This window comes from Ascaphus truei, unplaced genomic scaffold (assembly GCF_040206685.1).
Source record: "Ascaphus truei isolate aAscTru1 unplaced genomic scaffold, aAscTru1.hap1 HAP1_SCAFFOLD_1264, whole genome shotgun sequence".
NCBI lineage: Eukaryota > Metazoa > Chordata > Amphibia > Anura > Ascaphidae > Ascaphus > Ascaphus truei.
The window spans coordinates 19,987-92,075 of NW_027454137.1; the positions used below are offsets into that span (position 1 = coordinate 19,987).

Below are 72,089 nucleotides of genomic sequence, written 5' to 3' on the forward strand. Positions count from 1 at the left end.
TAAATTTTCGTATTCCCCTATCACCCTGGGCCAAACAAAAATAGAAAAATAATCCTAACTTTCAACCCTAACTTTCAACCCTAACTTTCAACCCTAACTTTCAACCCTAACTCTTCTCTGATTGGTTAGTACCCAAATGAGTCACATACCTAAATTTTCGTATTCCCCTATAACCCTAACCCTAACCCTAACCCTAACCCTAACCCTAACCCTAACCCTAACCCTAACTCTTCTCTGATTGGTTAGTACCCAAATGAGTCACATACCTAAATTTTCGTATTCCCCTATAACCCTGGGCCAAACAAAAATAGAAAAATAATCCTAAGTGTCAACCCTAACTTTCAACCCTAACTTTCAACCCTAACTTTCAACCCTAACTTTCAACCCTAACTTTCAACCCTAACTTTCAACCCTAACTCTTCTCTGATTGGTTAGTACCCAAATGAGTCACATACCTAAATTTTCGTATTCCCCTATAACCCTGGGCCAAACAAAAATAGAAAAATAATCCTAAGTGTCAACCCTAACTTTCAACCCTAACTTTCAACCCTAACTTTCAACCCTAACTCTTCTCTGATTGGTTAGTACCCAAATGAGTCACATACCTAAATTTTCGTATTCCCCTATAACCCTGGGCCAAACAAAAATAGAAAAATAATCCTAAGTGTCAACCCTAACTTTCAACCCTAACTTTCAACCTTAACTTTCAACCCTAACTCTTCTCTGATTGGTTAGTACCCAAATGAGTCACATACCTAAATTTTCGTATTCCCCTATAACCCTGGGCCAAACAAAAATAGAAAAATAATCCTAAGTGTCAACCCTAACTTTCAACCCTAACTTTCAACCCTAACTTTCAACCCTAACTTTCAACCCTAACTTTCAACCCTAACTTTCAACCCTAACTTTCAACCCTAACTCTTCTCTGATTGGTTAGTACCCAAATGAGTCACATACCTAAATTTTCGTATTCCCCTATAACCCTGGGCCAAACAAAAATAGAAAAATAATCCTAAGTGTCAACCCTAACTTTCAACCCTAACTTTCAACCCTAACTTTCAACCCTAACTTTCAACCCTAACTTTCAACCCTAACTCTTCTCTGATTGGTTAGTACCCAAATGAGTCACATACCTAAATTTTCGTATTCCCCTATAACCCTGGGCCAAACAAAAATAGAAAAATAATCCTAAGTGTCAACCCTAACTTTCAACCCTAACTTTCAACCCTAACTTTCAACCCTAACTCTTCTCTGATTGGTTAGTACCCAAATGAGTCACATACCTAAATTTTCGTATTCCCCTATAACCCTGGGCCAAACAAAAATAGAAAAATAATCCTAAGTGTCAACCCTAACTTTCAACCCTAACTTTCAACCTTAACTTTCAACCCTAACTCTTCTCTGATTGGTTAGTACCCAAATGAGTCACATACCTAAATTTTCGTATTCCCCTATAACCCTGGGCCAAACAAAAATAGAAAAATAATCCTAAGTGTCAACCCTAACTTTCAACCCTAACTTTCAACCCTAACTTTCAACCCTAACTTTCAACCCTAACTTTCAACCCTAACTTTCAACCCTAACTTTCAACCCTAACTCTTCTCTGATTGGTTAGTACCCAAATGAGTCACATACCTAAATTTTCGTATTCCCCTATAACCCTGGGCCAAACAAAAATAGAAAAATAATCCTAAGTGTCAACCCTAACTTTCAACCCTAACTTTCAACCTTAACTTTCAACCCTAACTCTTCTCTGATTGGTTAGTACCCAAATGAGTCACATACCTAAATTTTCGTATTCCCCTATAACCCTGGGCCAAACAAAAATAGAAAAATAATCCTAAGTGTCAACCCTAACTTTCAACCCTAACTTTCAACCCTAACTTTCAACCCTAACTTTCAACCCTAACTTTCAACCCTAACTCTTCTCTGATTGGTTAGTACCCAAATGAGTCACATACCTAAATTTTCGTATTCCCCTATAACCCTGGGCCAAACAAAAATAGAAAAATAATCCTAACTTTCAACCCTAACTTTCAACCCTAACTTTCAACCCTAACTTTCAACCCTAACTTTCAACCCTAACTCTTCTCTGATTGGTTAGTACCCAAATGAGTCACATACCTAAATTTTCGTATTCCCCTATCACCCTGGGCCAAACAAAAATAGAAAAATAATCCTAACTTTCAACCCTAACTTTCAACCCTAACTTTCAACCCTAACTTTCAACCCTAACTCTTCTCTGATTGGTTAGTACCCAAATGAGTCACATACCTAAATTTTCGTATTCCCCTATAACCCTAACCCTAACCCTAACCCTAACCCTAACCCTAACCCTAACCCTAACCCTAACTCTTCTCTGATTGGTTAGTACCCAAATGAGTCACATACCTAAATTTTCGTATTCCCCTATAACCCTGGGCCAAACAAAAATAGAAAAATAATCCTAAGTGTCAACCCTAACTTTCAACCCTAACTTTCAACCCTAACTTTCAACCCTAACTTTCAACCCTAACTTTCAACCCTAACTTTCAACCCTAACTCTTCTCTGATTGGTTAGTACCCAAATGAGTCACATACCTAAATTTTCGTATTCCCCTATAACCCTGGGCCAAACAAAAATAGAAAAATAATCCTAAGTGTCAACCCTAACTTTCAACCCTAACTTTCAACCCTAACTTTCAACCCTAACTCTTCTCTGATTGGTTAGTACCCAAATGAGTCACATACCTAAATTTTCGTATTCCCCTATAACCCTGGGCCAAACAAAAATAGAAAAATAATCCTAAGTGTCAACCCTAACTTTCAACCCTAACTTTCAACCTTAACTTTCAACCCTAACTCTTCTCTGATTGGTTAGTACCCAAATGAGTCACATACCTAAATTTTCGTATTCCCCTATAACCCTGGGCCAAACAAAAATAGAAAAATAATCCTAAGTGTCAACCCTAACTTTCAACCCTAACTTTCAACCCTAACTTTCAACCCTAACTTTCAACCCTAACTTTCAACCCTAACTTTCAACCCTAACTTTCAACCCTAACTCTTCTCTGATTGGTTAGTACCCAAATGAGTCACATACCTAAATTTTCGTATTCCCCTATAACCCTGGGCCAAACAAAAATAGAAAAATAATCCTAAGTGTCAACCCTAACTTTCAACCCTAACTTTCAACCCTAACTTTCAACCCTAACTTTCAACCCTAACTTTCAACCCTAACTCTTCTCTGATTGGTTAGTACCCAAATGAGTCACATACCTAAATTTTCGTATTCCCCTATAACCCTGGGCCAAACAAAAATAGAAAAATAATCCTAAGTGTCAACCCTAACTTTCAACCCTAACTTTCAACCCTAACTTTCAACCCTAACTCTTCTCTGATTGGTTAGTACCCAAATGAGTCACATACCTAAATTTTCGTATTCCCCTATAACCCTGGGCCAAACAAAAATAGAAAAATAATCCTAAGTGTCAACCCTAACTTTCAACCCTAACTTTCAACCTTAACTTTCAACCCTAACTCTTCTCTGATTGGTTAGTACCCAAATGAGTCACATACCTAAATTTTCGTATTCCCCTATAACCCTGGGCCAAACAAAAATAGAAAAATAATCCTAAGTGTCAACCCTAACTTTCAACCCTAACTTTCAACCCTAACTTTCAACCCTAACTTTCAACCCTAACTTTCAACCCTAACTTTCAACCCTAACTTTCAACCCTAACTCTTCTCTGATTGGTTAGTACCCAAATGAGTCACATACCTAAATTTTCGTATTCCCCTATAACCCTGGGCCAAACAAAAATAGAAAAATAATCCTAAATGTCAACCCTAACTTTCAACCCTAACTTTCAACCCTAACTCTTCTCTGATTGGTTAGTACCCAAATGAGTCACATACCTAAATTTTCGTATTCCCCTATCACCCTGGGCCAAACAAAAATAGAAAAATAATCCTAACTTTCAACCCTAACTTTCAACCCTAACTTTCAACCCTAACTTTCAACCCTAACTCTTCTCTGATTGGTTAGTACCCAAATGAGTCACATACCTAAATTTTCGTATTCCCCTATAACCCTAACCCTAACCCTAACCCTAACCCTAACCCTAACCCTAACCCTAACCCTAACCCTAACCCTAACCCTAACCCTAACCCTAACCCTAACCCTAACCCTAACCCTAACCCTAACCCTAACCCTAACCCTAACCCTAACCCTAACCCTAACCCTAACCCTAACCCTAACCCTAACCCTAACCCTAACCCTAACCCTAACCCTAACCCTAACCCTAACCCTAACCCTAACCCTAACCCTAACCCTAACCCTAACCCTAACCCTAACTTTCAACCCTAACTCTTCTCTGATTGGTTAGTACCCAAATGAGTCACATACCTAAATTTTCGTATTCCCCTATAACCCTCGGCCAAACAAAAATAGAAAAATAATCCTAAGTGTCAACCCTAACTTTCAACCCTAACTTTCAACCCTAACTTTCAACCCTAACTTCCAACCCTAACTCTTCTCTGATTGGTTAGTACCCAAATGAGTCACATACCTAAATTTTCGTATTCCCCTATAACCCTGGGCCAAACAAAAATAGAAAAATAATCCTAAGTGTCAACCCTAACTTTCAACCCTAACTTTCAACCCTAACTCTTCTCTGATTGGTTAGTACCCAAATGAGTCACATACCTAAATTTTCGTATTCCCCTATAACCCTGGGCCAAACAAAAATAGAAAAATAATCCTAACTTTCAACCCTAACTTTCAACCCTAACTTTCAACCCTAACTTTCAACCCTAACTTTCAACCCTAACTCTTCTCTGATTGGTTAGTACCCAAATGAGTCACATACCTAAATTTTCGTATTCCCCTATAACCCTGGGCCAAACAAAAATAGAAAAATAATCCTAAGTGTCAACCCTAACTTTCAACCCTAACTTTCAACCCTAACTTTCAACCCTAACTTTCAACCCTAACTCTTCTCTGATTGGTTAGTACCCAAATGAGTCACATACCTAAATTTTCGTATTCCCCTATAACCCTGGGCCAAACAAAAATAGAAAAATAATCCTAAGTGTCAACCCTAACTTTCAACCCTAACTTTCAACCCTAACTTTCAACCCTAACTTTCAACCCTAACTTTCAACCCTAACTCTTCTCTGATTGGTTAGTACCCAAATGAGTCACATACCTAAATTTTCGTATTCCCCTATAACCCTGGGCCAAACAAAAATAGAAAAATAATCCTAAGTGTCAACCCTAACTTTCAACCCTAACTTTCAACCCTAACTTTCAACCCTAACTTTCAACCCTAACTCTTCTCTGATTGGTTAGTACCCAAATGAGTCACATACCTAAATTTTCGTATTCCCCTATAACCCTGGGCCAAACAAAAATAGAAAAATAATCCTAAGTGTCAACCCTAACTTTCAACCCTAACTTTCAACCCTAACTTTCAACCCTAACTCTTCTCTGATTGGTTAGTACCCAAATGAGTCACATACCTAAATTTTCGTATTCCCCTATAACCCTCGGCCAAACAAAAATAGAAAAATAATCCTAAGTGTCAACCCTAACTTTCAACCCTAACTTTCAACCCTAACTTTCAACCCTAACTTTCAACCCTAACTTTCAACCCTAACTTTCAACCCTAACTTTCAACCCTAACTTTCAACCCTAACTCTTCTCTGATTGGTTAGTACCCAAATGAGTCACATACCTAAATTTTCGTATTCCCCTATAACCCTCGGCCAAACAAAAATAGAAAAATAATCCTAAGTGTCAACCCTAACTTTCAACCCTAACTTTCAACCCTAACTTTCAACCCTAACTTCCAACCCTAACTCTTCTCTGATTGGTTAGTACCCAAATGAGTCACATACCTAAATTTTCGTATTCCCCTATAACCCTGGGCCAAACAAAAATAGAAAAATAATCCTAAGTGTCAACCCTAACTTTCAACCCTAACTTTCAACCCTAACTCTTCTCTGATTGGTTAGTACCCAAATGAGTCACATACCTAAATTTTCGTATTCCCCTATAACCCTGGGCCAAACAAAAATAGAAAAATAATCCTAAGTGTCAACCCTAACTTTCAACCCTAACTTTCAACCCTAACTTTCAACCCTAACTTTCAACCCTAACTCTTCTCTGATTGGTTAGTACCCAAATGAGTCACATACCTAAATTTTCGTATTCCCCTATAACCCTAACCCTAACCCTAACCCTAACCCTAACCCTAACCCTAACCCTAACCCTAACCCTAACCCTAACCCTAACCCTAACCCTAATAATCCTAAGTGTCAACCCTAACTTTCAACCCTAACTTTCAACCCTAACTTTCAACCCTAACTCTTCTCTGATTGGTTAGTACCCAAATGAGTCACATACCTAAATTTTCGTATTCCCCTATAACCCTAACCCTAACCCTAACCCTAACCCTAACCCTAACCCTAACCCTTCTCTGATTGGTTAGTACCCAAATGAGTCACATACCTAAATTTTCGTATTCCCCTATAACCCTGGGCCAAACAAAAATAGAAAAATAATCCTAAGTGTCAACCCTAACTTTCAACCCTAACTTTCAACCCTAACTTTCAACCCTAACTTTCAACCCTAACTTTCAACCCTAACTCTTCTCTGATTGGTTAGTACCCAAATGAGTCACATACCTAAATTTTCGTATTCCCCTATAACCCTGGGCCAAACAAAAATAGAAAAATAATCCTAACTTTCAACCCTAACTTTCAACCCTAACTTTCAACCCTAACTTTCAACCCTAACTCTTCTCTGATTGGTTAGTACCCAAATGAGTCACATACCTAAATTTTCGTATTCCCCTATAACCCTGGGCCAAACAAAAATAGAAAAATAATCCTAAGTGTCAACCCTAACTTTCAACCCTAACTTTCAACCCTAACTTTCAACCCTAACTTTCAACCCTAACTCTTCTCTGATTGGTTAGTACCCAAATGAGTCACATACCTAAATTTTCGTATTCCCCTATAACCCTAACCCTAACCCTATAACCCTATAACCCTAACCCTATAACCCTGGGCCAAACAAAAATAGAAAAATAATCCTAAGTGTCAACCCTAACTTTCAACCCTAACTTTCAACCCTAACTTTCAACCCTAACTTTCAACCCTAACTCTTCTCTGATTGGTTAGTACCCAAATGAGTCACATACCTAAATTTTCGTATTCCCCTATAACCCTGGGCCAAACAAAAATAGAAAAATAATCCTAAGTGTCAACCCTAACTTTCAACCCTAACTTTCAACCCTAACTTTCAACCCTAACTCTTCTCTGATTGGTTAGTACCCAAATGAGTCACATACCTAAATTTTCGTATTCCCCTATAACCCTGGGCCAAACAAAAATAGAAAAATAATCCTAACTTTCAACCCTAACTTGCAACCCTAACTTTCAACCCTAACTTTCAACCCTAACTTTCAACCCTAACTTTCAACCCTAACTCTTCTCTGATTGGTTAGTACCCAAATGAGTCACATACCTAAATTTTCGTATTCCCCTATAACCCTGGGCCAAACAAAAATAGAAAAATAATCCTAACTTTCAACCCTAACTTTCAACCCTAACTTTCAACCCTAACTTTCAACCCTAACTTTCAACCCTAACTTTCAACCCTAACTCTTCTCTGATTGGTTAGTACCCAAATGAGTCACATACCTAAATTTTCGTATTCCCCTATAACCCTGGGCCAAACAAAAATAGAAAAATAATCCTAAGTGTCAACCCTAACTTTCAACCCTAACTTTCAACCCTAACTTTCAACCCTAACTTTCAACCCTAACTTTCAACCCTAACTTTCAACCCTAACTCTTCTCTGATTGGTTAGTACCCAAATGAGTCACATACCTAAATTTTCGTATTCCCCTATAACCCTGGGCCAAACAAAAATAGAAAAATAATCCTAAGTGTCAACCCTAACTTTCAACCCTAACTTTCAACCCTAACTTTCAACCCTAACTTTCAACCCTAACTTTCAACCCTAACTCTTCTCTGATTGGTTAGTACCCAAATGAGTCACATACCTAAATTTTCGTATTCCCCTATAACCCTGGGCCAAACAAAAATAGAAAAATAATCCTAAGTGTCAACCCTAACTTTCAACCCTAACTTTCAACCCTAACTTTCAACCCTAACTTTCAACCCTAACTCTTCTCTGATTGGTTAGTACCCAAATGAGTCACATACCTAAATTTTCGTATTCCCCTATAACCCTGGGCCAAACAAAAATAGAAAAATAATCCTAAGTGTCAACCCTAACTTTCAACCCTAACTTTCAACCCTAACTTTCAACCCTAACTCTTCTCTGATTGGTTAGTACCCAAATGAGTCACATACCTAAATTTTCGTATTCCCCTATAACCCTGGGCCAAACAAAAATAGAAAAATAATCCTAACTTTCAACCCTAACTTTCAACCCTAACTTTCAACCCTAACTCTTCTCTGATTGGTTAGTACCCAAATGAGTCACATACCTAAATTTTCGTATTCCCCTATAACCCTAACCCTAACCCTAACCCTAACTTTCAACCCTAACTCTTCTCTGATTGGTTAGTACCCAAATGAGTCACATACCTAAATTTTCGTATTCCCCTATAACCCTGGGCCAAACAAAAATAGAAAAATAATCCTAAATGTCAACCCTAACTTTCAACCCTAACTTTCAACCCTAACTTTCAACCCTAACTCTTCTCTGATTGGTTAGTACCCAAATGAGTCACATACCTAAATTTTCGTATTCCCCTATAACCCTGGGCCAAACAAAAATAGAAAAATAATCCTAAGTGTCAACCCTAACTTTCAACCCTAACTTTCAACCCTAACTTTCAACCCTAACTTTCAACCCTAACTTTCAACCCTAACTCTTCTCTGATTGGTTAGTACCCAAATGAGTCACATACCTAAATTTTCGTATTCCCCTATAACCCTGGGCCAAACAAAAATAGAAAAATAATCCTAAGTGTCAACCCTAACTTTCAACCCTAACTTTCAACCCTAACTTTCAACCCTAACTTTCAACCCTAACTCTTCTCTGATTGGTTAGTACCCAAATGAGTCACATACCTAAATTTTCGTATTCCCCTATAACCCTGGGCCAAACAAAAATAGAAAAATAATCCTAACTTTCAACCCTAACTTTCAACCCTAACTTGCAAACCTAACTTGCAACCCTAACTTTCAACCCTAACTTTCAACCCTAACTTTCAACCCTAACTCTTCTCTGATTGGTTAGTACCCAAATGAGTCACATACCTAAATTTTCGTATTCCCCTATAACCCTGGGCCAAACAAAAATAGAAAAATAATCCTAACTTTCAACCCTAACTTTCAACCCTAACTTTCAACCCTAACTTTCAACCCTAACTTTCAACCCTAACTCTTCTCTGATTGGTTAGTACCCAAATGAGTCACATACCTAAATTTTCGTATTCCCCTATAACCCTGGGCCAAACAAAAATAGAAAAATAATCCTAAGTGTCAACCCTAACTTTCAACCCTAACTTTCAACCCTAACTTTCAACCCTAACTTTCAACCCTAACTTTCAACCCTAACTTTCAACCCTAACTCTTCTCTGATTGGTTAGTACCCAAATGAGTCACATACCTAAATTTTCGTATTCCCCTATAACCCTGGGCCAAACAAAAATAGAAAAATAATCCTAAGTGTCAACCCTAACTTTCAACCCTAACTTTCAACCCTAACTTTCAACCCTAACTTTCAACCCTAACTCTTCTCTGATTGGTTAGTACCCAAATGAGTCACATACCTAAATTTTCGTATTCCCCTATAACCCTGGGCCAAACAAAAATAGAAAAATAATCCTAAGTGTCAACCCTAACTTTCAACCCTAACTTTCAACCCTAACTTTCAACCCTAACTTTCAACCCTAACTCTTCTCTGATTGGTTAGTACCCAAATGAGTCACATACCTAAATTTTCGTATTCCCCTATAACCCTAACCCTAACCCTAACCCTAACCCTAACCCTAACCCTAACCCTAACCCTAACCCTAACCCTAACCCTAACTTTCAACCCTAACTTTCAACCCTAACTCTTCTCTGATTGGTTAGTACCCAAATGAGTCACATACCTAAATTTTCGTATTCCCCTATAACCCTGGGCCAAACAAAAATAGAAAAATAATCCTAAGTGTCAACCCTAACTTTCAACCCTAACTTTCAACCCTAACTCTTCTCTGATTGGTTAGTACCCAAATGAGTCACATACCTAAATTTTCGTATTCCCCTATAACCCTGGGCCAAACAAAAATAGAAAAATAATCCTAAGTGTCAACCCTAACTTTCAACCCTAACTTTCAACCCTAACTTTCAACCCTAACTTTCAACCCTAACTCTTCTCTGATTGGTTAGTACCCAAATGAGTCACATACCTAAATTTTCGTATTCCCCTATAACCCTGGGCCAAACAAAAACAGAAAAATAATCCTAAGTGTCAACCCTAACTTTCAACCCTAACTTTCAACCCTAACTTTCAACCCTAACTCTTATCTGATTGGTTAGTACCCAAATGAGTCACATACCTAAATTTTCGTATTCCCCTATAACCCTGGGCCAAACAAAAATAGAAAAATAATCCTAAGTGTCAACCCTAACTTTCAACCCTAACTTTCAACCCTAACTTTCAACCCTAACTCTTCTCTGATTGGTTAGTACCCAAATGAGTCACATACCTAAATTTTCGTATTCCCCTATAACCCTGGGCCAAACAAAAATAGAAAAATAATCCTAAGTGTCAACCCTAACTTTCAACCCTAACTTTCAACCCTAACTTTCAACCCTAACTCTTCTCTGATTGGTTAGTACCCAAATGAGTCACATACCTAAATTTTCGTATTCCCCTATAACCCTAACCCTAACCCTAACCCTAACCCTAACCCTAACCCTAACCCTAACCCTAACCCTAACCCTAACCCTAATTTTCGTATTCCCCTATAACCCTGGGCCAAACAAAAATAGAAAAATAATCCTAACTGTCAACCCTAACTTTCAACCCTAACTTTCAACCCTAACTTTCAACCCTAACTCTTCTCTGATTGGTTAGTACCCAAATGAGTCACATACCTAAATTTTCGTATTCCCCTATAACCCTGGGCCAAACAAAAATAGAAAAATAATCCTAAGTGTCAACCCTAACTTTCAACCCTAACTTTCAACCCTAACTTTCAACCCTAACTTTCAACCCTAACTTTCAACCCTAACTTTCAACCCTAACTCTTCTCTGATTGGTTAGTACCCAAATGAGTCACATACCTAAATTTTCGTATTCCCCTATAACCCTGGGCCAAACAAAAATAGAAAAATAATCCTAAGTGTCAACCCTAACTTTCAACCCTAACTTTCAACCCTAACTTTCAACCCTAACTCTTCTCTGATTGGTTAGTACCCAAATGAGTCACATACCTAAATTTTCGTATTCCCCTATAACCCTAACCCTAACCCTAACCCTAACCCTAACCCTAACCCTAACTTTCAACCCTAACTCTTCTCTGATTGGTTAGTACCCAAATGAGTCACATACCTAAATTTTCGTATTCCCCTATAACCCTGGGCCAAACAAAAATAGAAAAATAATCCTAAGTGTCAACCCTAACTTTCAACCCTAACTTTCAACCCTAACTTTCAACCCTAACTTTCAACCCTAACTTTCAACCCTAACTCTTCTCTGATTGGTTAGTACCCAAATGAGTCACATACCTAAATTTTCGTATTCCCCTATAACCCTGGGCCAAACAAAAATAGAAAAATAATCCTAAGTGTCAACCCTAACTTTCAACCCTAACTTTCAACCCTAACTTTCAACCCTAACTTTCAACCCTAACTTTCAACCCTAACTCTTCTCTGATTGGTTAGTACCCAAATGAGTCACATACCTAAATTTTCGTATTCCCCTATAACCCTAACCCTAACCCTAACCCTAACCCTAACCCTAACTTTCAACCTTAACTCTTCTCTGATTGGTTAGTACCCAAATGAGTCACATACCTAAATTTTCGTATTCCCCTATAACCCTAACCCTAACCCTAACCCTAACCCTAACCCTTCTCTGATTGGTTAGTACCCAAAAGAGTCACATACCTAAATTTTCGTATTCCCCTATAACCCTGGGCCAAACAAAAATAGAAAAATAATCCTAAGTGTCAACCCTAACTTTCAACCCTAACTTTCAACCCTAACTTTCAACCCTAACTCTTCTCTGATTGGTTAGTACCCAAATGAGTCACATACCTAAATTTTCGTATTCCCCTATAACCCTGGGCCAAACAAAAATAGAAAAATAATCCTAAGTGTCAACCCTAACTTTCAACCCTAACTTTCAACCCTAACTTTCAACCCTAACTTTCAACCCTAACTCTTCTCTGATTGGTTAGTACCCAAATAAGTCACATACCTAAATTTTCGTATTCCCCTATAACCCTGGGCCAAACAAAAATAGAAAAATAATCCTAAGTGTCAACCCTAACTTTCAACCCTAACTTTCAACCCTAACTTTCAACCCTAACTCTTCTCTGATTGGTTAGTACCCAAATGAGTCACATACCTAAATTTTCGTATTCTCCTATAACCCTGGGCCAAACAAAAATAGACAAATAATCCTAAGTGTCAACCCTAACTTTCAACCCTAACTTTCAACCCTAACTTTCAACCCTAACTTTCAACCCTAACTTTCAACCCTAACTCTTCTCTGATTGGTTAGTACCCAAATGAGTCACATACCTAAATTTTCGTATTCCCCTATAACCCTGGGCCAAACAAAAATAGAAAAATAATCCTAAGTGTCAACCCTAACTTTCAACCCTAACTTTCAACCCTAACTTTCAACCCTAACTTTCAACCCTAACTTTCAACCCTAACTTTCAACCCTAACTCTTCTCTGATTGGTTAGTACCCAAATGAGTCTTACCTAAATTTTCGTATTCCCCTATAACCCTGGGCCAAACAAAAATAGAAAAATAATCCTAACTTTCAACCCTAACTTTCAACCCTAACTTTCAACCCTAACTTTCAACCCTAACTTTCAACCCTAACTCTTCTCTGATTGGTTAGTACCCAAATGAGTCACATACCTAAATTTTCGTATTCCCCTATAACCCTGGGCCAAACAAAAATAGAAAAATAATCCTAAGTGTCAACCCTAACTTTCAACCCTAACTTTCAACCTTAACTTTCAACCCTAACTCTTCTCTGATTGGTTAGTACCCAAATGAGTCACATACCTAAATTTTCGTATTCCCCTATAACCCTGGGCCAAACAAAAATAGAAAAATAATCCTAAGTGTCAACCCTATCTTTCAACCCTAACTTTCAACCCTAACTTTCAACCCTAACTTTCAACCCAAACTTTCAACCCTAACTTTCAACCCTAACTTTCAACCCTAACTCTTCTCTGATTGGTTAGTACCCAAATGAGTCACATACCTAAATTTTCGTATTCCCCTATAACCCTAACCCTAACCCTAACCCTAACCAGTGTCAACCCTAACTTTCAACCCTAACTTTCAACCCTAACGCTTCTCTGATTGGTTAGTACCCAAATGAGTCACATACCTAAATTTTCGTATTCCCCTATAACCCTGGGCCAAACAAAAATAGAAAAATAATCCTAAGTGTCAACCCTAACTTTCAACCCTAACTTTCAACCCTAACTTTCAACCCTAACTTTCAACCCTAACTTTCAACCCTAACTCTTCTCTGATTGGTTAGTACCCAAATGAGTCACATACCTAAATTTTCGTATTCCCCTATAACCCTGGGCCAAACAAAAATAGAAAAATAATCCTAAGTGTCAACCCTAACTTTCAACCCTAACTTTCAACCCTAACTTTCAACCCTAACTCTTCTCTGATTGGTTAGTACCCAAATGAGTCACATACCTAAATTTTCGTATTCCCCTATAACCCTGGGCCAAACAAAAATAGAAAAATAATCCTAAGTGTCAACCCTAACTTTCAACCCTAACTTTGAACCCTAACTTTCAACCCTAACTCTTCTCTGATTGGTTAGTACCCAAATGAGTCACATACCTAAATTTTCGTATTCCCCTATAACCCTGGGCCAAACAAAAATAGAAAAATAATCCTAAGTGTCAACCCTAACTTTCAACCCTAACTTTCAACCCTAACTTTCAACCCTAACTTTCAACCCTAACTTTCAACCCTAACTCTTCTCTGATTGGTTAGTACCCAAATGAGTCACATACCTAAATTTTCGTATTCCCCTATAACCCTGGGCCAAACAAAAATAGAAAAATAATCCTAACTTTCAACCCTAACTTTCAACCCTAACTTTCAACCCTAACTTTCAACCCTAACTTTCAACCCTAACTCTTCTCTGATTGGTTAGTACCCAAATGAGTCACATACCTAAATTTTCGTATTCCCCTATAACCCTGGGCCAAACAAAAATAGAAAAATAATCCTAAGTGTCAACGCTAACTTTCAACCCTAACTTTCAACCCTAACTTTCAACCCTAACTTTCAACCCTAACTCTTCTCTGATTGGTTAGTACCCAAATGAGTCACATACCTAAATTTTCGTATTCCCCTATAACCCTGGGCCAAACAAAAATAGAAAAATAATCCTAAGTGTCAACCCTAACTTTCAACCCTAACTTTCAACCCTAACTCTTCTCTGATTGGTTAGTACCCAAATGAGTCACATACCTAAATTTTCGTATTCCCCTATAACCCTGGGCCAAACAAAAATAGAAAAATAATCCTAAGTGTCAACCCTAACTTTCAACCCTAACTTTCAACCCTAACTTTCAACCCTAACTCTTCTCTGATTGGTTAGTACCCAAATGAGTCACATACCTAAATTTTCGTATTCCCCTATAACCCTGGGCCAAACAAAAACAGAAAAATAATCCTAAGTGTCAACCCTAACTTTCAACCCTAACTTTCAACCCTAACTTTCAACCCTAACTTTCAACCCTAACTCTTCTCTGATTGGTTAGTACCCAAATGAGTCACATACCTAAATTTTCGTATTCCCCTATAACCCTAACCCTAACTTTCAACCCTAACTTTCAACCCTAACTTTCAACCCTAACTTTCAACCCTAACTCTTCTCTGATTGGTTAGTACCCAAATGAGTCACATACCTAAATTTTCGTATTCCCCTATAACCCTGGGCCAAACAAAAACAGAAAAATAATCCTAAGTGTCAACCCTAACTTTCAACCCTAACTTTCAACCCTAACTTTCAACCCTAACTCTTCTCTGATTGGTTAGTACCCAAATGAGTCACATACCTAAATTTTCGTATTCCCCTATAACCCTAACCCTAACTTTCAACCCTAACTTTCAACCCTAACTTTCAACCCTAACTTTCAACCCTAACTCTTCTCTGATTGGTTAGTACCCAAATGAGTCACATACCTAAATTTTCGTATTCCCCTATAACCCTGGGCCAAACAAAAATAGAAAAATAATCCTAAATTTCAACCCTAACTTTCAACCCTAACTTTCAACCCTAACTTTCAACCCTAACTTTCAACCCTAACTCTTCTCTGATTGGTTAGTACCCAAATGAGTCACATACCTAAATTTTCGTATTCCCCTATAACCCTGGGCCAAACAAAAATAGAAAAATAATCCTAAGTGTCAACCCTAACTTTCAACCCTAACTTTCAACCCTAACTTTCAACCCTAACTCTTCTCTGATTGGTTAGTACCCAACTGAGTCACATACCTAAATTTTCGTATTCCCCTATAACCCTAACCCTAACCCTAACATTTATCTCTATGGCAATGAACAGACCCGCTTATTGCCCCCCGGTCCGACCCCCCAGAGATGGACTCCAACTGGACAAGCACAGTCTCACCAAGTATGTGGAGGGCACTGATCGGATTGACATGTTTCTAAGGAACTTTGAAACGCAGTGCCGGCGGTACGGGGTGCTTCCCCAGCATAGGGTTGCACGCCTGCACCCGCTACTCTCCAGCTTGGCTAAACAGACTTTGATGGCGCTTACAGAGGAGTTTGCTGATGACTATGACCACCTGAAAGAACTTTTGCTGTTTCAGCATGGTTTTACCCCTGAAGCTTACCGGGGTAAGTTCCGGCTGGAGGAGAGGCACCCTCAGGAGACCTATGTCACTTATGTGACCCGCATGGCTTTGTATGGGTTACACTGGGTGGAGGGCTCTGAGGCCAAGACTTACCAACGCCTGCTGGACCTCATCTTTCAGGAGCAGCTCATGCAGCAGTGCCCGCCGGCGGTGAGGGCTTTTGTGTATGATAAAAAGCCCAAGACCTACACCGAGGCGGCGAGGATGGCAGATGACTATGTGGTCAGCCGGTCCCAGATGACCGCCAAGGTACCAGCCAAAGCGGTAACCCCACCGGCGCCGGCCAAGAAAGCTGTGAGTACCCCCCAGTGGACCCAAAAGCCGCCTGCGGGCAGCGGGTCACAGAAGGCGGGAGAGCTCCGGCATGAGCGCCGGTGCTACAATTGCAACAGCACTGGTCACATCAGACCAGATTGCCCGGAACCCCTGCGTTCCAACGGACCCTATCGAGGGCAATGCACCCCAGCTGCAAAGCCGGTAGCCCGCGTGCGGGTGGCTTCCACCAAAGAACCAGGACCGGTCATGGAAACAACTCCCAGCGAGACGTCCCATGTCACCCCTACCCCGGTTTCTTCAGTGCCTACAGCCAGGAGCGGAGGACATCACAGCGCAGACCTGCAGCAGACGGACGGCAGGAGCAAGCATCTCACCCCGGTCACAGTCGGTGACCGGCAAGCAGTTGGCTTACTTGATTCAGGAGCTGCAGTGACCCTGGTCCGACCTGATATGGTCCGGCCAGAGGAATTGATCCCAGGCCCTGGGATACAGATCACTGTGGCTGACGGAGAGCCACGTTTCCTGCAGGTGGCCCGCATTTTTTTGGATTGGGGGGTGGGCAAGGGTGTGCGGGAGGTGGGGGTTTTACCAGGTTTGGATGCTGAAATTCTTTTGGGCAATGACCTGGGACCGATGACCTGCACCTACGACCGTGTGCCCCAGCCCGCTGCAGTGGCGGCGGTTACCCGGAGCCAGACCGCGGCAATGTCGGCGGTGGCCACCCCAGTCCCCCAGCCTTTGGGACCAACGTTAGCGGAGGGCACAGAGGAGCCCAGGGAGGTAAGCCAGGATCAGTTGCAACCACAGGCTGACTTACTGTTCCCCCTTACCGTGTCCCCTTCCCCTGACAATGACATGACTGGGGGGGGGGGCAGATTTAGGAGCCCAGTTTAGGGAGGCAGTGAAGGCAGACCCTACCCTGGCCGGCGTGAGACTTCGGGCGTCCGAATCTCAGGCAGGGGAGGGCACTGAGCGCTGCCTATGGCATAAGGGACTCCTATACAGAGAAGAAGGGAACCCGAGAATAGAGAAGGGATTGACCGGTAAGCGACAGCTAGTAGTACCCCAGGGGTACCGACAGCAATTGTTACGGGTAGCTCACTCTATTCCGTTAGCGGGACATCAGGGGGTCACCAGAACGCGAGCCCGGTTATTGCAGCGTTATTTCTGGCCGGGGGCATCCAGGGATGCGGCTGATTTCTGCCGCTCCTGTGATGCCTGCCAGCGAGTAGGTAAGGCGGGCGACCGTGTGAAGGCACCCCTGAGACCCCTACCGATAATAGGGGAACCCTTCCAGAAGGTAGCGATGGACCTGATAGGACCCCTCATGATTCCTAGCAGGTCAGGGAAGTGCTACATCCTCACGGTGGTGGATTTTGCCACCCGGTACCCTGAGGCGGTAGCGCTGGGCACCATAAGTGCCAAGACAGTGGCAGCAGCTTTGCTGAACATTTTTGCTAGGGTAGGTTTCCCTAGTGAGATCCTAACTGATCAGGGGTCGCAGTTCATGAGTGAACTGTTACATTGTCTCTGGGATGCCTGCGGTGTACAGCACCAGCGCACTTCCCCTTACCATCCCCAAACAAACGGATTATGTGAGAGGTTTAATGGTACCCTGAAGCAGATGCTTCGGACCTTTATAGAGGTGGAGGGGAAAGACTGGGAGATTCACCTGCAGCACTTGCTGTTTGCATACCGAGAGGTACCGCAAGAATCTACAGGCTTCTCCCCCTTCGAGCTACTATATGGCCGCAGGGTACGTGGACCTCTGGACCTCTTCCGTGAGGGATGGGAGGGGGAGACTACTGCTACTGATGCTTCAGTGATCCAGTATGTAGTAGATCTCAGAGACCGGTTAGAGATGCTTATGGGGGTGGCCCAGGACCACCTCAGGGCTGCTCAGACCAAGCAGAAGCAATGGTATGACCAGCAGGCCGTAGCAGAGAATTCATCCCAGGACAGCAGGTGCTTGTTCTCAAACCCACTCGGGAGAACAAGCTGATGGCTGCCTGGTCGGGACCGTACCCGGTTATCCGAAAGGTGAATGAGTGCAACTATGTTGTACAGGTAGCGCCTGAGAGGCACAAGACATATCACATTAATATGTTAAAGGAATACAGAGCACCGAGTATGGGAGCAGTAATGGCCATTTGTAGCCCACTGCTGGAGGATCCGGCGAGCAATGCTCTGCCTGATCTCCTAGGGGAGGCAAAGCAAGGAAACACTGTTGAGCAGGTAGAGATCGGGGCACAGTTGAGTGCTAGGCAGAAGGGAGAAGCCAGGGACATGCTAGCTCAGTATAGCGCCCTCTTCACTGACATGCCAGGGACCACACATCTCACCAAACACCCAGTACACACAGGGGACCTGCAGCCTCTGCATAAGCACGCTTATAGAGTGTCAGCAGAGGTCAAGACAAGTATGGAGAGAGAGATTGGGACGGAGTAATTACCCCTAGGGTCAGCATCTCCTCAGAGCCCTTGGGCAAGTCCAGTAGTCCTAGTGCCTAAGAAGGACAAAACCACCCGGTTTTGTGTGGACTACCGGTTGCTCAACGCTGGGACGGTGTCAGATGCTTACCCCATGCCCCGCATGGATGAGTTACTAGATGAACTCGCGGGGGCAAAGTATCTGACCACCATGGATCTGAGCAAAGGCTACTGGCAGATTCCCCTGACCCTGGAGGCTAGGGAGAAGTCAGCATTCTTCACTCCAAGTGGCCTCTATGAGTTTTTGGTGATGCCATTTGGGATGAAGAATGCCCCGGCTACCTTCCAACGCCTGGTCAATAGGTTACTGGAAGGGATGCAGAGCTATGCCAGGGCTTACTTAGATGACATTGCTGTCTTTAGTAATTCCTGGGAATCCCACATAGGACATGTAGCTGCGGTGCTGGATAGAATCAGGGAGGCTGGGCTTACCTTAAAACCCACTAAGTGTATGGTAGGTATGGCAGAAGTCCTGTACTTAGGGCACAGGGTGGGTGGAGGGCATTTCAAGCCAGAGCCAGCCAAGGTAGAAGCCATAGTTCAGTGGCCTGTTCCAAAAACCAAGAAACAGGTCATGGCCTTTTTGGGCACCGCAGGGTACTACAGGAAATTTGTCCCACAGTACAGCGCCGTGGCCAAACCCCTGACTGATCTGACTAAGAAGCAACTGCCTGTGCTTATTACCTGGTCTCCTGCTGTGAAACTGCTTTCCAGGCACTGAAAGCTGCGCTTGCTGAGGCCCCCATCCTGGCTGCCCCAGATTATACCAAGCATTTTCTTATTCAGACTGATGCCTCAGACTTTGGTGTGGGGGCTGTGTTGAGCCAGGTGGGGGACGACGGCAAAGAGCACCCTGTGGTGTATCTCAGTCGCAAACTGCTCCCCAGGGAGGTGGCATATGCCACCATTGAAAAGGAGTGCTTGGCCATTGTGTGGGCACTCAAAAAGCTCCAGCCCTATGTCTATGGGAGCGCTTTCACGGTCATTACCGACCACAATCCCCTGAGCTGGCTACAGAGGGTATCAGGGGAAAATGCCAAACTGCTGAGATGGAGCTTGGCTTTGCAAGAATTTGAATTCACCATTCAGCACAAAAAGGGTAGTGAAAACAGCAATGCTGATGGACTTTCACGCCAGGACTATCCCTCTGAGACTGAATTCATTAATGGTGCCAGCAGTGCCCCACTCCCCGTCAGGGCCAGTGGGCCACAGGACACGCATTAAGAAGGGGAGGTGTAGAGGGAGAGAGGGGGTGGCCCGGTATTAAAGGGGTTGCACCCCATTTGGCCACCCCTGACCGCACCAGGGAGACAAGGGGTTAACTGGGCTGAGGTCCAGAAATGTGATGTAACCCTTGTTATGACATGTAAATGTATTTTCCCCTGTTCCATTGTAATGTCTGGTTACTCAGTGTTTGCATCACACACACACTAGAATCCATCCGGGAGCACAAGGGTTAATAATTCTTTAATGATTATAGCTCTTTGTGTAAGTTTCCCGCCTTTTCGGGCACCATTTTGCAGGTCCCCATTGGCCGCCATTAGGGCTCAATGCATTTCAATAGGAATTTGTGCTGTTTTCGTCCTGTTTCCTGTAGTGACCAGCAGGTGGCGTCCGAGAGGGAGAGCGGCGGTTTCCCATTGAAAGTCAATGGGCTCATTGACTTCAATGGAGATGCCTCGAGGTAACCTAGTTGGCTGCCGTCCAGACCGCAAACCGCAAAGCGGATACAATGTCCTTCAAAAGAGCTAAAATCACTGGGTCAAGTTCAACGTCAATTAGCGGGGAAATAAACTGTTTTAGGGCACCTAGGGATAAAATTATTTTTGCCCCTAGTTCCTAAGCGTCCCCCCACTCGACCACCACCGGGTCCCCGAATCCTGGACCCCCGATAAGGGTCGAACCAGATAGAGCGGGTCGCGCCATAGGCTTTGCCGGCGGCGGCAGAAACGGCTCAGAAAAATGACTAAGTGAGAAATGCTGAATTTTAGGAATCCATATCTCCGGTTCCGGAGGGTTCAGCGGATCAGGGTTTGGGGTATCTGTAGCCACTGCTCCGGCATCGCTGCAGAACCATCCTTGACCCGCTTGGACCAACCCGACGGAGTATGGACCCCCTTGAAGTTCGGGACTTTTCCCATAAACTTCAATGGCAGAAAACCCCCATTGACTTCAATGGCGGCGATTTACCATTGAAAGTCTATGGCGGAGCTGCCCGTTGTTTTCAATGGGGATTTAGTGAAAAGCTGAGATTTCTTTTTCAATGGAGATTTTTGTATTAAAATGATTTAATGTGCATTGGTGTAACTTCGGTTTCTTAGGTCGTAGCAAGTCGCTTTTTGGACCATATGGTGTCCCAGTTCTGGCAATGCGAACTGGGAAGTTTGGACCTGCTAAACCTAACGGAACCGGATATTTTAATACGTTTATGTTTTATGCTTAATAGTGTATCTTAAGGTATGGACAAAGACCCAGAAGAGATTCTTTTGGGCCATAAGGTAGCAGATGGCCCTGGGGACGCCGCTATGTCTAGGATTTAAGTGCTGTTCAAAGAGTTTTATCACCCTCACTGTTTATCCGAAGCCCAAACCAGGGCAGGTCTTAAGTGTTCCAGTTAACACCTTTCAACAAAGGTTTTCCTGCCAGAACTCCAAATGGTAGACTGTCTGGCATTCCTGACGTAAATGTGGGGCTTCAGAAATGAGACCCCCAGAGTTCTACTGCGCATGTGCCAACTAGCAGGGGGGCATGGGTCAGAATGCTTTCCCACGTTAGTGAGTGGCTGGAGGTAATTGTAAACCAATCCCCTGTGCTTAAGGTTAAGAATAGAAGGAGAATGGTTTATAAACTGCTGTCCACCCATATATCCTTTGTCTTCGTTTGCTGATATGGTTACCTGATATCACCTGAATGATTTCCTCACTGCTGAAAGAAATGCTACATCATACTTCTCATTCCCCAACCCTTAAGTAAGTGTACTTCTTGTTCGTTACTGTATTATCTGTTGTGTTCACCTATATTCTAAGGAATAAATACAATTTATTATATCTTAAGCCTCGTTCAGTTCAAACCCAATTATTTTTGTGTAATATTAATAAGCCTGTGGAAGCTATCGTCACAAGGAGGTATTATAGTGTGTATTGTGGGGAGAATTAGTGTGTGTGTTGTTTGGGAGTGATATTCGGGAGGATTGTGTGTGCAGAAGGAAGAATGAGTGAGGGGGGAGTAAGGGAGCAGGATTGAATGAGAGGGGGTCATTGAGTGATAGCGGGGAGGGGAGGGAAGAGTGAGGAGAGTGGGTGTAGGAGGGAGCAGTGCAAGAGACCGTCGGGGGCAGAATACATGGTGAGAAGGGAGGCTGCCTAGAAGCATAAAAATCTACTTCACCACTGTTCTGTACTCTCTTCAATACTCTGTGTTACAGATCTCTCTGGCAAGAAATGGGGTCCAATGGCAAAGACTGCTCTAAATAAGATAGTATAAATGAACACAGAGAGAAATTCCAAAGAGTAACCCAAGAAAATACAAGTGAAATCTAATCGTAAGGTAATTAGTCCCATTAAGTGAAATACATAAAGGAATAGTCCATAAAAAAGCACAAAGGAAAAAAATAGGAGTACTTTATTGTGATGTTACATTTCAGAGAATATAAAATTATAGGAAAACAATTCCACTTTGTTCAGAAAACCAGAAAGTCTTGGTCCCAGGTGGACTGAATTTTTATTGCAAATAAGTTCCTTAATACACAAGTAAAGAATATAGTTACTTATTCTATTCTCTACTGTAAGACGTGCCACATTGCCCAATATTTGGGTACAGTGCCCAGATTGTGACCATGCACTACAGAGGTGAGATTCCCCCAACTCCAATTTGCTACACACTCCAAGAGAGATTATTGTGATCAGAGGTGGAATGAGAGGGGTGAGAAGGGTCGCTGCCCAGGGAGTAGCCTGACAGGGGGTACAGAAATCTCTTTTGGTGCATATATTGCGGAGCTGCATTGATTGACTTGTCAATCAGCTCTGCTGCCTATCCCATTGACATCATGATCCGGCACTGTGATCAGCTGCAGCGCTGACCCAGGTGTGTTAGTGCAGCACTTTACAGGGAGGGAACAGAGGTTGTGGATGACAGATGCTGGGGATAGGCCATGAGTACGGGCCAGAGTAAGGTGGAGACTTTCTGTACTCTGCATACAGGACACTGCATGCATGACAGTGTCTGTGTGTGTGTGTGTGTGTGTGTGTATTCCAAGTGTCAGTGTGCATAAGTAAGTGTGCTCTGTAAGTATGCCTGTGTGGCAGGTATAGGGGGGTGGTTCAGCTGGAGGAACTTATCCAGGCACAAAAGCACATAGATGCCCCAGATTATACCACCCCAAATGCTGATAATATCCTGCTGCACTTTACAGAAGATGATGCAGATGTCAGTGGGTGGTGGGTTCATTAAATCCATCCATCATATCATAGCCACACTGTGCATATGATGTACTGAATCAATCACAGGAAGACATCTCCATGGTAGGGGTAGAAGTTAACAGAATATGTCCAGCACTGTGGTGTGTAGCCCATAAATAATAATTGTGCACATTACAGAACATACTTGCAACTGCAAGATCATTTTGCTGCTTGTAGTGTTTGCTCTTGTCCTGTGCAGTGTTGTCGTAGATCCGTCTCTTCAGTGTTCACTGCAATAAAAGTAAGACATTGCATTAATATTACAGAAGTTTGGGAGCTGAAATCCCACTATGCTGCAGACATTTTCCCTTTGCATAAGATTCTTGTGATTATATCTCAATGATGATCAATAACAACTACATCATAACACAGCCGCTCAATACAAAATATGTATTTGCTATCAATGGTCATGGAGGCCAAACGTCACACAATGTACAGATATACTGCTGCGGCCGAGTTTATTCGAGCATTTGCCCGTTCTTGGCCGCAGCAGTAACCTGGCGCGCGCCGGAGGGTGCCGGGCGCACGCCGAAGCAGCGGAGGAGCGCCCTCCGATCGGGGCTTTCTCCCTTCCGCTGCCGGGTCCGTCGGGTCCCCCGGAACCCCCTGCCGCTGTCCCCCACATCGCGGGACACCAGTGCTCCCTCGGGGAGCCCTGGACGCGCGTGCAGGGGGCGCAGGCACCCGATGACGCGTGACCGTGCATCGGTGATGCGCGGCACGCTGAGGGAGTGCGGCTAGCACGCCGGGGCATCCCCCGGCTTGCGGTGCTAGCCGTGCTTCAATAAAACGTGTCGGTAGTGTAGCAAGGATTATTTCTTCCTCTGGTGCATTATGATGGGATGTGTTGTAAGATTCTGCATTATTAGCATCACTGAATCTTTTGGAAACTGAGTAATATTCTATGTTTTAATGCAATATTATGGATGATCAGCCGGTAAAATAAAGCTTACTGTATCTGTAGCCATGCTCTACCCATGATGTGCTGAATCAATGACTGCAGAGTGATTCAGAGTGGTAAACATGACTGGAACTCATCTCTGAATAGAGGACAGAACAGCAGTGCAGAGTAGGAGGTGAATGTATCTCAAATGGAAGACTTAGTAGCTGTGTGGGGAGTAGACAGTACAGACTGATCAAATAAATAGTTAAAGGAGTATCTTCAACATTACTTGGCTTTGTTATCAACATTGAAGTTTCTCTTGTTTTTTCTGTTCTTTAAATCACTACTACTGATGCCATGTGTAACCTGTACTGAGAGATATACTCTACTGGCCTAGATGAAACCATATGATGCAAACAGGATTCATCCCACTCCAGATTCATATGATTGCACCACTTCAACCTTTAATAAAACACATAGAACTACAGCAGTGCGCTACTGCACATGTTCTTGTTATGAATGGTAGTAGATGTGGTCCTTGGGTCAATACTTCATACAGCAGCCACACTCTACTCATGATGTATTGAATCAACAAAAACCTGCATGGTACAGATCACAGGAAGGGTAGAGTAGAGGGGAATATGTCCAATGCGAAACCCTTAGCAGCTGGATTGTGTGGAGTCAACAAAACGACAAATACTAAATGAGAAATATACACATTGCTTATCTGTCTCTGTGTAGTCATTTTCCTCCTCTTCAACTGTCTTTCAAAATTTCTCTTCTGACAGAAAAGAAACACATGGCTTCAATATTCACTGTTCTTCCCTCCTGAAATAAAAGTTAAGCATTGCATGGTTATGATCATACATACAATGAACCTTGCGCCAAACCATGTGATCCAAAGTAAATCCACCTCCCTCCCATAGCTGTGTTCCTTCTAGAGCTTCTACCACACAAGTCATTAATGTTCGTGACACTGTACTGCAGTCACAGTCTGCACACAAAGTACTGAATCAATTACATCACACTGAAAAGGCAGTCTACATGATGCAATAGTTAACCATAATAACTCTGTCATGCAAATGACAGGAAAACCTATATGTATATCATTAGGGGAGAGGGGAAAAATAATTAAAAAATAAGTGCGACAAATAAAAACAGATTATAGGAAAGTAAATCCTTGCCCTGGGAACTTTACAATCTAATAGAAATGTTAGAAGACTTAAAGAGAGGCAGCAGTTGGGGGAAGAAGTGCAGTAGATGACAATGCTTGTCCTTAATGGTGGGTACAATTAGTAGAAAGCACATCTTGGGAACAATAGTTGTTAGCAGTGACTGTGGGTGTGGGACAGTAGCCACGAGTCAAAGTTTTTTAAATGCTTGATTTAAGTCGTGAATTTTAAGATTGGTCTTACATGTGGGTGGAAGAGGTTATGTTGGCATATACTGAGTGTGAGGAAGTTTCACGTGTACGGTGCAGTGATGGAAAATGGTTTCAGGCAAGTGAGAGAACAGTAGAGGTGAAAGAAGTTTACAGGAGACAGTTATGGTTATAGTGCAAGAGACAAGCAAGGGCATAACGAGAGATCAAAGATGATATGCAAGAAGGAGCAGATTAATGGAGAGCCTTAACAAAAAGGTAAGGAGGAGAACTTTGTAGGTGATACAAAAACTTGATGGGATGCCAGGACAGGGATTTAAGGAGATGAGCAGAGACTGTTGTGGGAGAAAGTGAGATAATTCAAGCAGCAGAGTTTTGCATAGGAGAAAGTTGTGAAGCATGGAGGCCTGTTAGTAGTATGTTAAAATAACCTATAGGATAACAGTATACATTGGAGTTTTAGCAGTAGGTTGAGAGGGGAAAGGGAAGATCTTGGCAATATTACAGAGAAAGAGGCAACACATTTTACCCATAGCCGTGCATGTGAATGGAGATGGAATTGAAGAGCCAAATGTTACTCCTATGCAACATGTTTGATGACAAGATAGATGGTAGTACTGTTTACTGTGATGGAGAAAGGGGATAATATGAGCCCAGTGTTAGACATTAAGTTTAAGGCAGTGGAGTGCCATCCATGAGCATATAGCCAGGAGACAACCCAAGAGTAGGGACTGGATTGCAGGAGTGAGAACAGGGGTGGATAGATTTGTGTGTGTATCATCCGCATAGAGATTATATCTAAGGCCAAAAGCATTGATGAAGTCACCAAATGATAGTATGTAGAGAGAAAGAGAGATCTCAGAACAGAGCCCTGATGTATACCCACAGACAGATCAATAGAAGACGAAGACATGTTAGCAACAGAGATGGAGAATGTGTGACAGGAAAGTTATGATGAAAACCAGGATAGAACTTTGTTACTGATACCAAGAGAGAGTTTAGAATATGAAGGAGGAGAGTGATTGAGAGCATCAAACGCAGCCGATAGATCAAGTCGGATTAGTAGGGAAAAACCTTGGGAATTAGCTTTAAGCACAGTCTGTAGAACGTGCTGTACGAAAGGCAGGTTGTAAAGGATCCAGGAGGGCATGTGATTTAAGAATGTTGACACTAGCAATTAGAAGGCAAACAGCATGAGGGATACAGAGCGGTAGTTAGTAAGGCACATAGGGTGTAGTTTGTTTCTGACAAAAGGGTGACCGCTACAGGCTTAAAGTAAGAGGGCAAAAATCCAGAGAATAGGGAGAAATTGAAGATGTGGGTGAGAGTGGGGACTAAGAGATGCAGTAAGGTGTGAGGGGATACGATCTAGAGGGCATGTGGTAGAGGGAGAATAGAAGATGATTAGCTTCCAGCTCTGTAAGAGAAGAAAAGGAGTCAAGTGCAGAAGGAGATTTGGGAAGAAGGAGAGAAGGGGGAAGGGACAGAAGGAATCTCCTTTTGGGTGGCATCCACCTTGCCTCTGAAGTAGTCAAATGCTTGAGGAGAAGTGAAGGAAGGATGGCAAGTGGGAGGAGAAGGTCAGTGGAGGGAGTCAAATACAGAGAAAAAAAACAGCGTAAATTAAATTTGAGTGTTGATGAGTGTGGAAAAAAGTAGTGTATTTAGCCCTAGAGAGCAGCTTTATACAGGACAGGAGACATTTTTACTGTAGAAAAATCAAACAAAGTGTGAGATTTCCTCCGTAGGTATTAAGAACAGCGAGTGGAAGTGTGATGAGTGTGTTTGGGAATTTAGCCAAAGGTGTGGGTTAGAGGGATGAGTGTGTCAGAGCCTATAGGGGGCATATAGATAGGAGGATAGCATTGTAAGAGTTAATAAGATTGTTAGTTTAAGCAGAAAGAAAGAGAGAGAAGAGAGAAGAGAGGTTAGAGTAGATGTCAGAGGAGAGTTTAATTAAGCAGAGGCAAATCAGTGGGACAGGTAAGATGCGGTGAGGGGAATGACTGATTGTGACTGATGAGAGCAGAAGAGGTTATGTACAACTAGAGCCTTGTTAGTAAGAGTGGACATTCCAGAGGGCACAGGAGAAGGGAAGAGAAAAGTAAGGAAAGGAATGTGGATTACATTAGATAGGTTAACACTCTTAGTAGGGAGGCCTGATGTGTATATGAGCCGGTCCAAGATTATAAGAGATATCCCCCAACATCAGCGAGCATAGAAGGAGACACAGAGATAGGTGTAGAGAGAGACAGAGATAGGGATATGTAGAGAGAGAAGGGCGTCAAGAGAATGAGACAGATAGGCGTAGAGAGAGGAGACATAGAGAGAGGGGGCTTTGAGAGGGGGGCGTAGAGAATGAGGGAAGGTGGAAGAGAATAGGATGTGCAGGAGTGCATTTCATTGAGCAGTGCAGAAATAGCTGCAATAGAGGTCTGTACAAATGGTGCTTTGTGTAGACACATGCAAAGGTAGGGGAAGGAAAGTGTATAGAACATGTGGATAAAAGCAGGAGTGTGGAAGTTAGAGAAATTAGAAAAGTTTTACAGAGGAGTGAGGAAACAGTAAACAGAAAGAACAAGAGAGAGGTTACATTGGGATGACGTGCTGTGGTAGAGAGAAATGCTAGGAGAGAGCCTCCAGATATTAGAGGACATGAATTGAGAGAGCAAATGTATAAATCAAAACCGGAGGGGGAGGTATAGCACGAAAGCTTGCACAGCAGTTGATGAAGATTATAGTCTTAAAGTTGCGTGTACCTGTCAGGGCACTCAAGAAGGTCAATGCTCACAAGTGCAGAGTTCATGAAGAAATGCTGAATCCAGTTCCCCTCCAATTTAATTTTAATATAACTTTTTCATTCTTCATTACTGCAAAAAGCAAACAAAACAAAACCACATTGCATTACTATTTTCAAAATGGATTGAATGACATATTCAACAGTAACTGTGTGATGCCAATATTGCCTTCTCACTCGTAGGCCAGTACGGTCAGGTACCCAGTACTGATAAAACAATAAGTGCCCGTACTAAGTACCAATATGAATTATAAGGAAATGTAAAATCTCCAGGTCTCTCTCCATCTCTGCAACAGATATATGGATAAGCCCATATTAAGGCATCACGTGACCGGAGCCGTCACTGACTGGGTATACGCAAAGATGCAGGGAGATGCAAAGAAAGGGAGGGAGAGAGACAGGGAGAAGATGGGAAACGGAGGGAGGCACGGATGGCAGGCCTCTCTCTTTCACTGGTGCATGCAAGGAGCTGGTCCCAACATCCACAAAGTGTGTGTGTATTATTGGTTGTGTTTTATGGCGGTAGGAGGATAGTGTGTATATTGTGTGTGTGTGGGAGTATTATATTGTGTGTAGGGTATTATAGTGTGTATATTATGTTGAGGTGCAGAGGAGAGTGTTAGATTGGGTATCTTGTGTTAGGGGGTATTGTGTATATTGTGTTTAAGACTATAATATTATTGGGGAGATTATTATTGAGGAGGTATTAAAGTGTGTATTGTGGGGAGTATTAGTGTATGTATTATTTGTGGGTGACAGATGCTGTGGGTAGGCCAAGAGTACGGGCCAGACTAAGGTGGAGACTTTCTGTACTCTGCATACAGGACTCTACATGCACTGCAGAGGTGAAATTCCCCCAACTCCAATTTGCTACACTCTCCAAGAGAGAATATTGTGATCAGAGGTGGAAGATGAGCAGGGTCACTGCCCAGGGAGTAGCCTGTCAGGGGGCATGGAAATCTCTTTTGGTGCGTATGTTGCCACGTGGCATTGATTGACCGGTCAATTAGCACTGCTTCCTATCACAGTGACATGATCCGGTGCTGTGATCGGTTGCAGCGCTGACCAAGGTGTGTTAGTGCAGCAATTTACAGGGAGGGAACAGAGGTTGTGGGTGACAGATGCTGGGGGTAGGCCAAGAGTACGGGCCAGAGCAAGGTGGAGATATTCTGTACTCTGCATGCCCATCCTGCATGCCCAGGACTCTGCATGCATGCCAGTGGCTGTGGGGTGTGTGTGTGTAGGTATGCCAAGTGTCAGTGTGCATAAGTAAGTGTGCTGTGTGTGTAAGTAAGTTTGCCTGTGTGGCAGGAGGTGTAGGGGGGTGGGGGGCGGGGGGCGGTTCAGCTGGAGGACTTTACCCAGCACAAAAGCACATAGATGCCTCTGATTATATCACCCCAAATGCTGATAATATCCTGCTGTAGATGCACTTTACAGAAGATGATACAGATGTCATCAGTGTTTGGTGGGTTCATTAAATCAATCCATCATATAATAGCCACACTATGCATATGATGTACTGAATCAGTAACACCAATCACAGGAAGACATCTCCATGGTAGGGGTAGTGTTGAAGTTAACAAAATATGTCCAGCACTGTGGTGTGGAGCCCATACATAATAATTGTGCACATTACCAGAACAACATATTGTCAACTGCATGATCATTTTGCTGCTTGTAGTGTATACTCTTGTCCTGTGCAGTGTTGTAGTAGATCCGTCTCTTCGGTGTTCACTGCAATAAAAGTAAGACATTGCATTAATATTACAGAAGTTTGGGGGCTGAAATCCCACTATGCTAATGACAGTTTCCCTTTGCATAAGATTCTTGTGATTATATCTCAATGATGATCAATAACAACTACATCATAACACAGCTGCTCTATACAGAATATGTATTTGCCATCAATGGTCATGGAGGCAATATGTCACACAATGTACATATATAGCAAGGATTATTTCTTCCTCTGGTGTATTATGATGGGAGGGTGAGATTCTGCATTATCAGCATCAGTAAATCTGTAGGAAACTGAGTGATATTCTATTTTTTAATGCAATATTAGGGTAAAATAAAGCTTGCTGTATCTATAGCCATGCTCTACCCATGATGTGCTGAATCAATGACTGCAGAGCGATTTAGAGTGGTAAACATGACTTGAACTCATCTCTGAATAGAGGGTAGCACAGTAGTGCAGAGTAGAAGGTGAATGTATCTCAAATGGAAACCCTTAGCAGCTGTGTGGGGAGTAGACAGTACAGACTGACCAAGTAAATAGTAAAAAGTAGTAACTTCAACATTACTTGGTTTTGTTCTCCACTCCTGTTTTTCTGTTCTTTAAATCACTAATACTGATGCCATATGTAACCTGTACTGAGAGTTATATACTCTACTGGCCTAGATCAAATTAAATGATGCAAACAGGATCCCTCCCACTCAAGATTCATATGATTGCACCACCTCAACCTTTCATAGCAATAACATAGAACTGCAGCAGTGCGCTACTGCACATGTTCTTGTTATGAATGGTAGTAGATGTGGTCCTTGGGTCAGTACTTCATACTGTAGCCACACTCTATTCATGATGTATTGAATCAACAAAAATCTGCATGGTACAGATCACAGGAAGGGGTGGAGTAGAGGTGAATATGTCCAATGCGAAACCCTTAGCAGCCGGATTTTTTGGAGTCAATAAAACGACAAATACTAAATGAGAAATATACACATTGCTTATCTGTCTCTGTGTAGTCATTTTCCTCCTCTTCAACTGTCCTTCAATTTTCTATTTTGCAAGAAAATGAACACATGGCTTCAATATTCACTTCTGTTCTGCAGTCTTTCCTCTTGAAATAAAAAAGTTAAGCATTGCATTATTATTATTATAATTATTATTGACGATACATACAATGAACCTTGCTCCAAACCATGTGATACAAAGCAAATCCACCTCCCTCCCACAGCTGTGCTCCTTCTAGAGCTTCTACCACACAAGTTATTCATGTCAGTGAAACTGTACTGCAGTCCCGGTCTGCACACAATCTACTGAATCAATGACATCACACTGTGTCACACAATGTCATGCTAACGACAGGAAACAATCTTTGTATATATATCTTTGTATATATAATAATAATAATAATAATAAAAAAAATAAGACAGGACAGACACTCCTACATTGCAATCAATAGAAAATAACTGGGACAGGCACTTCAAGGATGCATACGGTCCCGGATAAACTGTAGCTACCTATACACGTGTGCCTTGTCTCTAGACTCTGCATATATCTCTATTTATATACCACCCATTGTGTACTCAGCGCTTTACAAGAGAGAACAAAAAGTACAGGAAATTATTATACAATAAGTTCAACAAACAAAAACAGACAATAGGAAAGTAAATCCCTGTCCTGGGTAGTTTACAATCTAAGAGAAATGTAAGGAGACTTACAGAGAGACAACAGGTGGGGGAACAAGTGCAGTAGATGACAATGCTTGTCCTTAATGGTGGGTACTTGTAGTATAAAGCACTTCTTGGGAACAATAGTTAGTGACTGAATGAGTGACAGTAGCAACGAGTAAAAGCTATTGAAATGCTTCATTTAAGTTGTGAATTTTAAGGTTGATCTTAAATGTGGGTGGAAGAGGGTATGTTGGCATATACTGAGTGTGTGTGAGTTTCACAGGTAAATTGATGGGAAAGGGTTTCAGGCAAGAGAGCGAGTGCGCAGTAGAGGTGTAAGAAGTATAATGGAGACAGCTATTAGTAGAGCTTAGGAGACGAGGAAGGGCATAACGAGACCAAAGATGATATGTAGGAAGGAGCAGATGAATAGAGAATAGTGTTGGACTGGGTCCTCAACTATAAAAAAATGGGTAACGGGTACCCGGCCAAAATGAAAGGTTCTACCCGGTCGGGTACACGGTTTGGCACTTACCTTCCGGGTGGCGGTGACATCTAGGATCAGCAGCAGTCCTGTGACGGTGGCAGCATCTGTGGTGTCTTCAGCCGGCGGGGGAGCTGCAGGCTCACAGACACAGCTTACCTGCTTCGGTGCTGTGGAAGTGATTCCTGCAGCTCCCCCCGCCAGGTGAAGACACCTCTGATGCTGCCAACATCAGAGGACTGCTGCTGCTGATCCTAGATGTCTTAGGAAAGGTAAGTATAAAAGATTATTTCCAGCTGCCCTGACATTACCCGACGCCGGGTATTACCCGGCCAAGTCCACTTCTCAGTGGCCGGTTTCGAGTAATGTCCGGGTAGCTGGAAATGTGTCGGGTAACGCCGGGTACTCGGTACACCACTAATAGAGAACCTTAACAAAAAGGTAAGGAGGAGAACTTTGTAGGTGATCTGAAACTTGATGGGAAGCAAGGAGAGGGATTTAAGGAGGAGGAGGAGATGAGCAGATACTGTTGTGGGAGAAAGGGAAATTATTCAAGCAGCAGAGTTTTGGATAGATTGCAAATGAGAAAGTTGTGAAGCAGGGAGCCCTGTTAGCAGTATGTTAACCCATACGATAAGGGCATGCATTGGCGTTTTAGCAGTAGATTGACAGAGAAAAGGGCAAATCTTGGAAATATTACAGAGAAAGAATCGACAAACTTTAGCCAGTGTCGTGAATGAAGATGGAAAGGGAAGAGTCAAATGTTACTCCTAGGCAATGTGCTTTCATGACAGGATGATGGTAGTACTGTTTACTGCGATGGAGAAAGGTGATATTAGGCCAGATTTAGGGGGAAATATGAGGAGCTCAGTTTTAGACATTAGGTTTAAGGCAGAAGAGTGTCATCCATGGAGGATATAGCCAGGAGGCGACCCGAAACTAGGAACTAAATTGCAGGAGTGACGGTAGGGTGGATAGGTGTGTGTATCATCTGCATAGAGATGATATCAAGGGCCAAAATAGTTGATAAGGTCAACTAGTGATAGTATGTAGTGAGAGAGGTCCCAGAACAGAGTCCTGAGGTATACCAACAGACAAAACAACAGGAGACAAAGACACGTTAGCAACAGAGATGGAGAATGTGTGATGGAGAAGTATGATGAAAACCAGGATATAAGTTTGCTGCGGATACGAAGAAAGAGTTTAGAATATGAATGAGAAGAGTGATTGACAGTATCAAAAGCAGAAGAGAGATCAAGCAGGATTAGTAAGTAAAATGGACCTTGGGAATTTTCTTTATGTACATAATTGGTTACATTGGGAAAGGCAGATTGTGAAGGGCCCAGAGGAGCATGTGATTTAAGAATGTTGATCAAACGGGAGATCACAAGACGTTCTAGCAATTAGGAGGCAAATGGTAGGACGGATACAGGGCGATAGTTAGAAATTCACACAAGGTCAAGGTTATTTTTGAGAATAGGGGTGACCACTGCATGCTTAAAAGGAAGAGTTGAAAGAGCCAAAGGATATGGAGGAATTGAAGATGTGGGTGAGAGTGAGAATATAGGATTGAGAGGGCATGTGGTAGAGGGAGAAGAGAAGATCAGGTTCCAGCTTTGTGACAGGAGAAAAGGAGTCAAGAGTGCAATGAGATCTAGATAGAAAAAGAGAGAGGGGGAAGGGAGAGAACGAATCTACTTGTGGATGGCATCCACCTTGCCTCAAGTGAGCAAAGGCTTGAGGAGAAATAAAGGATGGATGTTAAGTGGGAGGAGAAAGTCAGTGGTGGGACTCAAATACATAGAAGACAGTGTGAATGAAATTGGAGTGTTGATGAGTGAGGAAAAAGTAGTGTTTGACCTTAAAAAAAGGAGCAGAGTTTTACAGAACAGGACAAAGGTTTAGTGTAGAAAATCAGACTGTGAGATTTCCTCCATAGGTGTTAAGAGCAGCAGTGTGATGTGATGAAGTGTGATGAGAGCGTGCTTGTGAATTAAACCAATGCATGGGTTAGGCTGCGTCTATAGTAAGCACGCAACAGATGGCAAAGTTAGCGCATGCCTGTCGCTCCAGCAATCCCTGCACTGAGGTCCGAGGCGACGGGGAGGCCCTGCATCGCTCGCACGCACTGTGGACAACCAAGCGTGTGCCCATGATAATCACGGCCTTAGAGGGATGAGTGTGTCAGAGCCTAGAAGGGGCATATAGATGATGGAGGAGGAGGGAGGAGGAGATGATAGCATTGTAAGAGTTAACAAGATAGCTAGTTTAAGCAGAAAGTGAGGAGAGGTTAGAGATAAGGGTAGATGTCAGAGGAGAGAGTTCAATTAAGCTGAGGTATCGAGTAGGACAGGGGTGAGGGGAATGAGAAGTGGTGGATGATGAGAGCAGAAGAGGTCATGTACAAATAGACCATGTTAGTCGTAGAGCAGACATTCCAGAGGGCACGTGAGAAGGGAAGAGTAAGTGAGACAAGGAATGTGGATTACATTAGATGGGTTAATACGCTTAGCAGGGAGGTGGAGAGAGAGGCAAGAGGCAGAGGGTGGTGTAGGGGTAGAGGAAGAGATGTTGCATGTACCTTGTCAGAACATTAAAGAACGTCAATTCACACTGGTGCAGAGTTGATGATGAAATGCTGAATCCAGTTCACGTCCAATTCAATTTTAACAGAACTTTTTCATTCTTCATTACTGCAAAAAAAAAAGTAAAAAACAATGCATTACTATTTTCAAAATGGATTGAATTCCCCCACCAATGACTATGTGTTACCAATATATCCCTCTCAGTCCCACTGCAGCACATACTGTACCAGTGTGAAAGTAAGAAGGTACACAGTACCGGTAAAACAATACGTGCCGGTACTATGCACCATATGAATTATAAGGGGATGTAAATCTCCCAGTCTCTCTCCATATCCGCAACAGAGCGGGCTCCGGTCAGTGGCATGGATGCCCATATATGGGTATGCTCATATTTGGGCATCCCATGTCACTGACCGGAGCCGGCTCTGAGTATAGGGATATATGCGGAGACGCACAGGTGCAAGGAAATGGGAGGAGGCACGGTGAGAAACAGGGAGAGACCACAGGAAGATAGAGGGCAACAACTTCCACAAGGTACTTGTATGGGTATAATTGTTTGTATTTTGTGCAGAGGGGGTAATTTCAGATAAAATACAATTCTCCACCCTCTACGAAACAATTCCACTTTGTTCAGTAAGCCAGAAAGTCTTGGTCCCATGTGGACTGAATTTAATGCAAATAAGGTCCTTAATACACAAGTAAAGAATAAAGTTACTTATTCTCTACTGTAAGAAGTGCCACATTGCCCACTATTTGGGTCCTGTGCCCAGATTGTGACCATGCATGGCAGAGGTGAGATTCCCCCAACTCCAATTTGCTACACTCTCCAAGAGAGATAATTGTGATCAGAGGTGGAACTAGGGGAGGGTGTGAGCAGGGTCACTGCCCAGGGAGTAACCTGACTGGGGGCACGGAAATCTCATTTAGTGCATATGTTGCGGCACTGCATTGATTGACCGGTCAATCTGCACTGCTGCCTGTCACAGTGACATCCTGATCGGGCACTGTGATCAGCTATAGCACTGACCCAGGTGAGATAGTTCAGCACTTTACAAGGAGGGAACAGATGTTGTGGGTGACAGATGCTGGAGGTAGGCCAAGACTGTTGGCCAGAGTAACGTGGAGACTTACTGCACTCTGCATGCCCATCCTCTCCCTGACATCAGGGGAAGGAAGTGGCCCTGGGGTGTGTGTAGGTATGCCAGATGTCAGTGTATGCATAAGTAAGTATGCCTGTGTAGTGGGAGGTGTAGGGGCGTTAAGCTGGAGGACTTAAAACAGGCACAAAAGCACATAGATACCTCTGATTATACCGCACCAAATGCTGATAATATCATGCTGTAGCTGCACTTTACAGAAGATGATGCAGATGTCATCATTGGTTGGTGGGTTCATTAAATCAATCCATCATATCATAACCACACTGTGCATATGATGTACTGAATCAGTAACACCAGGAAGACATCTCCATGTTAGGAGTAGAGTTGAAGTTAACAGAATATGTCCAGCACTGTGGTGTGTAGCCCATAAATAATAATTGTGCACATTACCAGAACAACATACTGTCAACTGCAAGATCATTTTGCTGCTTGTAGCGTATGCTCATCCTGTACAGTGTTGTAGTAGATCCGTCTCTTCAGTGTTCACTGCAACAAAAGTAAGACATTGCATTAATATTACAGACGTTTGGGGGCTGAAATCTCACTTCGCTGCGGACAATTTCCCTTTGCATAAGATTCTTGTGATTATGTCAATGATGATCAATAACTGCATCATAACACAGCCGCTCTATACAGAAGATGTACTTGCTCTCATTGGTCATTGAGGTAATACGTCACACAATGTACAGATATAGCAAGGATTATTTCTCCCACTTGTGCATTATGGCATTATGATGGGAAATGTTGTGAGATTCTGCATTATCAGCATCACTGAATCTTTTGGAAATTAAGTGATATTCTATGTTTTAATGCAATATTATGGGTGATCAGCCGGTAAAATAATAATAGCTTGCTGTATCTGTAGCCATGCTCTACCCATGATGTGCTGAACCAATGACTGCAGAGAGATTCAGAGTGCTAAACATGACTGGAACGCATCTCTGAATAATGGGCAGCAAAGCAGTGCAGAATAGGAGGTGAAAGTATTTAAAATGGAAGATCCTTAGCAGCTGTGTGGAGAGTAGACAGTACAGACTGACCAAGTAAATGGTAAAAGGAGTAACTTCAACATTACTTGGCTTTGTTCTCCACATTGAAGCTTTCCTCCTCTTTAAATCACTAATACTGATGCCATGTGTAACCTGTACTGAGAGTTATATAATCTACTGGCCTAGATGAAACCATATGATGCAAACAGGATCCATCCCACTCCAGATTCATAGAATTGAACCACCTCAACCTTTCATAACAATCACATAGAACTGCAGCTGTGCGCTACTGCACATGTTCTTGTTATGAATGGTAGTAGATGTGGTCCTTGGGTCTTTACTTCATACTGTAGCCACACTCTACTCATGATGTATTGAATCAACGAAAACTTGCATGGTTCAGATCACAGGAAGGGGTAGAGTAGAGATGAAAATATTCAATGTGAAACCCGTAGCAGCCGGATTGTGTGGAGTCAATAAAACGACAAATACTAAATGGTAAATGAGAAATATACACATTGCTTATCTGTCTCTGTGTAGTAATTTTCCTTCTCTTCAACTGTCCTTCAAATTTTCTCTTTTGCAAGAAAAGGAACACATGGCTTCAATATTCACTTCTGTTCTGCAGTCATCCCTCCTGAAATAAAAGTTAAGCATTGCATTGTTATTATGATAATACATACAATAAACCTTGCTCCAAACCATTTGATGCAAAGCAAATCCACCTCCCACCCACAGCTGTGCTCCTTCTAGAGCATGCATGTCAAACTCCAGTCCTCGAGGGTCCCAAACAGGCCAGGTTTTCAGTAGGGATATCCTGAAAACCTGGCCTGTTTGCGGCCCTCGAGGACTGGAGTTTGACATCCTTGTTCTTGAGCTTCTACCACGCAAGTCATCCATGTGAGTGACACTGTACTGCAGTCCTGGTCTGCACACAATCTACTGAATCAATGACATCACACTGTAAAGGCAATCTACAAGATGTATTAGTTGTCCACACTTCCGAAATGTTACTTTTATGTCCAAATCACTTATTCCCATGACCTGATATTTGTATTTGTTATTTATAGGATTGTCACAAAGAGTTGATGAGGTCACCAAATGATAGTATGTAGAGAGAAAGAGAGATCTCAGAACAGAGCCCTGATGTATACCCACAGACAGATCAATAGAAGACGAAGACATGTTAGCAACAGAGATGGAGAATGTGTGACAGGAAAGTTATGATGAAAACCAGGATAGAACTGTGTTACGGATACCAAGAGAGAGTTTAGAATATGAAGGAGGAGAGTGATTGAGAGCATCAAACGCAGCAGATAGATCAAGTAGGATTAGTAGGGAAAAGTGACCTTGGGAATTTGCTTTAAGCACAGTCTGTAGAACGAGCTGTACGAAAGGCAGGTTGTAAAGGATCCAGGAGGGAATGTGATTTAAGAATGTTGACATTCTAGCAATTAGGAGACAAACAGCAGGAGGGATACAGGGCGGTAGTTAGTAAGGCACATAGGGTGTAGGTTGTTTCTGAGAAAAGGGTGACCACTACAGGCTTAAAGTAAGAGGGTAAAGAGCCAGAGAATAGGGAGGAATTGAAGATGTGGGTGAGAGTGGGGACTAAGAGATGCAGTAAGGTGTGAGGGGATACGATCTAGAGGGCATGTGGTAGAGGGAGAAGAGAAGATGATTTGCTTCCAGCTCTGTAAGAGAAGAAAAAGAGTCAAATGCAGAAGGAGAATTAGGTAGAAGGAGAGAAGGGGGAAGGGACAGAAGGAATCTCCTTGTGGGTGGCATCCACCTTGCCTCTGAAGTAGTCAAATGCTTGAGGAGAAGTGAAGGAAGGATGGCAAGTGTGAGGAGAAGGTTAGTGGAGGGAGTCAAATACAGGGAAAAAAAGACAGCGTAAATTAAATTTGAGTGTTGATGAATGTGAAAAAAAAGTAGTGTGGTTTGGCCCCAGAGAGCAGCTTTATACAGGACTGGAGACATTTTTACTGTAGAAAAATCAAATATCAATTGTGTGATTTCCTTCATAGGCATTAAGAACAGCGAGTGGAAGTGTGATGAACATGTTTGGGAATTTAGCCAAGGGTGTGGGCTAGAGGGACAAGTGTGTCAGAGCCTAGAGGGGGCATATAGATAGGAGGATAGCATTGTAAGAGTTAATAAGATTGTTAGTTTAAGCGGAAAGAGAGAGAGAGCAGAGAGGTTAGAGTAGATGTCAGAGGAGAGTTTAATTAAGCAGAGGCAAATCAGTGGGACAGGTAAGATGGGGTGAGGGGAATGACTGATTGTGAATGATGAGAGCAGAAGAGGTCATGTACAACTAGAGCCTTGTTAGTCAGAGAACGGACATTCCAGATGGCATAGGAGAAGGGAAGAGAAAAGTAAGGAAAGGAATGTGGATTACATTAGATAGGTTAACACTCTTAGCAGGGAGGCAGAGGCAGGGAGGCCCGATGTGTATATGAGCAGGTTCAAGATTATAAGAGATATCCCACACATCAGCAAACATAGAAGGAGACACAGAGATAGGTGTAGAGAGAGACAGAGATAGCTCTATGTAGAGAGAGAGGGACGTAGAGAGAATGAGACAGATAGGCGCAGAGAGAGGGGGCGCAGAGAGAGGAGGCGCCAAAAGAGGGGGCGCAGAGAGAGGGGGCACAGAGAATAGGATATTAAAGAGTGCTTTTCATTGAGCAGTGCAGAAATAGCTGCAATAGAGGTCTGTACAAATGGTGCAGTGTGTAGACACATGCAAAGGTAGGGGAAGGAAAGAGGAGAACATGTGGATAAAAGCAGGAGTGTGGAAGTTAGAGAAATTAGAAAAGTTTAACAGAGGAGTGAGGAAACAGCCAGCAGAAAGAACAAGAGAGAGGTTACATTGGGATGACGTTCTGTGGTAAAGAGAAAATGCTAGGAGAGAGCTTTCAAATATTAGAGGACATGAATTGAGGGAGCAAATGTATAAATCAAAACCTGAGGGGGAGGTATAGCACGAAAGCTTGCACAGCAGATTATAGTCTTAATGTTGCGTGTACCTGTCAGGGTATTCAAGAAGTTAAATTCTCACAAGTGCAGAGTTCATGATGAAATGCTGAATCTAGTCCCCCTCCAATTTAATTTTAATATAACTTTTCCATTCTTCATTACTGCAAAAAGCAAACAAAACCAAACCACATTGCATTACTATTTTCAAAATGGATTGAATGGCATATTCAACAGTGACTGTGTGATGCCAATATTCCCCACTCACTCGTAGTGAAGCACATATTGTACTAGTGTTGAAAGTAGGCCGGTAGAGTCAGGTACGCAGTACTGATAAAACAATAAGTGCCCGTCGTAAGTACCAGCTCCGCAACAGTGCGGGCATCACATTAGTGACGTGGATGAACATATATGGATAAGCCCATATTAAGGCATCACGTGACCAGAGCCGTCACTGACTGGGTATACGTAAAGACGCAGGGAGATGCAAGGAAAGGGAGGGAGAGAGACAGGGAGAAGATGTGAAACGGAGGAAGGCACGGATGGAGGGAGTTCTTCCGAGCTTCTGCGGGCCTCTCTCTTTCACTGGTGCATGCCGGGAGCTGGTCCCAACATCCACAAAGTGTGTGTGTATTATTGGTTGTATTTTATGGGGGTAGGAGGGTAGTGTGTATATTGTGTGTGTGGGAGTATTATATTGTGTGTAGAGGTGCAGAGGAGAGTACTAGATTGTGTATCTTGTGTAAGGGTGTTGTGTATATTGTGTTTGGAGCTATAATATTATTGGGGAGATTAGTATTGAGGAGGTATTATAGTGTGTATTGTGGGGAGTATTAGTGTGTGTATTGTTTGTGGGTGACAGATGCTGGGGGTATGCAGCAATCCCTGCACTGAGGTCCGAGGCGGCTCTGCATCGCTCGCACGCACTGTGGATGACCAAGCATGTGCCCATGATAATCATGGCCTTACAGGGATGAGTGTGTCAGAGCCTAGAAGGGGCATATATATGATGGAGGAGGGAGGAGGAGGAGGGAGGAGGAGGAGATGATAGCATTGTAAAAGTTAACAAGATAGTTAGTTTAAGCAGAAAGTGAGGAGAGGTTAGAGATAAGGGTAGATGTCAGAGGAGAGAGTTCAATTAAGCTGAGGTATCGAGTAGGACAGGGGTGAGGGGAATGAGAGGTGGTGGATGATGAGAGCAGAAGAGGTCATGTACAAATAGACCTTGTTAGTCAGAGAGCAGTCATTCCAGAGGGCACGTGAGAAGTGAAGAGTAAAGTGAGACATGGAATGTGGATTACATTAGATGGGTTAATACGCTTAGCAGGGAGGTGGAGAGAGAGAGGCAAGAGGCAGAGAGTGGTGCAGGGGTTGAGGAAGAGATGTTGCATGTACCTTATCAGAACATTAAAGAACATCAATTCACACTGGTGCAGAGTTGATGATGAATCCAGTTCACCTCCAATTCAATTTTAACAGAAATGTTTCATTCTTCATTACTGAAAAAAAAGAAAAGTAAAAAACATTTCATTACTATTTTCAAAATGGATTGAATTCCCCCAACAATGACTATGTGTTACCAATATATCCCTCTCAGTCCCACTGCAGCATATACTGTACCAGTGTGAAAGTAGGAAGGTACACAGTACCGGTAAAACAATACGTGCCGGTACTATGCACCATATGAATTATAAGGGGATGTAAATCTCCCAGTCTCTCTCCATATCCGCAACAGAGCGGGCTCCGGTCAGTGGCATGGATGCCCATATATGGGTATGCTCATATTTGGGCATCCCATGTCACTGACCGGAGCCGGCTCTGAGTATAGGGATATATGCGGAGACGCAGAGGTGCAAGGAAATGGGAGGAGGCACGGTGAGAAACAGGGAGAGACCACAGGAAGATAGAGGGCAACAACTTCCACAAGGTACTTGTATGGGTATAATTGTTTGTATTTTGTGCAGAGGGGGTAATTTCAGATAAAATACAATTCTCCACCCTCTACGAAACAATTCCACTTTGTTCAGCAAGCCAGAAAGTCTTGGTCCCATGTGGACTGAATTTAATGCAAATAAGGTCCTTAATACACAAGTAAAGAATAAAGTTACTTATTCTCTACTGTAAGAAGTGCCACATTGCCCACTATTTGGGTCCTGTGCCCAGATTGTGACCATGCATGGCAGAGGTGAGATTCCCCCAACTCCAATTTGCTACACTCTCCAAGAGAGATAATTGTGATCAGAGGTGGAACTAGGGGAGGGTGTGAGCAGGGTCACTGCCCAGGGAGTAACCTAACTGGGGGCACGGAAATCTCATTTAGTGCATATGTTGCGGCACTGCATTGATTGACCGGTCAATCTGCACTGCTGCCTGTCACAGTGACATCCTGATCGGGCACTGTGATCAGCTATAGCACTGACCCAGGTGAGATAGTTCAGCACTTTACAAGGAGGGAACAGATGTTGTGGGTGACAGATGCTGGAGGTAGGCCAAGACTGTTGGCCAGAGTAACGTGGAGACTTACTGCACTCTGCATGCCCATCCTCTCCCTGACATCAGGGGAAGGAAGTGGCCCTGGGGTGTGTGTAGGTATGCCAGATGTCAGTGTATGCATAAGTATGCCTGTGTAGTGGGAGGTGTAGGGGCGTTAAGCTGGAGGACTTAAAACAGGCACAAAAGCACATAGATACCTCTGATTATACCGCACCAAATGCTGATAATATCATGCTGTAGCTGCACTTTACAGAAGATGATGCAGATGTCATCATTGGTTGGTGGGTTCATTAAATCAATCCATCATATCATAACCACACTGTGCATATGATGTACTGAATCAGTAACACCAGGAAGACATCTCCATGTTAGGAGTAGAGTTGAAGTTAACAGAATATGTCCAGCACTGTGGTGTGTAGCCCATAAATAATAATTGTGCACATTACCAGAACAACATACTGTCAACTGCAAGATCATTTTGCTGCTTGTAGCGTATGCTCATCCTGTACAGTGTTGTAGTAGATCCGTCTCTTCAGTGTTCACTGCAACAAAAGTAAGACATTGCATTAATATTACAGACGTTTGGGGGCTGAAATCTCACTTCGCTGCGGACAATTTCCCTTTGCATAAGATTCTTGTGATTATGTCAATGATGATCAATAACTGCATCATAACACAGCCGCTCTATACAGAAGATGTACTTGCTCTCATTGGTCATGGAGGTAATACGTCACACAATGTACAGATATAGCAAGGATTATTTCTCCCACTTGTGCATTATGGCATTATGATGGGAAATGTTGTGAGATTCTGCATTATCAGCATCACTGAATCTTTTGGAAATTAAGTGATATTCTATGTTTTAATGCAATATTATGGATGATCAGCCGGTAAAATAATAATAGCTTGCTGTATCTGTAGCCATGCTCTACCCATGATGTGCTGAACCAATGACTGCAGAGAGATTCAGAGTGCTAAACATGACTGGAACGCATCTCTGAATAATGGGCAGCAAAGCAGTGCAGAATAGGAGGTGAAAGTATTTAAAATGGAAGATCCTTAGCAGCTGTGTGGAGAGTAGACAGTACAGACTGACCAAGTAAATGGTAAAAGGAGTAACTTCAACATTACTTGGCTTTGTTCTCCACATTGAAGCTTTCCTCCTCTTTAAATCACTAATACTGATGCCATGTGTAACCTGTACTGAAAGTTATATAATCTACTGGCCTAGATGAAACCATATGATGCAAACAGGATCCATCCCACTCCAGATTCATAGAATTGAACCACCTCAACCTTTCATAACAATCACATAGAACTGCAGCTGTGCGCTACTGCACATGTTCTTGTTATGAATGGTAGTAGATGTGGTCCTTGGGTCTTTACTTCATACTGTAGCCACCCTCTACTCATGATGTATTGAATCAACGAAAACTTGCATGGTTCAGATCACAGGAAGGGGTAGAGTAGAGATGAAAATATTCAATGTGAAACCCGTAGCAGCCGGATTGTGTGGAGTCAATAAAACGACAAATACTAAATGGTAAATGAGAAATATACACATTGCTTATCTGTCTCTGTGTAGTAATTTTCCTTCTCTTCAACTGTCCTTCAAATTTTCTCTTTTGCAAGAAAAGGAACACATGGCTTCAATATTCACTTCTGTTCTGCAGTCATCCCTCCTGAAATAAAAGTTAAGCATTGCATTGTTATTATGATAATACATACAATAAACCTTGCTCCAAACCATTTGATGCAAAGCAAATCCACCTCCCACCCACAGCTGTGCTCCTTCTAGAGCATGCATGTCAAACTCCAGTCCTCGAGGGTCCCAAACAGGCCAGGTTTTCAGTAGGGATATCCTGAAAACCTGGCCTGTTTGCTGCCCTCGAGGACTGGAGTTTGACATCCTTGTTCTTGAGCTTCTACCACGCAAGTCATCCATGTGAGTGACACTGTACTGCAGTCCTGGTCTGCACACAATCTACTGAATCAATGACATCACACTGTAAAGGCAATCTACAAGATGTATTAGTTGTCCACACTTCCGAAATGTTACTTTTATGTCCAAATCACTTATTCCCATGACCTGATATTTGTATTTGTTATTTATAGGATTGTCACAAAGAGTTGATGAGGTCACCAAATGATAGTATGTAGAGAGAAAGAGAGATCTCAGAACAGAGCCCTGATGTATACCCACAGACAGATCAATAGAAGACGAAGACATGTTAGCAACAGAGATGGAGAATGTGTGACAGGAAAGTTATGATGAAAACCAGGATAGAACTGTGTTACGGATACCAAGAGAGAGTTTAGAATATGAAGGAGGAGAGTGATTGAGAGCATCAAACGCAGCAGATAGATCAAGTAGGATTAGTAGGGAAAAGTGACCTTGGGAATTTGCTTTAAGCACAGTCTGTAGAACGAGCTGTACGAAAGGCAGGTTGTAAAGGATCCAGGAGGGAATGTGATTTAAGAATGTTGACATTCTAGCAATTAGGAGACAAACAGCAGGAGGGATACAGGGCGGTAGTTAGTAAGGCACATAGGGTGTAGGTTGTTTCTGAGAAAAGGGTGACCACTACAGGCTTAAAGTAAGAGGGTAAAGAGCCAGAGAATAGGGAGGAATTGAAGATGTGGGTGAGAGTGGGGACTAATCGATGCAGTAAGGTGTGAGGGGATACGATCTAGAGGGCATGTGGTAGAGGGAGAAGAGAAGATGATTAGCTTCCAGCTCTGTAAGAGAAGAAAAGGAGTCAAATGCAGAAGGAGAATTAGGTAGAAGGAGAGAAGGGGGAAGGGACAGAAGGAATCTCCTTGTGGGTGGCATCCACCTTGCCTCTGAAGTAGTCAAATGCTTGAGGAGAAGTGAAGGAAGGATGGCAAGTGTGAGGAGAAGGTTAGTGGAGGGAGTCAAATACAGGGAAAAAAAGACAGCGTAAATTAAATTTGAGTGTTGATGAATGTGAAAAAAAAAGTAGTGTGGTTTGGCCCCAGAGAGCAGCTTTATACAGGACTGGAGACATTTTTACTGTAGAAAAATCAAATATCAATTGTGTGATTTCCTTCATAGGCATTAAGAACAGCGAGTGGAAGTGTGATGAACATGTTTGGGAATTTAGCCAAGGGTGTGGGCTAGAGGGACAAGTGTGTCAGAGCCTAGAGGGGGCATATAGATAGGAGGATAGCATTGTAAGAGTTAATAAGATTGTTAGTTTAAGCGGAAAGAGAGAGAGAGCAGAGAGGTTAGAGTAGATGTCAGAGGAGAGTTTAATTAAGCAGAGGCAAATCAGTGGGACAGGTAAGATGGGGTGAGGGGAATGACTGATTGTGAATGATGAGAGCAGAAGAGGTCATGTACAACTAGAGCCTTGTTAGTCAGAGAACGGACATTCCAGATGGCATAGGAGAAGGGAAGAGAAAAGTAAGGAAAGGAATGTGGATTACATTAGATAGGTTAACACTCTTAGCAGGGAGGCCCGATGTGTATATGAGCAGGTTCAAGATTATAAGAGATATCCCACACATCAGCAAACATAGAAGGAGACACAGAGATAGGTGTAGAGAGAGACAGAGATAGCTCTATGTAGAGAGAGAGGGACGTAGAGAGAATGAGACAGATAGGCGCAGAGAGAGGGGGCGCAGAGAGAGGAGGCGCCAAAAGAGGGGGCGCAGAGAGAGGGGGCCCAGAGAATAGGATATTAAAGAGTGCTTTTCATTGAGCAGTGCAGAAATAGCTGCAATAGAGGTCTGTACAAATGGTGCAGTGTGTAGACACATGCAAAGGTAGGGGAAGGAAAGAGGAGAACATGTGGATAAAAGCAGGAGTGTGGAAGTTAGAGAAATTAGAAAAGTTTAACAGAGGAGTGAGGAAACAGCAAGCAGAAAGAACAAGAGAGAGGTTACATTGGGATGACGTTCTGTGGTAAAGAGAAAATGCTAGGAGAGAGCTTTCAAATATTAGAGGACATGAATTGAGGGAGCAAATGTATAAATCAAAACCTGAGGGGGAGGTATAGCACGAAAGCTTGCACAGCAGATTATAGTCTTAATGTTGCGTGTACCTGTCAGGGTATTCAAGAAGTTAAATTCTCACAAGTGCAGAGTTCATGATGAAATGCTGAATCTAGTCCCCCTCCAATTTAATTTTAATATAACTTTTCCATTCTTCATTACTGCAAAAAGCAAACAAAACCAAACCACATTGCATTACTATTTTCAAAATGGATTGAATGGCATATTCAACAGTGACTGTGTGATGCCAATATTCCCCACTCACTCGTAGTGAAGCACATATTGTACTAGTGTTGAAAGTAGGCCGGTAGAGTCAGGTACGCAGTACTGATAAAACAATAAGTGCCCGTCGTAAGTACCAGCTCCGCAACAGTGCAGGCATCACATTAGTGACGTGGATGAACATATATGGATAAGCCCATATTAAGGCATCACGTGACCAGAGCCGTCACTGACTGGGTATACGTAAAGACGCAGGGAGATGCAAGGAAAGGGAGGGAGAGAGACAGAGAGAAGATGTGAAACGGAGGAAGGCACGGATGGAGGGAGTTCTTCCGAGCTTCTGCGGGCCTCTCTCTTTCACTGGTGCATGCCGGGAGCTGGTCCCAACATCCACAAAGTGTGTGTGTATTATTGGTTGTATTTTATGGGGGTAGGAGGGTAGTGTGTATATTGTGTGTGTGGGAGTATTATATTGTGTGTAGAGGTGCAGAGGAGAGTACTAGATTGTGTATCTTGTGTAAGGGTGTTGTGTATATTGTGTTTGGAGCTATAATATTATTGGGGAGATTAGTATTGAGGAGGTATTATAGTGTGTATTGTGGGGAGTATTAGTGTGTGTATTGTTTGTGGGTGACAGATGCTGGGGGTATGCAGCAATCCCTGCACTGAGGTCCGAGGCGGCTCTGCATCGCTCGCACACACTGTGGATGACCAAGCATGTGCCCATGATAATCATGGCCTTAGAGGGATGAGTGTGTCAGAGCCTAGAAGGGGCATATATATGATGGAGGAGGGAGGAGGAGGAGGGAGGAGGAGGAGGGAGGAGGAGGAGATGATAGCATTGTAAAAGTTAACAAGATAGTTAGTTTAAGCAGAAAGTGAGGAGAGGTTAGAGATAAGGGTAGATGTCAGAGGAGAGAGTTCAATTAAGCTGAGGTATCGAGTAGGACAGGGGTGAGGGGAATGAGAGGTGGTGGATGATGAGAGCAGAAGAGGTCATGTACAAATAGACCTTGTTAGTCAGAGAGCAGTCATTCCAGAGGGCACGTGAGAAGTGAAGAGTAAAGTGAGACATGGAATGTGGATTACATTAGATGGGTTAATACGCTTAGCAGGGAGGTGGAGAGAGAGAGGCAAGAGGCAGAGAGTGGTGCAGGGGTTGAGGAAGAGATGTTGCATGTACCTTATCAGAACATTAAAGAACATCAATTCACACTGGTGCAGAGTTGATGATGAATCCAGTTCACCTCCAATTCAATTTTAACAGAAATGTTTCATTCTTCATTACTGAAAAAAAAGAAAAGTAAAAAACATTTCATTACTATTTTCAAAATGGATTGAATTCCCCCAACAATGACTATGTGTTACCAATATATCCCTCTCAGTCCCACTGCAGCATATACTGTACCAGTGTGAAAGTAGGAAGGTACACAGTACCGGTAAAACAATACGTGCCGGTACTATGCACCATATGAATTATAAGGGGATGTAAATCTCCCAGTCTCTCTCCATATCCGCAACAGAGCGGGCTCCGGTCAGTGGCATGGATGCCCATATATGGGTATGCTCATATTTGGGCATCCCATGTCACTGACCGGAGCCGGCTCTGAGTATAGGGATATATGCGGAGACGCACAGGTGCAAGGAAATGGGAGGAGGCACGGTGAGAAACAGGGAGAGACCACAGGAAGATAGAGGGCAACAACTTCCACAAGGTACTTGTATGGGTATAATTGTTTGTATTTTGTGCAGAGGGGGTAATTTCAGATAAAATACAATTCTCCACCCTCTACGAAACAATTCCACTTTGTTCAGTAAGCCAGAAAGTCTTGGTCCCATGTGGACTGAATTTAATGCAAATAAGGTCCTTAATACACAAGTAAAGAATAAAGTTACTTATTCTCTACTGTAAGAAGTGCCACATTGCCCACTATTTGGGTCCTGTGCCCAGATTGTGACCATGCATGGCAGAGGTGAGATTCCCCCAACTCCAATTTGCTACACTCTCCAAGAGAGATAATTGTGATCAGAGGTGGAACTAGGGGAGGGTGTGAGCAGGGTCACTGCCCAGGGAGTAACCTGACTGGGGGCACGGAAATCTCATTTAGTGCATATGTTGCGGCACTGCATTGATTGACCGGTCAATCTGCACTGCTGCCTGTCACAGTGACATCCTGATCGGGCACTGTGATCAGCTATAGCACTGACCCAGGTGAGATAGTTCAGCACTTTACAAGGAGGGAACAGATGTTGTGGGTGACAGATGCTGGAGGTAGGCCAAGACTGTTGGCCAGAGTAACGTGGAGACTTACTGCACTCTGCATGCCCATCCTCTCCCTGACATCAGGGGAAGGAAGTGGCCCTGGGGTGTGTGTAGGTATGCCAGATGTCAGTGTATGCATAAGTAAGTATGCCTGTGTAGTGGGAGGTGTAGGGGCGTTAAGCTGGAGGACTTAAAACAGGCACAAAAGCACATAGATACCTCTGATTATACCGCACCAAATGCTGATAATATCATGCTGTAGCTGCACTTTACAGAAGATGATGCAGATGTCATCATTGGTTGGTGGGTTCATTAAATCAATCCATCATATCATAACCACACTGTGCATATGATGTACTGAATCAGTAACACCAGGAAGACATCTCCATGTTAGGAGTAGAGTTGAAGTTAACAGAATATGTCCAGCACTGTGGTGTGTAGCCCATAAATAATAATTGTGCACATTACCAGAACAACATACTGTCAACTGCAAGATCATTTTGCTGCTTGTAGCGTATGCTCATCCTGTACAGTGTTGTAGTAGATCCGTCTCTTCAGTGTTCACTGCAACAAAAGTAAGACATTGCATTAATATTACAGACGTTTGGGGGCTGAAATCTCACTTCGCTGCGGACAATTTCCCTTTGCATAAGATTCTTGTGATTATGTCAATGATGATCAATAACTGCATCATAACACAGCCGCTCTATACAGAAGATGTACTTGCTCTCATTGGTCATTGAGGTAATATGTCACACAATGTACAGATATAGCAAGGATTATTTCTCCCACTTGTGCATTATGGCATTATGATGGGAAATGTTGTGAGATTCTGCATTATCAGCATCACTGAATCTTTTGGAAATTAAGTGATATTCTATGTTTTAATGCAATATTATGGGTGATCAGCCGGTAAAATAATAATAGCTTGCTGTATCTGTAGCCATGCTCTACCCATGATGTGCTGAACCAATGACTGCAGAGAGATTCAGAGTGCTAAACATGACTGGAACGCATCTCTGAATAATGGGCAGCAAAGCAGTGCAGAATAGGAGGTGAAAGTATTTAAAATGGAAGATCCTTAGCAGCTGTGTGGAGAGTAGACAGTACAGACTGACCAAGTAAATGGTAAAAGGAGTAACTTCAACATTACTTGGCTTTGTTCTCCACATTGAAGCTTTCCTCCTCTTTAAATCACTAATACTGATGCCATGTGTAACCTGTACTGAGAGTTATATAATCTACTGGCCTAGATGAAACCATATGATGCAAACAGGATCCATCCCACTCCAGATTCATAGAATTGAACCACCTCAACCTTTCATAACAATCACATAGAACTGCAGCTGTGCGCTACTGCACATGTTCTTGTTATGAATGGTAGTAGATGTGGTCCTTGGGTCTTTACTTCATACTGTAGCCACCCTCTACTCATGATGTATTGAATCAACGAAAACTTGCATGGTTCAGATCACAGGAAGGGGTAGAGTAGAGATGAAAATATTCAATGTGAAACCCGTAGCAGCCGGATTGTGTGGAGTCAATAAAACGACAAATACTAAATGGTAAATGAGAAATATACACATTGCTTATCTGTCTCTGTGTAGTAATTTTCCTTCTCTTCAACTGTCCTTCAAATTTTCTCTTTTGCAAGAAAAGGAACACATGGCTTCAATATTCACTTCTGTTCTGCAGTCATCCCTCCTGAAATAAAAGTTAAGCATTGCATTGTTATTATGATAATACATACAATAAACCTTGCTCCAAACCATTTGATGCAAAGCAAATCCACCTCCCACCCACAGCTGTGCTCCTTCTAGAGCATGCATGTCAAACTCCAGTCCTCGAGGGTCCCAAACAGGCCAGGTTTTCAGTAGGGATATCCTGAAAACCTGGCCTGTTTGCTGCCCTCGAGGACTGGAGTTTGACATCCTTGTTCTTGAGCTTCTACCACGCAAGTCATCCATGTGAGTGACACTGTACTGCAGTCCTGGTCTGCACACAATCTACTGAATCAATGACATCACACTGTAAAGGCAATCTACAAGATGTATTAGTTGTCCACACTTCCGAAATGTTACTTTTATGTCCAAATCACTTATTCCCATGACCTGATATTTGTATTTGTTATTTATAGGATTGTCACAAAGAGTTGATGAGGTCACCAAATGATAGTATGTAGAGAGAAAGAGAGATCTCAGAACAGAGCCCTGATGTATACCCACAGACAGATCAATAGAAGACGAAGACATGTTAGCAACAGAGATGGAGAATGTGTGACAGGAAAGTTATGATGAAAACCAGGATAGAACTGTGTTACGGATACCAAGAGAGAGTTTAGAATATGAAGGAGGAGAGTGATTGAGAGCATCAAACGCAGCAGATAGATCAAGTAGGATTAGTAGGGAAAAGTGACCTTGGGAATTTGCTTTAAGCACAGTCTGTAGAACGAGCTGTACGAAAGGCAGGTTGTAAAGGATCCAGGAGGGAATGTGATTTAAGAATGTTGACATTCTAGCAATTAGGAGACAAACAGCAGGAGGGATACAGGGCGGTAGTTAGTATAGGGTTAGTATAGGGTGTAGGTTGTTTCTGAGAAAAGGGTGACCACTACAGGCTTAAAGTAAGAGGGTAAAGAGCCAGAGAATAGGGAGGAATTGAAGATGTGGGTGAGAGTGGGGACTAAGAGATGCAGTAAGGTGTGAGGGGATACGATCTAGAGGGCATGTGGTAGAGGGAGAAGAGAAGATGATTAGCTTCCAGCTCTGTAAGAGAAGAAAAGGAGTCAAATGCAGAAGGAGAATTAGGTAGAAGGAGAGAAGGGGGAAGGGACAGAAGGAATCTCCTTGTGGGTGGCATCCACCTTGCCTCTGAAGTAGTCAAATGCTTGAGGAGAAGTGAAGGAAGGATGGCAAGTGTGAGAAGAAGGTTAGTGGAGGGAGTCAAATACAGGGGAAAAAAGACAGCGTAAATTAAATTTGTGTGTTGATGAATATGGAAAAAAAAGTAGTGTGGTTTGGCCCCAGAGAGCAGCTTTATACAGGACTGGAGACATTTTTACTGTAGAAAAATCAAACATCAAGTGTGAGATTTCCTTCATAGGCATTAAGAACAGCGAGTGGAAGTGTGATGAACATGTTTGGGAATTTAGCCAAGGGTGTGGGTTAGAGGGACGAGTGTGTCAGAGCTTGAAGGGGCATATAGAGGATAGCATTGTAAGAGTTAATAAGATTGTCAGTTTAAGCAGAAAGAGAGAGAGAGAGCAGAGAGGTTAGAGTAGATGTCAGAGGAGAGTTTAATTAAGCAGAGGAAAATCAGTGGGACAGGTAAGATGGGGTGAGGGGAATGACTGATTGTGAATGATGAGAGCAGAAGAGGTCATGTACAACTAGACCCTTGTTAGTAAGAGTGGACATTCCAGAGGGCACAGGAGAAGGGAAGAGAAAAGTAAGGAAAGGAATGTGGATTACATTAGATAGGTTAACACTCTTAGCAGGGAGGCAGAGGCAGGGAGGCCCGATGTGTATATGAGCAGGTTCAAGATTATAAGAGATATCCCACACATCAGCAAACATAGAAGGAGACACAGAGATAGGTGTAGAGAGAGACAGAGATAGCTCTATGTAGAGAGAGAGGGACGTAGAGAGAATGAGACAGATAGGCGCAGAGAGAGGGGGCGCAGAGAGAGGAGGCGCCAAAAGAGGGGGCGCAGAGAGAGGGGGCACAGAGAATAGGATATTAAAGAGTGCTTTTCATTGAGCAGTGCAGAAATAGCTGCAATAGAGGTCTGTACAAATGGTGCAGTGTGTAGACACATGCAAAGGTAGGGGAAGGAAAGAGAACATGTGGATAAAAGCAGGAGTGTGGAAGTTAGAGAAATTAGAAAAGTTTAACAGAGGAGTGAGGAAACAGCAAGCAGAGAGAACAAGAGAGAGGTTACATTGGGATGACGTTCTGTGGTAGAGAGAAAATGCTAGGAGAGAGCTTTCAAATATTAGAGGACATGACTTGAGGGAGCAAATGTATAAATCAAAACCTGAGGGGGAGGTATAGCACGAAAGCTTGCACAGCAGATTATAGTCTTAAAGTTGCGTGTACCTGTCAGGGCATTCAAGAAGATAAATTCTCACAAGTGCAGAGTTCATGATGAAATGCTGAATCCAGTTCCCCTCCAATTTAATTTTAATATAACTTATCCATTCTTCATTACTGCAAAAAGCAAACAAAACAAAACCACATTGCATTACTATTTTCAAAATGGATTGAATGGCATATTCAACAGTGACTGTGTGATGCCAATATTCCCCACTCACTCGTAGTGAAGCACTTATTGTACTAGTGTTGAAAGTAGGCCGGTAGAGTCAGGTACGCAGTACTGATAAAACAATAAGTGCGCGTCGTAAGTACCAGCTCCGCAACAGTGCGGGCATCACATTAGTGACGTGGATGAACATATATGGATAAGCCCATATTAAGGCATCACGTGACCAGAGCCGTCACTGACTGGGTATACGTAAAGACGCAGGGAGATGCAAGGAAAGGGAGGGAGAGAGACAGGGAGAAGATGGGAAACGGAGGGAGGCACGGATGGAGAGAGGGAGTTCTTCCGAGCTTCTGCTGGCCTCTCTCTTTCACTGGTGCATGCCGGGAGCTGGTCCCAACATCCACAAAGTGTGTGTGTATTATTGGTTGTATTTTATGGGGGTAGGAGGGTAGTGTGTATATTGTGTGTGTGGGAGTATTATATTGTGTGTAGAGGTGCAGAGGAGAGTACTAGATTGTGTATCTTGTGTAAGGGTGTTGTGTATATTGTGTTTGGAGCTATAATATTATTGGAGAGATTAGTATTGAGGAGGTATTATAGTGTGTATTGTGGGGAGTATTAGTGTGTGTATTGTTTGTGGGTGACAGATGCTGGGGTATGCAGCAATCCCTGCACTGAGGTCCGAGGCGGCTCTGCATCGCTCGCACGCACTGTGGATGACCAAGCATGTGCCCATGATAATCATGGCCTTAGAGGGATGAGTGTGTCAGAGCCTAGAAGGGGCATATAAATATATAATGGAGGAGGGAGGAGGGAGGAGGAGGGAGGAGGAGGAGATGATAGCATTGTAAAAGTTAACAAGATAGTTAGTTTAAGCAGAAAGTGAGGAGAGGTTAGAGATAAGGGTAGATGTCAGAGGAGAGAGTTCAATTAAGCTGAGGTATCTAGTAGGACAGGGGTGAGGGGAATGAGAAGTGGTGGATGATGAGAGCAGAAGAGGTCATGTACAAATAGACCTTGTTAGTCAGAGAGCAGACATTCCAGAGGGCACGTGAGAAGTGAAGAGTAAAGTGAGACATGGAATGTGGATTACATTAGATGGGTTAATACGCTTAGCAGGGAGGTGGAGAGAGAGAGGCAAGAGGCAGAGAGTGGTGTAGGGGTTGAGGAAGAGATGTTGCATGTACCTTATCAGAACATTAAAGAACATCAATTCACACTGGTGCAGAGTTGATGATGATTCCAGTTCACCTCCAATTCAATTTTAACAGAACTTTTTCATTCTTCATTACTGCAAAAAAAAAAAAGTATAAAACATTGCATTACTATTTTCAAAATGGATTGAATTCCCCCAACAATGACTATGTGTTACCAATATATCCCTCTCAGTCCCACTGCAGCACATACTGTACCAGTGTGAAAGTAGGAAGGTACACAGTAACGGTAAAACAATACGTGCCGGTACTATGCACCATATGAATTATAAGGGGATGTAAATCTCCCAGTCTCTCTCCATATCCGCAACAGAGTGGGCTCCGGTCAGTGGCATGGATGCCCATGTATGGATATGCTCATATTTGGGCATCCCATGTCACTGACCGGAGCCGGCTCTGAGTATAGGGATATATGCGGAGACGCAGAGGTGCAAGGAAATGGGAGGAGGCACGGTGAGAAACAGGGAGAGACCACAGGAAGATAGAGGGCAACAACTTCCACAAGGTACATGTATGTGTATAATTGTTTGTATTTTGTGCAGAGGGGGTAATTTCAGATAAAATACAATTCTCCACCCTCTACGAAATAATTCCACTTTGTTCAGTAAGCCAGAAAGTCTTGGTCCCATGGGGACTGAATTTTAATGCAAATAAGGTCCTTAATACACAAGTAAAGAATATAGTTACTTATTCTCTACTGTAAGAAGTGCCACATTGCCCACTATTTGGGTCCTGTGCCCAGATTGTGACCATGCATGGCAGAGGTGAGATTCCACCAACACCAATTTGCTACACTCTCCAAGAGAGATAATTGTGGTCAGAGGTGGAACTAGGGGAGGGGGTGAGCAGGGTCACTGCCCAGGGAGTAACCTGACAGGGGGCACGGAAATCTCATTTAGTGCATATGGTGCGGCACTGCATTGATTGACCGGTCAATCTGCACTGCTGCCTGTCACAGTGACATCATGATCGGGCACTGTGATCAGCTATAGCACTGACCCAGGTGAGATAGTTCAGCACTTTACAAGGAGGGAACAGATGTTGTGGGTGACAGATGCTGGGGGTAGGCCAAGACTGTTGGCCAGAGTAACGTGGAGACTTACTGCACTCTGCATGCCCATCCTCTCCCTGACATCAGGGGAAGGAAGTGGCCCTGGGGTGTGTGTAGGTATGCCAGATGTCAGTGTATGCATAAGTAAGTATGTCTGTGTAGTGGGAGGTGTAGGGGCGTTAAGCTGGAGGACTTAAAACAGGCACACATCTCACTTCGCTGCGGACAATTTCCCTTTGCATAAGATTCTTGTGATTATGTCAATGATGATCAATAACTGCATCATAACACAGCCGCTCTATACAGAAGATGTACTTGCTATCAATGGTCATGGAGGTAATACGTCACACAATGTACAGATATAGCAAGGATTATTTCTTCCTCTGGTGCATTATGGCATTATGATGGGAAATGTTGTGAGATTCTGCATTATCAGCATCACTGAATCTTTTGGAAATTAAGTGATATTCTATGTTTTAATGCAATATTATGGGTGATCAGCCGGTAAAATAATAATAGCTTGCTGTATCTGTAGCCATGCTCTACCCATGATGTGCTGAATCAATGACTGCAGAGAGATTCAGAGTGGTAAACATGACTGGAACGCATTTCTAAATAATGGGCAGCAAAGCAGTGCAGAATAGGAGGTGAAAGTATTTAAAATGGAAGACCCTTAGCAGCTGTGTGGGGAGTAGACAGTACAGACTGACCAAGTAAATGGTAAAAGGAGTAACTTCAACATTACTTGGCTTTGTACTCCACATTGAAGCTTTCCTCCTCTTTACATCACTAATACTGATGCCATGTGTAACCTGTACTGAGAGTTATATAATCTACTGGCCTAGATGAAACCATGTGATGCAAACAGGATCCATCCCACTCCAGATTCATAGAATTGAACCACCTCAACCTTTCATAACAATCACATAGAACTGCAGCTGTGCGCTACTGCACATGTTCTTGTTATGAATGGTAGTAGATGTGGTCCTTGGGTCTTTACTTCATACTGTAGCCACACTCTACTCATGATGTATTGAATCAATGAAAACTTGCATGGTTCAGATCACAGGAAGGGGTAGAGTAGAGATGAAAATGTTCAATGTGAAACCCGTAGCAGCTGGATTGTGTGGAGTCAATAAAACGACAAATACTAAATGGTAAATGAGAAATATACACATTGCTTATCTGTCTCTGTGTAGTAATTTTCATTCTGTTCAACTGTCCTTCAAATTTTCTCTTTTGCAAGAAAAGGAACACATGGCTTCAATATTCACTTCTGTTCTGCAGTCATCCCTCCTGAAATAAAAGTTAAGCATTGCATTGTTATTATGATAATACATACAATAAACCTTGCTCCAAACCATTTGATGCAAAGCAAATCCACCTCCCACCCACAGCTGTGCTCCGTCTAGAGCATGCATGTCAAACTCCAGTCCTCGAGGGTCCCAAACAGGCCAGGTTTTCAGTAGGGATATCCTGAAAACCTGGCCTGTTTGCTGCCCTCGAGGACTGGAGTTTGACATCCTTGTTCTTGAGCTTCTACCACGCAAGTCATCCATGTGAGTGACACTGTACTGCAGTCCTGGTCTGCACACAATCTACTGAATCAATGACATCACACTGTAAAGGCAATCTACAAGATGTATTAGTTGTCCACACTTCCGAAATGTTACTTTTATGTCCAAATCACTTATTCCCATGACCTGATATTTGTATTTGTTATTTATAGGATTTTCACATGTATTACTACTGTGAAACGCTATATACATTAATAGTGCTATATAAATAAATACATACACATTTATATATAATAATAATAACAGCATGTTCTTTTAAAGCGCTGCTAGTTTTACGTAGCGCTATACAGAGACATTTTGCAGACACAAGTCCCTGCCCCATAGAGCTTACAATCTATGACATTGGTGCCTGAGGCACAGAGGATATGAAGTGACTTGCCCAAGGTCACACACACAAATATATATACATAAATATATACATATATACACACACACACACACACACACACACACACACACACACACACACACACACATATATATGAAAACTAACACAGAAAAAAAGAATCCCCTGAATAGCACTCTAACATACACAAATTGTATCAATAAAGGTTTATTAATCACATACACATAAATGGTTAAAATGAGGAGCAGTGGTGACCTACAAAGCTGTTATAAACTGAACCTTAAGGGAAAAATGCTATACACTGCAGTAATAAGTACAACGTGTGTAAATAAAGTGTAGAGGCAAGAAATATATGGAAATGAGAACACTCAGACCGGCCGGTCAAGTACTACCTAAGTTGAAGCCCCCTGTGTGAAGTGCTTGTATGAAACTAGTGTATAACTAACAAGCAAGGAAATGAATAAGTTAATTATATAAGTTAGTAATATGATCCAAGCCTATAGATATGAAACACACAGATGAGCAAAAAATTGGCAGATATAACTAACAAGCCAAAATAGGTAGCAAAAGTACTTAGACCAGTCCTGAGTGTACAGCAAAGTGTCCAGCAGAGTGATAGCATATATCCACAGCTTAACTGCTCGTAGGTTCAGGGAGAGTGAGTCTCAGCACATGCTCCCAGGGTTGCTTGGAGCACAGACTGCAAGATTCAGCGGAGAGAAGGAGAAACAGCTGAGATCACCACCACATCCTAGATGAGACAGACAAGTCCTGACATGCATGTTTCACCACTTGCTTGTCCGGGGGCTTAACATATAGACAGTTGATAGATGTATTTGAAGTTGCATATTCTGTGCCGTGGATTAATCAGTATACTGAAAGCAACTGAAGATGGTACAGTAGCTGTGATAGGTTGGCCTCATAGCTCCTCCTTCAATGGAGGACTCGGCTCACAGAGCACTTAAATCTCTAAATGCCCAAAGAAAAAAATAAGCATGCAGTACTTAAAGTGAAAGTAAAATGAGAAATGAAATAAACACACACATTGAAAAATCACTCACCCGACTGAGAGCGCCTTCTACAGAGCGCTGTACCACTGCTCAGCTAGCAGCTAAAACTGTCTCATTTTCCCACCATTGAAGTTTACACATGTCCACGCCCCACTCTAACAAGACGCTGTGTACGGAAGCTCGCAGGAGACAAACTAGTGAGAGAAGGTGTAGCTGCTAGCCACACTCCACGAGGTGCATTGTGGGAAATGTAGTTCTTTGCCTGCTAGCTTCTCTGACTGGTTACTGATCAGGTGATGTCACTAGGGGCGGGATTTGTGTGTTGCAATGTAACGGCCCGGCTGTATGATTGTCACAGAAGGGGGGAGCCTGAGAATGTCACGGATTTAATTACACATGTAATGATGTAATAACACAGCCATGAACTAAGTCAGTATACATATGGTCATGTGATATTTATAATGCATTTATTAACATTATTGTGTGGATTTGGGCTGAATTAAACTTGTATGGGATTGTCACTTTAATATCACAGTACCACTACTGTTTTAACACTTATAATGACCTCCTGATTACAGATTATTAGGGACAGACTTAAAAAGGCCTGTGTAAATATTTATTATAGAGTGGCCTCTTTACTTTATAATATCAGGGAGTATCAGACAGGCCTGTGTTTATTTTTAATATACATTAGGGTGACCTGACTCCAGATTATTGGCCTTTCCCTCTGACAAATGCATATTTTCCTATACTGTGTTAATTTTGTTAGAACAAAATAAATATTCATGCGCTAAATGACAGTACCAGTGTGAGTCCCAATAAGAAGTAGTGAGGTAAAAAAACATGGTACCATCAACATATGTAACTGATGGGGAGGGTGCTAAAATATATGGAGTGTGGCGTCCTGATTGCTAAATGAGGTGTATTATATCATAAGTGCATATAACAATATCCCTCATAGCAATCTATTAAGAACCAACAAGAACTAGGTAGCACAATAATCAGTGCTGCAGTTATAGCCTAATAATAAGTATATATATATATATATATATATATATACTGCTGCGGCCAAGTTTATTCGAGCATTTGCCCGTTCTTGGCCGCAGCAGTAGCCTGGCGCGCGCCCGAGAGTGACGGGCGCGCGCCGAAGCAGCGGAAGAGCGCCCTCCGATCGGGGCGCTCTCCCTACCGCTGCCGGGTCCGCCGGGTCCCCCGGAACCCCCTGCCGCTGTCCCGCGATCGCGGGACACCAGGGCTCCCTCGGGGAGCCCCTGGACGCGCGTGCAGGGGGCGCACGCTCCCGAAGACGCGTGACCGCGCGTCTATGACGCGCGGCACGCCGAGGGGCGGCCACTAGCAAGCCGGGAAATCTCCCGGCTTGCGGTACCGGCCACACTCGAATAAAGTGTGTCGGTACTATATATATATAATATATATATGTAACCCATATTCCCCCACCCAATCGCAGATAGGGTGCATGTGAGGGGAGCTATATGTATTACCAGTGTGGTGCTTTACCTGTGAGGCTCACAGGAGGCCTGAGCCTCCGCCAATGAGAGCCTGGGGTGTATCCTCCTGAACAATACTATATGGTGCAGCGCCTCCACCTGTGATGGCTCCAAGCAGAGCGGGAGTTGTTCCTCACAGGACAATAATATAATATCACGCACACAGCATATAAAAGAACAGTGACTTTTCTAACAGTAACATAACTATGCATGTCATACATTTAGGGGCAGATGCAGTAACTTGCGATATGTGTGTGTCGGCAGCGCGCTTAAATCTCCTGTGTTTGGCGGGAATTTGCCGCTAAATGCAGTAAATAGCGATTGTGAGATACAATGGTGAGTTGCACATGTTGCGAGTTCCTGCAGTGAGTGGCGGGTGACTGCATGTATCCGTATTTCACTTGAATGTGGCGTCAACCTCTGCACATAAATAAAAAAATCCTCCTTCTTGCTTAAAGCATTCAGTTACTCACCGTAGTGACTGTCTTGCTGTTACTGACATTAGCAAACCTTTTACTGCTGTCCCTCATTAGATACTTTTAGAAACATACCTGGTGCAGTGCTACAGTTGTGTCTTCTGTTCTTTGACACGTGAAGAGGTGATACATGTGTGCATGTGTCTTGTGACATTTCATGTACATTTCTGTCTGTGTGTTGGACTCTGTTGCAAAGCTTACAGTACATTGCAGTGAGTTGCTGTGTGTACTGTAACCCGTGCATGCAGCAAGTGGGGAATCACTTCATGCATCTGTATTGAAAGAGAATTTGGCGGCAACTTTTGAACATGAAAAAATCACCTCAGGATAGTTTGACCTTACATTCTGTTACTCACAGCAGTGTGTTTCTTGCTGCTAGTGACATTAGCAAGGCTTTCACAGCGCTGTCCCGCAATAGATAGTTTTAGGAACATACCTGCTTCTTGTCATTCACAAGACAGACACCTTTGCCTAACATTAATAATGTATTTTATTATAAACAACCCATGTAACAGGTTCTGAATGACATGTAATACAATTGAAGCTGCGCTGGCAGCAGCAACACTAGAATGACACAACAATGTCACTAGCAGCTGAAATGTTCGGCTCTCGCCTGCTTGTTGGTGCCGCAGCTTTTTGGCGCTTTTCTCGCAAGGAGTTTCTCCCGCGCACCCCCGAGATCTTACTCGGCATCTACTGCATTCTGCGTGCTGCTTAATATGGCGAAATAGCCATTCTCGCCACCCCGCCAGCGCTTGATTTCCGGCAACAATTGCATATGCCGTTTTTCAGGTAACTCGCACACATACCGCCATCAACTGCATACTACATGCCTATCTCGCAATAAAACAGCCAAATTCAGCCTTCTCGCAAGTTACTGCATCGGCCCCTAAGTGTCTCTCTTCTAGGAGACACAGTAACTCACGTGTCTCGCAGGATGCAACCCCTCACCGTGTACCCACACCATGTCCAACTCCCCACACCACAACCCCACCCCCAAAATAAGGTATGTGTGTGTGTGACTGCACAGCCACTATGTACTGATTTATAGTTGGTGCACTTATGGATGTTACCTGCCGAGCGCTCCAGCGCTAGGACCTGCAAACAGACTTCGCAAAGGATCCGACGGTGAAGATACGTCAGGGTTACCTTCCAGGGCGATCCCACCCGGTTGGTTGCTGCTGTGCTTGAAGAGGTCTGATCCTAAACCTCTGTAATGGTGCTGCGACAGTCTCTGCTTCCTTCACTTCTCTCTCTCTCTAAAGTGACAGGTTCCTGTACTAGGGCCTGTCCCTGTGACCACCCACCCTCACTAGTGGGAAGTCAGGGCCTCAACTCTAGCCTGGGGATTTCTGGCCTAGGGCAGAATCTCGCAGCTCTCTGCCCACCTTCTTTCCCCCTTTGTCCCCTAAGTCTCACTCACTCACGTGCTTCCCAGTCTGCTTCCTGACTGCACAAAACAATGTATCAAATTCCCTGCTGCAGAGAATCTGCAAGTCTCAGTGGCTGGTTGGTTGCAGGTGACAGGGAACATAGGGCATTCACCAGAGGCTGCTGGGGGATGTAGTCCACTCAGAACCTCTTTCCTATGGGGACTGTGTGCGCGGTCTCTACTGCACCTGTGCAAAGCTGTAGTGGCCACCGCTACACATAACTGCACCTGCGCAACCTACCAGATCTCCTGTACACTTGTAATGGCCACCACTACCCTTGCCAACCTCTGCGTATTGCGCGAACCTCGCACCAAACACAACATGGCCGCTGTGGCTATCTGCGCATGCTCGAGCATCAGGGCCCCCGACGGCGCCGGCACAGATAGCAGCGCCAACTGGGAAAAGTCGCCATCCCCTTCCCCCACTGCCACAGGGGTAAGGCAAGGGGCAAAGGAACATCAGGGAAGCCGGGAGTGGCCCCCTTACATATATATATATATATATTGTGGTTGACAAATCACCCAAAAATCTACTCGCTGAACAAAAAAATCTACTCATCACCTAGCCCCGCCCCAGGCCCGCTTTAAAAAAAATTGAATAAATTCCTAGTAAGAACAACATTCGTTTTTGACATGTTTATTTATTGTATTACATTATACTACAATTAGTCCTTGTTAAGAGTGTGTGTGTGACACAGAGAGAGTGTGCGTGTGTGTGTGACACAGAGAGTGTGTGAGACACAGAGAGTGTGTGAGACACAGAGAGTGTGTGAGACACAGAGAGTGTGTGAGATAGGGTGAGGCAGAGGGTGACAGGGTGAGGCAGAGGGTGACAGGGTGAGACAGAGAATGACAGGGTGATACCGAGAGATACAGAGGTTGACAGGGAGAAAATGGGTGACATGGTGTGACACAGGGTGACAGGGTGAGACAGAGGGTGACAGGGTGAGACAGAGGGTGACAGGGGGAAACAGAGGGTGACAGAAAGTGAGACAGAGGGTGACAGAAAGTGAGACAGAGGGCGACAGAAAGTGAGACAGAGGGAAACAGGGTGGGTGACACACACACACACACACACACACACACACACACACACACACTCTCCCTCTTACACACACACTCTCTCTCTCCCTCTCACACACACACACACACAGACAGACAGACATCAAACCCCTCCCCTCTGCGAGAGCGAGGGTCCGCCCTCACAAATTCCTCTATGCCTCTTATCAGCGGTGCAGACAGGAGATGAAATACAGCAGTGACCGCACGACCCTTCTTTTGGCGATGTTACATATATATACTGATAATAGTAAAAAGCAGAACAAATAATATAAAAAGGCAATTGCTTGCTTGGGAAGTAGCTTCTGCTGGGCCCAATTTGAGGAATCCCTTGTCAGTAGGGCCGCCAGCAGAAATCTTGGGGCCCAGGACAAATGCAAGGATCAGGCCCCCCTCCCTACCCCATAGCACACCTACCATGACATTTTTTTTAGGGCACAACTTTTACTCAAATGGTAGTGTTGCAAGGCCTATTTCACACCTCGCAAACCCCCCCATTTTACACTTTTTTATATTTTTATATATATATAAAAAGAGAGAGAGAGAGAGAGAGACAATCAAGTGGTTTCTTCTTCTCTTAGCCAAAGACGTACTACTCTATGTTCCTTTTCTCATTCTCCTATTTTTGTACCTTGGTATAATTGTATATACATACTTCACAGCATATGTTCCACCAAAGTAACTACGTCAGCGATGACAGCGACCAACAGTGGCACTACTGTGTTTAGGGTTCTACAGTGCACAGCCACCCTACACTACCCATCTGGTATTTCCACAGCCCAGATAGTTGAACAAACTGGCTGCGGTCCATATTACCTCTGACTCCAGCAATGCTTGGACAGTTTCCCCTATCTCTTTCTGCTCAATTTATTGGATACATAGCTTTGGATATATTTCAGCATTCTATGACACTCAGGATAGCGCTCATGATGTCATCAACAACCAGGGGACTCCCAATAGTTGCTATTATGTGATCAATTTTTACTGCACGCAGTCCTGAGTATACTATCAGCTTTGCCACAGTTGAGAGTCTGGCACATTTCTCTGCTGTACAAATGTGTCAGAGAACACATCCAGGCATTCAGTATACATCCCAGTTAGGCAGCGCTTATAGTAAGTGCGACGCGACGGGAGTAACGCTGGCGACTCAAAATTTGGAGCTGGGGAAATCAGATTTTTCAGAGGCTGTCGCCACATGTGACAGCCTCTGAACCAATCAATGCCCATGTCGCCAGCGACATCCCCGAAAGTTAAATTATAACTTTCGCAGGTGACGTCACCCGTCACTTCGCCAGTCGCGTTGCTGGCACTATAAGCATGACCTAGGGGAGGGCCCAGGAGACTCCCATACAACTCTGGAGAGTTTCTCTTAATTAAGGTAACTTTCCACTATGTGTCCTGTTCACAGCAATGCAGTACTAACTACATTTAAGCATGTCTGTAAGATACAAAAGTTAACCCATCATGCACCTTGGCCTAGGGAGGATTTGTTCCTATAAAGTACACCCAGTTTGGCAATGATTTTGGATGTCAGATTATCAATATGCAACTCAAATTTTAAATGGGAGTGAAACCAAATGCCAAGATATTTAAAATTAGTGACACTTTAGTTGGCTTCAATTAATTACTGCATTTATAAAATTCTGCAGAGCATCTAGTAACCTTGTAATATTAAAAGATGGCAGCCTTGGTATGTTATGCCTCTTTTTTCCTGTACACCGCAAAGGATTTTGTGGCCTATTCTAGTAACTCTGAAGTGAGGCAAACCACTTCTAAATAGCTCTCTTTATGTGAATTGGCCTACTTTGCTATGCTGTAAGCCAGGCCTGCACAGTTCCAGTCCTCGAGAGCCGCAAACAGGCCAGGTTTTCAGGATACCCTAACCCTAACTTCTTTCACTGCAGCCATTGTAATCAGACACTGCTAATGGAGGGTATGATACATTCTCTACCACTGAAAGAATATACATCTCAGTGGTAGACGGCTGATAAGAAGCTGTTTCAGTCTGGTTCTGCCAATTCGATCGGTTTAAAAAATCCTCCATTTTCAGGTCTATGTATGTTGATCTGATTTCTTAGGCTTTCAAGACGTTATAGCAGTCCTGTTTTTAGTGCTCATTCTCTCCCCCTTTATCTCTCAACTTTTCTCTCTCCCTTTATCACTCACTCCCCCTTTATCTCCTTCTATATGACCCTTGCCTCACTTCCCCTGACTCAAACTAATCAATCTTTAATCACCTCTCTCTACCTCTTCTCCCTCTCCCACTCCCTTCTCGCTCCCTTCTCTCTCACTCTCCCTTCTCTCCATTTTTTCACTCGGACTCCCACTGGTATTAGTATCTCAGATTTATTTTGATTTTTGGTGTGCAACATTTTTCCACATTACATAGCACTTGTGAGCAAGACATCCAGTCCAGCCACGGCTGATGGGACACTGTTCTTTCACTGATCGCTATATCTGAGCTATTGGGAAACAATTTTAAACACTATTACATTCTCTGCTCTTTCTCTCAGCTGCTATCTCGGTCATTGTGCCCAGCATATGGCGTCATCAGGCATATTAATGCTTCCAACATCCCAGGAGAAAATGGTTATATTGTTTTGAACAAGGGGCCTATTTCTGATGACTTATTCCTGCATTAGTAATATGTGTCATATATCTTGGCTCAATCAGAGGCTTGGTTGAAAACTGAGCCCCTGATGGAACCACATGTGCTTAAGGTGGGATATCCTGAAAACCTGACCTGTTGGACAGGCTTGAGTACTGGAGTTGAGAACCCCTGTTCAAACATTTATCTTCCTACCAGTACATAGGTAATTTCAAGAAATTAAACAAAAAAAGGTAGAAAAACTTTAAACAGCAAAATAACCATACAGTAACTTGTAAACCTTGAGAAATGCATCTTAATAGGGTCATGTCACACTGAAAATATAGTATTCCCAGGTTTAACCCTTGCATTCATCAGCCAGATATGTTGAGTCTTTAAGTTGCATTCATTGTTTTGAAATAGACTTGGTATTTTATGTCTCTTTTTTCCTGTACACCGTAAAGGATTTTGCGGCCTAGTCTAGAAACTCTGAAGTGAGACAAATCACTTCGAAAGAGCACTCTACAGTAGATGCGAATTGGCATGGTTTGCTATGCTGCAAGCCCTTCTCGCATGTCCAATCTGTATCTAAAAAGGCTTTGTACGAAGCTGTTTCAGTCTGGTTCTGCCAATTCGATCGGTTTTAAAAAATCCTTCATTTTCAGTGTATGTTGATCTGATTTCTTAGGCTTTAAAAACATTAAAGCAGTCCTGTTTTAAGAGCTCATTCTCTCCCCCTTTCTCTCTCCCTTTATCACTCACTCCCCCTTTATCTCTCTCGATATGACCCTTGCCTTACTTCCCCGACTAAAACTGCCCCCGCTTTAAACACCACTCTTTACCTCTGCTCTCTCTCCCTCTCCCTTCTCTCTCCCTCTCCCTTCTCTCTCATTTTCCCTTCTATCTCACATTCCCTTCTCTCTCACTTTCCCTTCTCTCCATTTTTTCACCCTGACTCCCACTCTATTTCTTTCACTCAACCCGTCTCTTGCTCTCACACATACTCCCAAAGAGTAACCCTAGAAAATACAAGAGATATCTAGAAATCTAATTGCAAGGTAATAAGTCACATTAAGTGAAATGCACAATGGAATAGTCCCCCCCTTTTTTAAAAAAAACGGTAGATTCCTTACATTTTAGCTATTTGCACTTCTATATTTGTAACACTGGTAATTGCTATAATAACACTGTTACTTTTTTTTAGTTTGTACATGCACACACACACAATTAAATGACCTACTGTATCTCAGTACCTCAGATAGACACAGACACACACACACGCCTATGCAGTAAGCGTTCATAAGCCACTTATCAAGCACTTAATGCCTACTGCTATTCAGTAAGCAGTGATAGTGGGTGATAAGGCGGGAAGGTTGGAAGAGATCACGTGCCACTACATGGGTATTCTGAAGTATACACAGCGTGAAGTGTTCGAATAAAGGCCGCTGCTGCTGCAGCTGTACATTCATATGTGCAATAATGAAAGAAAAATCAATGGCGTCTATCCTCATACACTGGCGACACACTTTATTCGAGCTCGGCTAGTCCCACGAATTCGGGTATACCCGGGTGTATTGAGGTTTGTGACTGTTTTCTGCCCGAGTGCATTGAGGTATTTTCTAGGCAGGGATTGAAGCATTTTATTCCCGCTGGCTGCAATACTGCACAGTATATATATATATACTGCATTACAATTCATGAATTTATGCCATCTGGTAGACACGCGAAGCATTGCAGCCTATTAAATCCTAATCATAATCATTTAACAGATCAGCCGCCCGTCAGCCAGGCATGAACCCAGGCTGGGAAGGCAAACGCAACGGGGCTTGTCAGAGGTGAGGAGCGGCGCATTCCAGGTATCTGCCAGGTACATACTGGGTATTTGCTCGAATAAAGTGTGTCGGTGCAGTACAATGAGTTTTGGATTCAAATAAGGCATTTCATAGCACAAGGAGAAAAACATATTAGTTAGTAATTTTGCATTTAAAATGGGAAATGCTCAATAATATAATAATATAATTTATAATAATATAATATAGGTCCCTGCCCCATGGAGCTTACAATCTATGTTTTTGGTGCCTGAGGCACAGGGAGATAAAGTGACTTGCCCAAGGTCACAAGGATCTGACACCAGGAATTGAACCAGGCCCCAGGCTTCAAACTCTCAGTGCCACTCAGTGTCTTTTACTCACTGAGCCACTCCCTCTCCACAAGAGTGCAAGAGTGCAAGAGTGCAAGAGTGCAAGAGTGCAAGAAAGCAAGAAAGAAAGAAAGCAACTGTCTATACTTCCTAATGTGTGGATTCAGAACCACAAACATGAAAAAATATATAATTAAGCAATAATTAAGAGCGGAGAGAAAAATACTAAAATAATTCAGTCAATTCATAGTGAATTAAAAGAAATTAGAGAATTAGTACATGTAAAATATTTTTATTTGTTAAGAATAGATTGATTTAAGATGACACACACACATACACACACACACACACACACACACAATTAAATGACATATCCCTGGACCTCAGACACACACACTGACATTACAATAAGCAGAATAGATACATTTAGTTTTTGTTACAATTTGTCTCACTCCCAGTTGTAAGACATCAATCATTGTAAACTCTTGAACTCCAGGATGAGTTTGCAGCAAAGCTTCATGGGCACTGTAGTTTTTTTGTCTGCTACAAATTCTCTAATTGGTCACTGATCATGTGATGTCAGATGGGCCTGGGCTTTAATTCAAAGTGTTTAACCGAGTGGTGTGTGTCTCAAATACAGTAAGTTGCTTTATTTTTTTATCTCTGGGAATCTTCTGTGATTAAAGAGGGTCTGTTACTGAAAAAGCACAAAGCTGCTGATTACTTTCTGTTTAATAGAGAAATATTCATAAGGTATCAGTGTTTATTTGAGATGTGTCTGTACCTGAAAGGCTCAACCACCCCTGTTTGTGGGGCTCTTGTGTATGAAATAGCCCAGAGCAACTACCCCTAGAGATAATATACACACATACACACCCACATACTGTAATGTGTGTGTGTGTGTGTGTGTGTGTGTGTGTGTGTGTGTGTGTGTGTGTGTGTGTGTGTGTGTGTGTGTGTGTGTATATATATCCACTTTTTATTGTCTCTATAAGAGTTCTGATAAAGATTGTAAATACTGTAAATGTTTATCAGTTGATCAAAAAAGATTTGATCAGAAGAGTTGCCCTGTAAATTATCTATTCAGAGCAGCAATACCAGTATATATGTTAGACAGTGATTGTGGTTTGAATGGTGAATTTTGCAAGTATCTATCTGCGAGTTAATAACATACAAAACATTTACAGACCTGCTGTTATTACTCTGTGAGTTATGATATGATCTCAAACTGTGATTTTTGCCAACATTTGTTTGCTAGCTAGCCACATACAAATCAATTACAGACCTGCTGTTATTACTCTGAGAGTCATGATATGATGATATATGGCAAGAGATCCAAATAATCCTCATCCTATTTACATATCAGCCACAAAAAGGGATTTTTAATAATGTATATGTGTTTTTAATTATCTATGTAGAATTAATAAAATGTTATTATTTTCTGATATCCGCAGTGATTCTGGCCAACCTGACAGATCTGCAGTAATATACTGCAAGACCAATTTGTTTGCTAGCTAGCCACATGCAAATCAATTACAGACCTGCTGTTATTACTCTGAGAGTCATGATATGATGATATATGGCAATAGATTCAAATAATCCTCATCCTATTTACATATCAGCCACAAAAAGGGATTTTTAATAATGTATATGTGTTTTTAATTATCTATGTAGAATTAATAAAATTTTATTATTTTCTGATATCCGCAGTGATTCTGGCCAACCTGACAGATCTGCAGTAATATACTGCAAGACCAATTTGTTTGCTAGCTAGCCACATACAAATCAATTACAGACCTGCTGTTATTACTCTGAGAGTCATGATATGATGATATATGGCAATAGATCCAAATAATCCTCATCCTATTTACATATCAGCCACAAAAAGGGATTTTTAATCATGTATATGTGTTTTTAATTATCTATGTAGAATTAATAACATTTTATTATTTTCTGATATCCGCAGTGATTCTGGCCAACCTGACAGATCTGCAGTAATATACTGCAAGACCAATTTGTTTGCTAGCTAGCCACATACAAATCAATTACAGACCTGCTGTTATTACTCTGAGAGTCATGATATGATGATATATGGCAATAGATCCAAATAATCCTCATCCTATTTACATATCAGCCACAAAAAGGGATTTTTAATCATGTATATGTGTTTTTAATTATCTATGTAGAATTAATAAAATTTTATTATTTTCTGATATCCGCAGTGATTCTGGCCAATCTGACAGATCTGCAGTAATATACTGCAAGACCAATTTGTTTGCTAGCTAGCCACATACAGTAGCGACATTGCTTATTGAAGCAAAAGCCGCCGGCTCCATGCGGCTGGGAAGCGGGTAGCCGCGGCGCGTGGCGGCGCACTGTGACGTCACAGTAACATGCGCGCCCGTCTTCCCCGTCTTCCCCAGGCTTCCCCGACACCCCTGGAGATCAAATGAAGGTAAGCGGGGGTGCGGGGAAGCAGAGGGGCAGAGCAGGAGCCGGGTACGGTGTCGGGAAGGGAGGTAAATTGCGCGCGAAGTGGAGGGGGGGTGCGTGGGGGAAACGCGGCGGCGCGCGGTTGTTACTGGCGGCAGCTGGGGTAGATCTCGGCGTGCCGTCGTGATTTAGTGCAATAAACAATGTCGGTGCTGTACAAATCAATTACAGACCTGCTGTTATTACTCTGAGAGTCATGATATGATGATATATGGCAATAGATCCAAATAATCCTCATCCTATTTACATATCAGCCACAAAAAGGGATTTTTAATCATGTATATGTGTTTTTAATTATCTATGTAGAATTAATAAAATTTTATTATTTTCTGATATCCGCAGTGATTCTGGCCAACCTGACAGATCTGCAGTAATATACTGCAAGACCAATTGTTGTCTACCTTTACCATACGAATGACAATAGAGTGCTGTATATAAGGGGAACTCTTCTGATCAAATCTTTTTTGATCAACACTGATAAACATTATATCTATACCCCTTGAGCACCTGTCGTTTGATCCTATATACCTATTCATAACGGTGATTGCGGTCACATTCACGTACTTTAAATACTGTACATGTTAATTTTTCTTTGGTTTGAAATATGGTATTCATTGGTTTATCATCAACCAGCCCTGTTTGTGGGTGGCTCTTTGCATAGTTCTGTGTATTCTCTGTGTTTTTTCTGTTAAGTTTGCTGAGTAACCTTGTGATATAAAGAGATGGCAGCCTTAGTTTGTTATGCCTCTTTTTTTCCCTGTAAATCTCAATGGCTTTTGCGGCCTATCCTAGCCACTCTGAAGTGAGACAAACCGCTTCTAAAGAGTACTCTAGATGCAAATGTAAATAAAAAGTATAATAGAATTTGAACACATGGCTGCTCAACTCAAGTCCTTAAGCCACGAAACATGTCTGAATTTCAGGATTTTCCAGCTTCAGCACAAGTGGCTCAAACAGAGGCTTGTTTGAAGACAGAGACCCTGATTGAGCCACCTGTGCTGAAGCAGGGACTGATTAAAGCATCTGTGTTGAAGCTTGGATATCCTGAACACCTGACCTCCCTTCTCTCTCTCCCTTTCCCTTCTCTCTCTTTCCATTCTCAACCTCTCCCTTCTCTCTCCTCTCTCCCTCTCCCTTCTCTCTCCTCTCTCCCTCTCCCTTCTCTCTCCTCTCGCCCTTCTCTCTCCTCTCTCTCTCTCTCGCCCTTCTCTCTCCTCTCTCTCTCTCGCCCTTCTCTCTCCTCTCTCTCTCTCGCGCTTCTCTCTCCTCTCTCTCTCTCGCCCTTCTCTCTCCTCTCTCTCTCTCGCCCTTCTCTCTCCTCTCTCTCTCTCTCGCCCTTCTCTCTCCTCTCTCTCTCGCCCTTCTCTCTCCTCTCTCTCTCTCGCCCTTCTCTCTCCTCTCTCTCTCTCGCCCTTCTCTCTCCTCTCTCTCTCGCCCTTCTCTCTCCTCTCTCTCTCTCGCCCTTCTCTCTCCTCTCTCTCTCTCTCGCCCTTCTCTCTCCTCTCTCTCTCTCGCCCTTCTCTCTCCTCTCTCTCTCTCGCCCTTCTCTCTCCTCTCTCTCTCTCGCCCTTCTCTCTCCTCTCTCTCTCTCGCCCTTCTCTCTCCTCTCTCTCTCTCGCCCTTCTCTCTCCTCTCTCTCTCTCGCCCTTCTCTCTCCCCTCTCTCTCTCGCCCTTCTCTCTCTCCTCTCTTTCTTGCCCTTCTCTCTCTCCTCTCTCTCTCTCGCCCTTCTCTCTCTCCTCTCTCTCTCTCGCCCTTCTCTCTCTCCTCTCTCTCTCTCGCCTTTCTCTCTCTCCTCTCTCTCTCGCCCTTCTCTCTCCCCTCTCTCTCTCGCCCTTCTCTCGCCCTTCTCTCTCTCTCGCCCTTCTCTCGCCCTTCTCTCTCTCTCGCCCTTCTCTCGCCCTTCTCTCTCTCTCGCCCTTCTCTCTCTCTCGC

General features: G+C 43.0%; 3 long non-coding RNA genes across 3 annotated transcripts; all 3 read right to left on the reverse strand.

Annotated features, from left to right (window-relative positions):
* Nucleotides 1–37,544: 37,544 nt before the first annotated feature.
* Nucleotides 37,545–41,467, reverse strand: LOC142475557 (uncharacterized). The gene is made up of 3 exons (XR_012791000.1): nt 41,399–41,467; nt 40,057–40,167; nt 37,545–37,658 (listed from the first exon to the last, which is right to left on the reverse strand). It is a non-coding gene; the product is annotated as an uncharacterized LOC142475557 (long non-coding RNA).
* Nucleotides 41,468–44,066: 2,599 nt separating this feature from the next.
* Nucleotides 44,067–48,007, reverse strand: LOC142475556 (uncharacterized). The gene is made up of 3 exons (XR_012790999.1): nt 47,919–48,007; nt 46,564–46,674; nt 44,067–44,178 (listed from the first exon to the last, which is right to left on the reverse strand). It is a non-coding gene; the product is annotated as an uncharacterized LOC142475556 (long non-coding RNA).
* A 1,465-nt stretch (nt 48,008–49,472) lies between these two features.
* On the reverse strand, nt 49,473–54,547 carry LOC142475555 (uncharacterized). Its single transcript, XR_012790997.1, has 4 exons — nt 54,450–54,547; nt 53,097–53,207; nt 50,583–50,702; nt 49,473–49,562 (listed from the first exon to the last, which is right to left on the reverse strand). It is a non-coding gene; the product is annotated as an uncharacterized LOC142475555 (long non-coding RNA).
* Between the last annotated feature and the right edge of the window lie 17,542 nt (nt 54,548–72,089).